This window comes from Sinocyclocheilus grahami, unplaced genomic scaffold, assembly GCF_001515645.1.
Source record: "Sinocyclocheilus grahami isolate Dianchi unplaced genomic scaffold, SAMN03320097.WGS_v1.1 scaffold1973.1, whole genome shotgun sequence".
In the NCBI taxonomy this organism is placed as follows: Eukaryota; Metazoa; Chordata; class Actinopteri; order Cypriniformes; family Cyprinidae; genus Sinocyclocheilus; species Sinocyclocheilus grahami.
Window position 1 is genome coordinate 12921 of NW_015507152.1, and position 69063 is coordinate 81983.

General features: G+C 40.9%; 1 protein-coding gene and 2 pseudogenes across 1 annotated transcript; all 3 read left to right on the forward strand.

The window, feature by feature from the left end:
* The first annotated feature begins 6060 nt into the window (after positions 1-6060).
* Positions 6061-9424, forward strand: LOC107573542 (tripartite motif-containing protein 16-like; annotated as a pseudogene).
* A 22753-nt stretch (positions 9425-32177) lies between these two features.
* LOC107573545 (tripartite motif-containing protein 16-like) lies at positions 32178-43248 on the forward strand (annotated as a pseudogene).
* A 17374-nt stretch (positions 43249-60622) lies between these two features.
* Positions 60623-66111, forward strand: LOC107573543 (tripartite motif-containing protein 16-like protein). Its single transcript, XM_016259982.1, has 6 exons — positions 60623-60663; positions 60729-60783; positions 64862-65009; positions 65148-65195; positions 65947-66033; positions 66098-66111. The coding sequence occupies exons 1-6, from the start codon at positions 60623-60625 to the stop codon at positions 66109-66111; spliced, it is 393 nt and encodes a 130-aa protein (XP_016115468.1).
* Positions 66112-69063: the final 2952 nt, after the last annotated feature.

A 69063-nucleotide genomic window follows, 5' to 3' on the forward strand; every position in this document is an offset into this window, starting at 1 on the left:
AATTTGAGGCTACAGCACAGCAGCTCTTCTTGGTTTTCTCTGATGCACTAACTCTGCAGCAGCACTTCTTCTTCGTCGTCTCGTCTCATGCACTCACTCAACCAAGCGTTCTAACCACGACCTCGCCCCTCCCCACCCCCAACCATTCGAATTTCTGTAGGCGGGAATTATTTGTAATGATATTCCAATGAGCCGCTTTGTGATATCACAAAGCCCGGAAAACAAACCCTGTAGTCCAAACGAGCCGTTCATTGTAGTTCTTGAAAAGGGATTTATAAAAAACTAAATATCTCCCTTTGGAGTGGACTTTGAGATTTGTAACTTTCTAGATCTTTTTAATGCCCAAACATACACACTACACACTGACTAAAATTAAAAAAGTGAAAAAGCATAATAGGACCCCTTTAATGCAAGAACGGAAGAGAGGGACGGGGTGAGGAGCAGCTCATTATCATTTGACATGCACTGAAACGGGTCGCTGTGAACATAACGGTTTTTGACATGGTAAAAAAGGTGTTGTTTTACAGTACCAATGAGAAATTTTAACCAAAGTATGTTATAGACTTTTCATGAAGACCCTAAAGAATCATACCAACTGGTGGAAAATGGCCATCCGATGTCCTTTTTAATGCCTACACCAGTTCTGTTCTGCAACAGGTGTGTTGACAAGGTAACCACCCATAAAACAATCACAACATACCCCAATCAGAAACCCTGGATGAACAAGGAAGTCCGACTTCTGCTGAAAGCACACACTGTAAAAAGTGAACCTGTGCAGTTGTTGCTTTAAGGAGTTATTTCTATCTGATACTACATATAATTCTAGTTTTGTTGTTGTAACCTAGTTCACTCAAGATTATGTAACATAAAACAAGAGGATGTTACTTCAACGTAAATCCATTACTTTAACCCAACATACAACTTCCAATAAAGCTCAGAACAAACACATTCAAAACGAACTTTCAGCTGCAACAAATATGCTTTAGAAACACACAGTTACAGTAACCAGAAAAAAACTATAGCTAAAAAGTCAAGGATCAAGACTGCAACTAAAGCACCTATCCCCACAATGGTGACTCAATAAAACATCAACATCTAAACCTCTGTTAATGCTTAAGACGTTTTGTATGAAAGAAATGAAGTCAGACTGGTTTGTAATAAGTGAAGATGCTGAGATCTAGAGAGATTTGTTAGTGTATAAAGTTCTGTTGGGATTTAAAGGGTTTCTGTTGTCTGAGTTTCGTGGGTCACCATTGTGCTGAAGAGTAGAGTGTGTGCTTCAGTCCAGGAGAAGCCCAAGAAACATTGATGTCATGCTGCATGTTGCTTTATTTATAGGCAGTAGCTGTGCTGTTGCTTATGCAATGATAGTTACATTAGCTCAAGCATGTGTGCAACTGCAAGAGATTTATATTTTACAGAGAATGTTTCACAATGGTAATTCAGGAATGTTATTTTCATTAACAGTAAATGTTTAGCACTCTGTGCTGCCATGCATTTCACCGTTTTTTTTTTTCAGTTTTTTTTTTCAGTGTGGAAAATGACTTTCATCATTTAAAATAAAAAAGATTATATCAAACTTTAGTAATTTTACCTAACTGGAGGAATCAGGTTACATCTGCTAACACTTATGCTTCAGTAAAACTTGTTTTTTCAAGTTGGTTGAATTAAGTTATAATCAGTAATCTTAAATAATTTATTTCATTTCAACAAAACCAGTTATTGTAGATGTTACCGGATTAAGTACCTTTTCTACGTTGAACTGACTAAACAGTTTTTTTCAGTGTAGTAGGCTGCATTCAGATCTGACAACCGGAAAGCCTACAGTTTATCCAGGGTCAGTCTGAAGAAGGGAATTAAAGCAGCTAAACGCAATTACAATGTTTATTGAAGACTAATTTAAAAACATGTTACTGGATTAAGTACCTTTTCTACGTTGAACTGACTAAACAGTTTTTTTCAGTGTAGTAGGGTGCATTCAGATCTGACAAACGGAAAGCCTACAGTTTATCCAGGGTCAGTCTGAAGAAGGGAATTAAAGCAGCTAAACGCAATTACAATGTTTATTGAAGACTAATTTAAAAACAATGACCCCAGATGTACTGTATATGGCAAGGCACCGATGCCTTACAGACTGTAAACCAGTAAACAACCCCCCCCACCCCAAATGAACTAAACCACTTTTACACTCACTTTGATCATGGAAACACGGAAGCACCCAACAAATCTGAGCCCTTACTCGACGACCTGCCACTCACTTTTTCAACCAGTGAGGTGTGCTCCACTCTGAGCAGGGTGAATGCACGTAAAGATGGCATCCCTGGTTGAGTACTCAGGGCCTCCGCAGAACAGTTGGCTAATGTCTTCACCCACATTTTCAACCTCTCCTTGGCCCAGCCTGTTGTCCCTACCAGCTTCAAAACAGCCACCATTGCACCAGTACCAAAACATACTGCTGCAACAGCCTTCAACGACTTCTGCCCTATTGCTTTCACTCCCATCATCACAAAGTGTTTTGAGTGGCTGGTCCTTATCAACCTGAAAACATGCTTGCCCCCAACACTGGACCCATATCAGTTTGCCTATAAACCCAAAAGGTCAACTGAAGATGGCATTGCCTCAGCTTTTCACTCCGCACTGACTCACTTAGATAAAAGGACACATATGTCAGGATGCTATTTGATTATTTCAGTTCTGCCTTCAATACTGTTATGCCTTCCAAACTGATTTCCATGCTCACTGATCTTGGCATCAGCCCCTCCCTCTGCAACTGGACCTTGTACTTTCTCACTAACAGATCACAGTCTGTTAGGCTTAACAGTTACAACTTCTCCTCCCTCATTTTGAACACTGGTGTTCCACAGGGATGTGTGCTAAGCCCAGTACTTTACTCCCTCTTCACCCATGATGGCATACCTGTACATGGCTCTAACTCCATAATCAAGTTTGCAGACGACACCATGGTGGTAGGCCTGATCAGTGGCAATGATGAAACGGCCTAGAGGGATGAGGTTCAGCACCTGGCAGTGTGGAGTGCCAACATTAATCTGCCACTCAACACCCAGAAGACCAAAGAACTGATTATGGACCACCGGCAGTCTAGGATAGGTCACACACACTCCCATCTACATTGATGGAGCCAAAGTGGAACCTGTGACTAGCTTCAGGTTCCTTGGTGTCAATATCTATGAGGATATATCCTGGACCCTCAACACCTCCACTCTCATCAAAAAGGCACAACAGCACCTTTATTTCCTTAGCACACTAAGGAAAGCTCACCTGTCCCCCACATGCTGTTGAACTTTTAGTGCTGCACTATTGAGAGCATCCTAACAAACTGCATCACAGTGTGGTATGGCAGCTGCACTGTGTCAGAACAGAAAGCCCTCCAGCAGGTGGTGAAAGCGGCTCAATACATCACTGGTGTTCCGCTACCCTCCATCAAAGACATTCACCACAAACGCTGCCTAAAGAGAATAAGCATTATCAAAGACTCCTCTCACCCCAGCCACAGACTCTATATTCCTCTCCCATCTGGGAGATGTTATAGTACACTATAGTATAGTCTTCACTGTCACACCAGCAGACTGAGGAACAGTTTCTTTCCCTCAGTTGTTAGCCTGCTGAACTCTAAACTCAGGCACTGAACACTACATCCCACTCTGACCGCAGACACTAATGTGTACTTAAAAAAACCTGATCTACTGCACATCTACAACTACTTGCATTTCTACCTGATAATGCTATTTGCATTGTATACTGTTGTGTTTCAGGTAGCAATACAAAGCCAGGCCACAGCAGTTGAACGTGTCACATAACTAATTTAATAACAGTTCTTAACACACATATGTCTCGTGCTCATCACTCTACTATATAATCGCAACCTTAAAGCCATGTTGGCCAATCAGAAGCCTGAAAAAGTTTCCAGTAGGCGGCTCCAACGTCACAAGCCAAAAACTCCGGTTTTGCTGTCTACACGATAACACTGCAACCGGAGTTTTTTTTAATTCTTCACCATGGCAGGAGTTTTCAAAAATGTTCGGTTTCAGTGACTTGGTGCTACATTTGCGTGTGGAGACTCTATATTCCTCTCCCATCTGGGAGATGTTATAGTACACTATAGTATAGTCTTCACTGTCACACCAGCAGACTGAGGAACAGTTTCTTTCCCTCAGTTGTTAGCCTGCTGAACTCTAAACTCAGGCACTGAACACTACATCCCACTCTGACCGCAGACACTAATGTGTACTTAAAAAAACCTGATCTACTGCACATCTACAACTACTTGCATTTCTACCTGATAATGCTATTTGCATTGTATACTGTTGTGTTTCAGGTAGCAATACAAAGCCAGGCCACAGCAGTTGAACGTGTCACATAACTAATTTAATAACAGTTCTTAACACACATATGTCTCGTGCTCATCACTCTACTATATAATCGCAACCTTAAAGCCATGTTGGCCAATCAGAAGCCTGAAAAAGTTTCCAGTAGGCGGCTCCAACGTCACAAGCCAAAAACTCCGGTTTTGCTGTCTACACGATAACACTGCAACCGGAGTTTTTTTTAATTCTTCACCATGGCAGGAGTTTTCAAAAATGTTCGGTTTCAGTGACTTGGTGCTACATTTGCGTGTGGACAAACGGCCAAACCGCATAGAAAAACTGTGGTTTTAAAAAATAACCGTGTTTGTGTGGACAATTAGGTGCAGAGAGACTGAGCAAGGGATGATCCATATTTCATTAAGGAGGAGGGGTTGAAGTATATATTAAAGGGGTCATATGATGCGATTTCAAGTTTTCCTTTCTCTTTGGAGTGTTACAAGCTGATTGTGCATAGATAAGATCCTGAAGTTGCAAAGACTAAACTCTCAAAACCAAAGAGATATTCTTTATCAAATTTAAGACTCTGCCACGCCCCCCTAAAACAGCTCGTTCTAACACGCCCCCACATATCTACCTCACTATGTGGAAATATTTGCATAATGCCGCCCAAATGTGCATGCAAAGAAAGAAGGCGTGGTTTCAGTAACCACAGTTAGTGTTGAAGCAGCTTGTCAGGGAGACGCTGTGTGTTTCTAGGCGAAAGCAAAAGCACTTTATTTGGCCTTCCGAAAGTAGATGCATTTAGGAATCTTTAAGATTACTTACAACAGAACAGCAATGCATTTTATGGACGACCGAGCTCGCGATTATGGTAAGGGCAGTTACGTTTCCGACGAGTGCTTGCAGTGTTCGGCCAATCACAATGCACTGGGCCAGCTGGCCAATCAGATTTGAATCTAGAAGTGTTTGAGAGAGGCGGGGCATAGAAGACCTACAATAATATACAGTATTTGAAAAATAATGTGTTTTTTGAACATTAAAGCATGTCAACATATTCTGTTACACCAAATACACAAAATAATTATCTTTAAAAAAAGCATAATTTGACCCCTTTAAATGTATGCAGTGTGGAAATTTTGTTTTACAACATTTAATCTTGGTGCTTATTAAACATTAAAATTGCACTACGGCTCTATGCTGCTTGTGTTTTAGAAGAATGTTTTATGTTCTTATGTGTTGCCAAATTGGTACACCCCTCTCTTGGATAAATGGTATATTCCCCGGGTGTTGCACTCCTCAGTCTACGGGAAGCATTCTGAAGAGAGATTGTAAAACAAGAACAGAGATAATTATTGTAACACTGTCCCATTTTACTGTTCCAGTAAACACCCAGGAAAAGGCATTACCGGTTTTTGTCCTTGTTTAGGGGCCCATCCTGTACAGTGTCCTGTGTTTCATCGTTGAGTCTCAGAGGCAGTGCACATAATAATTAATATATTTGTAAAAAGTTAAATAAATAAAGCTATTTTTAGAGACTTTCAGAAAATTCAAAATATCCAAATTGTATCAATGGAAATAAAATCGGATATATTTTATGGGGATTGATTGAAGAATTCATAGAAAAACTAATTTAGACTCCAGTCTTTACTGTTCCAGATTAGTTATCTAAAATGTAAATGGTCTCAACAAAACAGCACATATTGTCAAACGGATGTGTCTCTGTGTGCCTGCATAGATGTGCATACTTGGGACCATCCTGCCAAGTGTGGGGTGTCTGTGGGAATACAGGAACAGCAATTCTGCTCATAGTTTTCAGTACTGCAGTACAATATGGTAAACAGTTGCAGTATCACTTCATTTTTTTTGTTACCCTATTTTATGTCAGCTTTGGATTCTTACTAATTCTAAGTTTAAGTTTGAGACCTAGTGAACTTTAGCATATGAGTTTATAGATTAACAGACACACCTGTATGGCACACTTTTCACAAACCAGGAAACCAGGAAACTCATAAAACCTGAAACTCACTGAGGGAACCAAGAACTTTAGCTGTTGTATGTGTCTCTTAAGGTGGCCGAGAAGTGCAAAGCAAATCACAATTCTGAAAACAAAATAACAAATTACAAATGCAAATGCAAGTCTAAAAAACAAAATAACAATTCAGAAAGCACCACAACAATTCAGAAAACATTATAACAAGTCAGAAAAAGTGGTGGAGAAACTGAAGAAGACCAAACTAAAAGCTGCTGTTCCTGCTGGATCTGGAGACGTGGAGTGTGACATCTGTACTGGAAGAAAACACAAAGCTGTCAAGTCCTGTCTGGTGTGTCTGGAGTCTTACTGTCAAACTCACTTTGAGTGTCATGAGGAGTTTCGTTCAGGAAAGCGACACAAAGTGACTAATGCCACTGGACGACTGCAGCAGATGATCTGCCATCAACATGATAAGCTTCTGGAGGTTTTCTGTCATACTGACCAGCAATACATTTGCATGTTGTGTGCAATGGATGAACATAAAAGCCATACGACTGTATCAACTGCAGCAGAGAGGTCAAGAGAAAGAGGTATGAACTGAAATTACACAAGTGTTCCTCCTTGGCATTATATAACCACATCACAATGTGAATGGATCATTTCAGCTCCACACACATTGGTAATTGCAACATTGTGTCTCTGTGCATTTGAATATAAGTTGATCTTTGCTCAACTTTGTCATATCACAAATGGTCATTGTTTCTTGTGTATCTTAAATCTATATGCAATCGAAATTCACATGGATCTCAGAACTTGCTTATGATAAATTATATTATTTTATATAACATTTATCATGTTTGCTGTTATCTGTTTGTCCTACAGAGGCTTTTAAAGGAGACACTGAGAAAACGCCAGCAGAGACAGAAAGATCTTGAGCAACTGAGAGAGGCTGTGGAGTCTCATAAGGTGAGTTTGGAGAAGAAGAGAAGTTTGAGACTCAGTTGGACTCTCCTCTTTCAGTCCCACTGAAGCCGCTGTGAGGAAGCAGTAAGAGCTGATTGTGATGTGTGTCTAACAGCGCTCTGCACAGACAGCAGTGGAGGACAGTGAGAGGATCTTTACTGAGCTCATCCGCTCCATTGAGAGAAGCCGCTCTGAGGTGACACAGCGGATCAGAGATCAGGAAAAGACTGCAGTGAGTCGAGCTGAAGGACAAATGGAGCGACTGGAGCAGGAGATTGAAGATCTGAAGAAGAGAAACTCTGAGCTGGAGCAGCTTTCACACACAGACGATCACATACATTTCCTGCAGGTAGCCCAACTGTAGTGCAGGTTATTGGGGACAGTGTGAGATAATGAGGTCTTTGAGTCATTTGTATTGTCTTTCTGCAGAGTCTTCAGTCTCTCTCAGCTCCTCCTGAATCTACAGAAAACATCTCTGTCAGTGTCCTCTTTTCTTTGGATGATGTGAGAGAATCTGTCTGTCAGCTGAGACAGAAACTGCAGGATTTCTACACAGAGGAGATGAAAAAGATATTGGGTAAAAATTAATCTGCTCTCTGAAAACAGTCTTTAGGTATAGTCTTTTAGGTTTACCTCTGTTTTACTTTATGTCTGTTGATTCCCACAGTCACTCGCATTGACATTGGTTCTAGGACCTGTGAGGACTTCCTACAATGTAAGTCACTAATAAAACAAACACAATTACAAAACGTTTACTTTCTAATTTCTAATTCTTAATTATTTTGTGAAAAATATCAGACTCACCAATGAGTAAACCAAATTATACCAAACAATATACTTAAAAATATATGTTAAACAAATTCTTACAATATTTTCAATCTCATATCTAAACCAGAAGTAATGACTATTTAATAGATCAAATACACTGAATATAAACAAGGAAGTGTTAAGCTACAATCAATGTCTAACAAAACAATTAAAAACCATTATACAGTATCATCAGATTCCCATCATCTCACTCTGGATTCAAACACTGCACATAAACTCCTCCGTCTGTCTGGGAAGAAGAGAGTGGTGACTTACACTGACACACCCCAGCTGTAACCTGATCATCCAGACAGATTTGATATATGTTTTCAGGTTCTTTGTAGAGAAAATGTGTGTGGATTCTGTTACTGGGAGCTTGAGTGGAGTGGGAATGTTGGTGTGGGTATATCAGTGTCATATAAGACCATCAGCAGGAAGGGATCTGGTAAGGAGTGTGTGTTTGGATGTAATGATCAGTCCTGGAGTTTGTTCTGCTCTCTCTCTAGTTTCTCATTCTGGCACAACAACAGACAGACTAAACTCCCTGTTCCCTCCAGCTGCAGGAGAATAGGAGTGTATGTGGATCACAGTGCAGGAACTCTGTGCTTCTACAGCGTCTCTGACACAATGAACCTCATCCACACAGTCCAGACCACATTCACTCAGCCGCTCTATCCTGGGTTTGTGGTTGGTTATAAATCATCAATGAAACTGTGTGATTTTCAACTGATATTCCTTCCTCATTCTAAACAATTAGTATACTGGACACACTGGGTTTTTACTGGACATATTTGTGTAATATAATATTTTTGTGTCTTACTGTTCTCTATTTCTGTTTTATCACGTGATAGAAAGTCTAAGGCCTTCTCAAGCTGTACAGCTGACCCATCTAATCTGCTGCCTATTATGCATCAAACTAAAATGTCTGTAAAGGCACAAAGTAGCGCCATCAAGTTAGCATTTTTAAACATTCGCTCACTAAAAAATAAATCATTTCTGATCAATGACTTAATAACCACAAACAACCTGGATTTTATGTTTCTAAATGAAACATGGCTAGAAGACAGCTGCAGTGCAACGGTCCTCAATGAAACAGCCCCTCCTAACTTTACTTTCATGAGTGTTTGCAGGACTGTTAGGAGAGGTGGAGGTGTAGCTGCTCTATTTAAAGATGTCTATCAATGCAAGCAAGTGTCATTTGGTCAGTACTTGTCTTTTGAATATCTAGGGATTGTGTTGAAAGGTGCTCCACGCATTCTGTTTATCATTATTTATAGGCCTCCAAAATACTCTCCAGCCTTTGTTGAAGAGTTCACAGAACTGTTATGTTCTGTTAAATGATTTCCTCAGAGTTTGACTGTTTTTCTATTGCAGGGGATTTTAATATTCACATGGGTAATGCAGAAATCAAAACTACAAAATAAATTATAACTGTTTTAAACACTTTTGAACTGATTTAGCATGTGCATGAACCCACACACAATCGTGGACATACTCTAGATTTAATCATCAGTAGAGGTCTAAACATTTCATCCATTGTTATTAAGGACGTAGCACTATCTGATCACTTCTGTATTTTCTTTGATATATTGATCTCTGCTACCACTGAATCTAGATCTGTCTCTGTCAGAAAGAGATGCATTAACGGTAAAAACACTAGTTTGCTATTTATGGAGGCTATATCTTTAACACCAAACATTTCTGCAGACTCTGTTGATCTTCTCCTTGATTCCTTTAACTCAAAAGTTAGGAATGTTATTAATTATATTGCTCCTTTAAAAGTCAGTAAGAAGACTGGCAGACAAAAAGCACCTTGGAGAAAATCAACAGCAGTTCAGAGTATGAAAAGACAATGCAGAAAATCTGAGCAGATATGGTGGAAGACGAAACTTTAAATTCACTATAGCATCTATAAAGACAGCCTTCATGCTTTCAATGTGAAACTAGCCACAGCTAGACAGACCTTCTTCTCAAACCTTATAAGCAGTAACTTAAACAACACTCACTCTCTTTTTGCTACTGTTGAGAGACTGACAAACCCCCCAAGTCAGATTCCCAGTGAAATGCTCTCTGACAGCAATTGAGAAGATCACTAATATCAGGAAGGCGATTAGCACATCCTCAAGTTTTGCAGAGGTCAGACAGATTTGACCGCAATTTCAAAAAGAAGTTACTATGTCTGTTTTTTAAGCAATTGACAGCAAAATGTTGGAAGAAATAGTACAGCACATTAAATCATAAGGTGATTCAACCTGCTATCGTGACACACTTCCCACATCTTTTTTCAAAAGCGTGCTTAACTGTTTATAAGCAGATCTCAGAAGTGGTGAACGCTTCACTTCTTTCTGGGACTTTTCCAAAATTCCTGAAAAATGCAGTTGTTAAGCCCCTTCTGAAAAAGAGCAATCTTGAGAAACACCATATTGAGCAACTATAGACCAATATCAAATCTTCCTTTTATAGGCAAGATTATTGAAAAGGTAGTTTTTAATCAGCTGAACAACTACTTAAACTCAAATGGATACCTCGACAATTTTCAATCTGGTTTCCGACCACATCACAGCACAGAGACAGCACTCGTTAAGATAATAAATGATATTCACTTTAATTCTGATTCTGGCAAAATATCAGTGCTGATACTACTAGATCTTAGTGCTGCGTTTGACACTGTCGATCATAACATGCTTCTAGAGAGACTGGAAAACTGGGTCGGGCTTTCTGGGATGTTACTCAAATGGTTCAAGTCATACTTATAAGGGGGTGGTTATTATGTGAGTATAGGAGAACATAAGTCTAAGTGGACGTCCATGACATGCGGAGTCCCACAAGGCTCAGTTCTTGCACCGCTCTTGTTTAGCCTGTATATGCTCCCACTGAGTCAAATAATGAGAAAGAACCAAATGGCCTATCACAGCTATACTGATGATAACCAGATTTACCTAGCCTTATCACCAAATGACTACAGCCCCATTGACTCCCTCTGCCAATGCATTGATGAAATTAACAGTTGGATGTGCCACAACTTTCTTCAGTTAAACAAGGAGAAAACTGAAGTCATTGCATTTGGAAACAAAGATGAAGTTCTCAAGGTGAATGCATACCTTGACTCTAGGGGTCTAACAACTAAAAATAAAGTCAGGAATCTTGGTGTGATTCTGGAGACAGACCTTAGTTTCAGTAGTCATGTCAAAGCAGTAACTAAATCAGCATACTATCATCTCAAAAACATTGCAAGAATTAGATGTTTTGTTTCCAGTCAAGACTCGGAGAAACTTGTTCATGCCTTTATCACCAGCAGGGTGGACTATTGTAATGGTCTCCTCACCGGCCTTCCCAAGAAGACTGTTAGACAGCTGCAGCTCATACAGAACGCTGCTGCCAGAATTCTGAGAAGAACCAGAAAATCTGAACATATCACACCAGTCCTCAGGTACTTACACTGGCTTCCAGTTATATTTAGGATTGATTTTAAAGTACTTTTACTCGTTTATAAATCACTCAATGGCCTAGGACCTAAATACATAGCAGATATGCTCACTGAATATAAACCAAACAGACCACTCAGATCATTAGGATCGAGTCAGATAGAAATGCCAAGGGTTCACGAAACAAGGGGAATGTGCTTTTAGTTATTATGCCACCCGCAGTTGGAATCAGCTTCCAGAAGAGATCAGATGTGCTAAAACATTAGCCACATTTAAATCTAGACTCAAAACTCATCTGTTTAGCTGTGCATTTATTGATTGAGCACCTCCGAAATGATTGCACTGTATTTTATATATAATAATTTCCTATTTTTAACTGTTTTAAATTCATTTTAAATATTTTTTTTTTTACATTTTAAAAGTTTATAAATTCCTTGTTTTATTGTTGTGATTATTTTTTATGATTATTTTACTTCCTTTTATGTAAAGCACTTTGAATTACCATTGTGTATGAAATGTGCTATATAAATAAACTTGCCTTGCCTTGCCTTACTGTTATAAAATTTGAGAAAATAACTTACTGTATATTATTTTTAATGTAACAATTTTGAGTCAGAATTAGATTTCCAGTATTCTGACATATGCAGATGACAGTGTACATATTACACACCTTGCATGTTAGCATGATTTCAACAGAACTGACAATAACTATGTGGAATTTGCTCAGAGAAATAATTAAATAAATAAATACATGTTTTACTTTAGTATTACTCAATACTTGCTCATTTATCAGTCAGGATTATGTATGCCGTTCAAGCAAGGTCTTTCCACATCCATTGCCTTTCTGATTAGTTACTTTTTAAACCTTTTCCAATAAACATGGTTTGTTTCCTATCTTTTACTACAGTTTTAACTGTAGTGTAATGGTGGAATAAGAATAAATGTGGAAATTACATACAAAAACAACAGTGACAGGTGTGAGTCTGAGTTGACATTTAAACTGAACATCAGTATTTGTGACTGTGAGAACTACATTTAAACAGTTTTGATGTGATCTAATTTGTTTTATGTTGGCTATTAAACATTCTTTTGTCTGTTAATGAGGAATTTGTGGACATAAATTATATTTCTGTCAGGACTACTATCATCAAAATGATTGACACTTAGAATACAATTTGGATTAGCAGTATGGTTCTGTTCTGGGCAAAAACTCCCTGCCCATCCATGCAGCCTGTCATGAATGAGCAGAGAGAGCAGCAATAAGCCCCCTTAGGGTAAAACAAACAACACAAAGCAGATATCATTCATGTTATTAATTATATTTAAGTGGAACAACAATTTTCAAGACAAAAGGAGTCTGATTCAATGAGGAATATCAGCAAGCCAAGTGAATTTTCTGACTTTGGCGAAAGGAGTTGTGGATGGAAGTAATTTGCTCCTGAGCAAGCAAACAAGCTGTTGAATAATACTGGATAGACGTTATATAGGAATGCTGTGATAGGCGTTGTATTTCTATATGTAGATATGGATCAACTGAGAGTCAGTTGATGCAAGCTTGACTCACATGACCTGCCATAACTAATGCTATATGCTTGATTTGTGTGAGGAGAAATATTATTTTTATTTTGTGAAAAGTTGAAGTAAAACTCTTGGGGTAAGTTGCTGCTTCAGAATTTGGGTGAAAGGTGTAATTTTGCTGGCAGAGAAGGCAGGCAGAGATGTGAATCTCAGTACAGGAATTTAATAGATAAAACAGCAAACAAGGAACAGGAGCATTACACCAAACATTTGACCAAGCACAAGAGAAACACAAGGGCTTTACACAGGAGAAAAAAGGGACTAATATATAACCATTGCAACATATATAACCATAACCCCCACCCACACACACTTAGGGAGTGGATTCCAGACTCTCTAAATCAACAAGTCCAAAAAAAACATAAAATCTATAAAAGTCAAGGAGAGTGGTGGAACAAGGAGAGGGATGGTGGGCCAGGCCCATGGAGTGGAAGAGGGGCTGGAGACTGTGGTGGAGCAGCAGACCAGAGTGGGGTAGGGTGGCGATGGAGACCAGGGCGGAGCCAGTGGATCATTCAGCCACGGTGGAGCTGGAGACTAGGGCGGAGCCAGTTTATCATGCAGCCAGGGTGGAGCTGGAGACCAGGGCGGAGCCGGCAGATTAGGCTGCCAAGGTGGAGCCAGCAGAGCAGGAAGCCTAATCAAACACACCTGAACCAGCTAATCTAAGTCTTACTAGGTATACTTGAAACTAGGGATGTGCTGAGCCTATCTCAAGAATCGGGATCGGGGCCGATCAAGCATTTTTTTTAACTGATCGGTATCGGCTCTCCTAAGCCCGATCCTTATTTTATTTCAGCTGTCATACTCATTCATTTATCGTTTACTTTTATCTGCCATCAGACTATCTGAGACTTTGTTGTAATAACGCGTTGTGGATTGCGCCTTGCTTCAGATTTGACTGACAGACTGGCTTTCTGACAGTGCAAACCTCAGGCTTTCTAACCATACCTCCACTTTTTTTACCTTTATGTTGCAATTATTCTGCTTATTGTATATATATATATAAATAATATAAGTGTACATCAGTAGTCCCATATTCTACCAATGGCTTTGTAAAGTATGAGCAGGTACATACTGTAACGGGGTGAAGAATCACACAACAAGAAATCTCAATCAATACCCCGGAGGGTGGATTTATTGGGGTGAGGGGTGCTCGTGAGAAAGGTCCAGGTAGGTGCTCCGGTGCCATGAGTGCTCTCTTCCGTCTTCCCAGTGCAGAGGGTCCGGGCAGTGCTCCTGTGGGGCTGGTCAGTCACACGCGGCTTTCTGTGGGAAAAATGAGAGGGCGAGTTAGTGCTCAGTCTCATGGAGGAATCTCCCAGATGGCAGGGCTTGCATGGCTTATGTAGTTGCCGCCTGATGAGGTTCAGCTGTGACCGATCAGCCTGTGATGATGATGGCCAGGTGCTCCTCGCTTGTTTCCAGGGCGACACTGATGAAGCTTCTGGACGCTCGTCACAATACATAGAGTGTATTAAGTGTATCTTAAATATATACACACACATAGACACACACAAACACATACATACGTATATTACTTTTACTCTTTGCACAACTCTTTATACATTGGACTAATTTTAATAAGTTTAACATACTTCAATTGTGCACCAAAAACAATATATTATATTGTCTAATATTGTGAATATACAAGTATTGGATTGGGACTCGGTATCGGTAGATACTCACTATTCAATGACTCGGATCGGATCGGGGGCACAAAAAAACCTGATCGGGACATCCCTACTTGAAACTACCAGGAAAGTGTGCTGAGACAATTTGGATCTAAACTCTGCAGGAAACTGGCCCTCCAGGACCAAGTTAGGTGACCCCTGCTGTAACAGGACAGGCAGAGAGTTCAGGGATGACCTCCATGGTCGAGTCAGGACAAGCTGAGGGTTCAGAGACAGTTTCCTTGGCCATAACAGGACAGACGAAGAACTCAGACACGGCCTCCTTGGTCGTGACAGGGCAATAAGAAAGTTCAGAGATGGCCTCTGTGGCCATAACAAGAAAGATGAAAGGTTCAGAGGTGGCATCCTCAGGAGATTCTGTAGCGGTCACCATACAGACTTTATTAAAGAATGTGCTGATTTTATATCTGAGTTAGTGTTGGCTGCAGATAAAGTTTTAATTGTTGGTGATTTTAATATCCATGTGGATAATGAAAAAGATGCATTGGGATCAGCATTCATAGACATTCTGAACTCTATTGGGGTTAGACAACATGTGTCAGGACCTACTCATTGTTGAAATCATACTGTAGATTTAATACTGTCACATAGAATTTATGTTAATGGTGTTGAAATGCTGCAGCAAAGCAATGATATCTCAGATCATTATCTAGTATTGTGCAAACTCCATATAGCTAAAACTGTAAATTCTTCTTCTTGTTACAAGTATGGTAACCATCACTTCTACCACAAAAGACTGCTTTGTAAGTAATCTTCCTGATCTATCTAAATTCCTCAGCATATCCAATTGCTCAGAACTACTTGATGATGTAACAGAAACTATGGACTCTCTCTTTTCTAGCATTTTAGATACAGTTGCTCCTTTACGCTTAAGGAAGATTAAGAAAAACAGTTTGCCACCGTGGTATAATGAGCACACTTGCACCCTAAAGAGAGCAGCACGGAAAATGGAGCGCAGCTGGAGGAAAACAAAACTAGAGGTATTTCGTATTGCTTGGCGGGAAAGTAACCTATCCTTCAGAAAAACTTTAAAAACTGCTAGATCTGATTACTTTTCGTCTCTTTTAGAAGAAAATAAACATAACCCCAAGTATTTATTCAATACAGTGACTAAATTAACGAAAAATAAAGCATCAACAAGTATTGACATTTCCCAACAGCACAGCAATGACTTTATGAACTACTTTACTTCCAAGATCAATACTATTAGAGATACAATTGTAACCATGCAGCCGTCAGCTACAGTATCACATCAGATAGTGCGCTATAGATCCCCTGAGGAACAATTCCAATCATTCTTTACTATAGGAGAGGAAGAATTGTATAAACTTGTTAAATCATCTAAACCAACAACATGTATTTTAGACCATATTCCATCTAAGCTCCTAAAAGAGGTGATTCCAGAAGTCTGTAGCAAATCAGCTCAAAAGGGAAATGTATATAAATAATTACAGTTAATTATGATTAATTACAATTATTTATATCAGCTGTCAGTAGTAACTATAGCAGAACTAAATTGCCATCAACCAATCTGTTCGTCCAGCGAACATTCAGTGTAAGTTCATATAAACTCTAGGAAAGGATATTTCCGCAGCCACAGAAAATACTTTCATACAGTATTAATGCATTAGAGCATGTAGTAAGGATCAAAATCGAAAAGGGACATTCATTTGCAGGGCAGAATCAGAAACTCATGTAATTTGTGCACAAGAGTTGTATTAACTAAACACTAACACAAACTAGTCTAACAAACAAACAATCACTCATACATGGGAAAGGGCAAATGAGGCTTGATGGATGAAGCCATCAGGAAAAACCAGAGAATGAATCTATGAAAAGAGTCACTTAACCACCTGAGTGAAAACATCAGTGCCATTTTAGAACGGGGTCTACAGCTTATACTAAACCTCTGTTTCGTTTAGTTAAATGTACAATACTTGCATTGCCTTGGCCTGGAACAAGCGTACGGATGCAGTCTCGGATAAAAGTCTTGATGGTTTAGAGGTTCGGTGGTGTAGGAGTCGCGATCACCTTCTTCCGGGTTTGAAGTGTGATGAACTCCAAAGATGTTCTGACTCGATGGTGATTGGGAGTTTCTTCCCAGTGGAAAGTGAAAAAGAGCTAAGAGAGACATCAGCTGAGATTTTAGGATATTTGGTGAATGTAAAGTCAAGGCCTAAGCCTGGCAGGAACTTAGGGGTTGCAGAAGCATTCTAGCTCACATCCTCATCATCTCAGAGTCTAACAGAACTGCAGACTGACCGAGGCGGGTCACTGATGTGAGAGCTTTATCTCCTATTGAGATCACACCTCCGGGGAGTCAAAGAGCCAATGGTGACTTGCACTTTCGGAGGGAAAGTTTACGACTCTTTGTCTCTGAACATGGTAATTTGCATATGTAATTCGACTGGGTGTTGATGCAAAAACTACTATAGATTCTTAGAACACTAATATGTTGCCTATGTACCAACATATAATATACACTCTCGTTTAGATCATCAGGAGACAAATTCATAGATACTAAACACGGTATTGGTAAGATTACATGAACGAGTCGTTCTATCATAAGCATGCATAAAACAATATACAATACAAAAGACCATATACAAGAAGATAGTAATCATACACAATGACCTGGAGATATGCATGATAGGAAGGTCATATAAAAATCTGTCTATAAATTAATGGAAGAAGTCATTTCCTATAGCAGTATGTGTCTGTTTTAGAGATAATTGAGTAGGGGGGAAGGTCTGGCTGAGGTGTCGTGGTTGCCAGACATCCTGGTACCAAGTATGTATATTGGGTGAGGGGTCTGTGATTGTTTGTTAATTTAATATATAATTGATTTGGTCAATCTAATGAACAAATGTGTGTCTGATTGGTCCAAATGCTACAAGTCATAGATCCTCTTCTGACTATTATTAATTTGTCATTGTCATTAGGATATGTCCCCAAAACCTTCAAATTGGCTGTTATTAAGCCTCTCATTAAAAAAAACACAACTTGACCCCAAATAACTAGTTAATTACAGACCAATCTCGAATCTCCATTTTCTGTCAAATATACTAGAAAAGGTAGAATCCTCACAATTATATTCCTTCTTAGAGAAAAATGGTATCTGTGAGGAGTCAGGATTTAGACCGTATCATAGTACTGAGACTGCTCTCATTAGAGTTACAAATGACCTGCTCTTATCATCTGATCGTGGTTGTAGCTCTCTATTAGTGCTACTGGATCTTAGCTCTGTGTTCGACACTATCGACCACAACATTCTTTTGACTAGACTAGAAAACTTTGTTGGCATTAGTGGAAGTGCATTAGCATGGTTCAAATCATACCTTTCTGACTGCCATCAATTCGTAGCAATGAATGAAGAGGTATCATATCGATCACAAGTGCAGTATGGAGTACCTCAAGGGTCAGTACTAGGGCCGTAACTTTTCATGCTTTACATGTTACCCTTGGGAGATATCATCAGGAAACATGGTGTTAGCTTTCACTGTTATGCTGACTCAGCTCTATATTTCTTCGTGGCCCGGCAAAACATACCAATTTTAAAAACTAACGGAATGCATAGTCGATATAAAAAACTGGATGACGAATAATTTCTTACTGCTAAATTCTGAGGAAAAAAAACAGAGGTGTTAATTATCTGACCTAAAATCTCTGCATGTAATGACCTAGAACACTGTCTAACACTTGATGGCTGCTCTTTCAATTCTTCGTCAACAGTTAGGACCCTAGGTGTGCTATTTGATAGCAATCTTTCCTTTGAAAGCCACGTTTCTAGCATTTGTAAAACTGCATTTTTCCATCTCAAAAATATATCTAAATTACAACCTATGCTCTCAATGTCAAATGCAGAAACGTTAATTCATGCGTTCATGACCTCAAGGTTAGGAGTACCTCAAGGGTCAGTACTAGGGCCGTAACTTTTCATGCTTTACATGTTACCCTTGGGAGATATCATCAGGAAACATGGTGTTAGCTTTCACTGTTATGCTGACTCAGCTCTATATTTCTTCGTGGCCCGGCAAAACATACCAATTTTAAAAACTAACGGAATGCATAGTCGATATAAAAAACTGGATGACGAATAATTTCTTACTGCTAAATTCTGAGGAAAAAAAACAGAGGTGTTAATTATCTGACCTAAAATCTCTGCATGTAATGACCTAGAACACTGTCTAACACTTGATGGCTGCTCTTTCAATTCTTCGTCAACAGTTAGGACCCTAGGTGTGCTATTTGATAGCAATCTTTCCCTTGAAAGCCACATTTCTTGCATTTGTAAAACTGCATTTTTCCATCTCAAAAATATATCTAAATTACAACCTATGCTCTCAATGTCAAATGCAGAAACGTTAATTCATGCGTTCATGACCTCAAGGTTAGATTATTGTAATGCTTTATTGGGTGGTTGTTCGGCACGCTTAATAAACAAACTCCAGCTGGTACAAAATGCATCAGCTAGAGTTCTTACTAGAACCAGGAAGAATGCCGATATTAGTCCGGTTCTGTCAACTGCACTGGTTCCCTATTAAACATCGTATAGATTTTAAAATCTTGCTAATTACTTATAAAGCCCTGAATGGTTTAGCACCTCAGTATTTGAGCGAGCTCTTATTGCATTATAGTCATCCACGTCCGCTGTGTTCTCAAAACCTGTTTCCTATTTAGCGCCAAAACTCTGGAATAATCTACCGAACATTGTTCGGGAGGCAGACACACTCTGTCAGTTTAAATCTAGATTAAAGACCCATCTCTTTAACCTGGCTTACACATAACACACTAACACATTTCTAATATTCAAATCCATTAAAGGATTAGGCTGTATTAATTAGGTCAGCCGGAATCGGGAACACTTCCCATAACACCCAATGTACTTGTTACATCAATAGAAGAATGGCATCTACGCTAATATTAGTCTGTTTCTTTTTTATTCTGAGGTCACCGTAGCCACCAGATCCAGTCTGTATCCAGATCAGATGGTCACTGCAGTCACCCGGATCCAGTACATATCCAGTCCAGATGGTGGATCAGGACCTAGAGATGACCTCGACAGCCCTGAATGTCAGAGGAGACCAGAACAACTAGATGATGGTTTCGCCCCCTTCTTCCCGTGACTACGAACTGTGTTACATTGGTGCCGAATCCCGGGAGGAAGGAGGGACGCAATCCCCCTCACTGCTGAGGGGGATCGCGGTGCTGAGGAGATCGGGCAGCAGAAACAATCCCCCATTGTTGGGGAGGAGCAGGGAATGGGGGACTGGCTGCCGAGGAGACCAGAACAACTAGATGATGGTTTCGCCCCCTTCTTCCCGTGACTACGAACTGTGTTACATTGGTGCCGAAACCCGGGAGGAAGGAGGGACGCGATCCCCCTCACTGCTGAGGGGGATCGCGGTGCTGAGGAGATCGGGCAGCAGAAACAATCCACCATTGTTGGGGAGGAGCAGGGAATGGGGGACTCGCTGCCGGCTGCCCTCAACAGGAGGAGCCATCGCCATCCGCCTTAAGGTGGAGGAGCAGTGGGCAGTCCACCAAAGATGTCCAGTACCATCGCATGGCACCGTGAGTGAGAGCTTCTCAGCAGGTTGAGGACCAAGCGGCAGTGTGTCCAGGAACCGGACAGATAGTTTTTTTTCCCTCTCTCCCCTCTCTCGTATCTGTCTCTCCTCATCCTTCCGTCTCCTTTTCTCTCGCTTTGTCTGTCTGTCCTTACCCCCGGGTACGCCACAGCCGCCGTGATCGGCTCCCCCGGAGCGGGGAGGGAGGAGTAGAGCGCAGTCTCGTGGGTACCCCCTGGCCTGAAGGGGCGATGGGGTATGTGACAAGAGGGGGCGGGGCCGAGAGCCATGGGAACAGAGCGAGACCGGTGGAGTAAATGCTAATGCGCGACACCTGCACCACTCACCGGTTTCGAGTCCCATGGAGGAGCTCCGGAAGGATAAAAGGAGGAGCTATGACAGTGAAAGACGAGAGAGGACCAGGCCTGTATTTTATTTTGTGTTTTGTGTGTGTCAGTCGTCCGCGAGGGGATGCCGCTTTACTTTCATTTTGTGTTTGTTTATTTTATTAAAGTCTTTAAATGTTTGCCGGTTCCCGCCTCCTTCTTCCCGAACTACGAACTGTGTTACAAAACATAATTGTGAGAAATGTGACAAAAATGGTTTATAAGTTACAAATGTGTGTTCTAAAATTTATAGAGTTGATTAAATGGAGTTTCATATACTTTCCTGTATCTAAAAAATTGCAGATGGCATCCCGAAGAGCTAATAAGTTCAAATGTGTACATCAAATCGATTGTAACAGTTCATTAAGTCATGTTTACATTATGTGAGTATATAAAATGCATATATAAGATGATTATTGTTCTAAAGTTTACTGTTATGAGTTCTCTGAAATGTTTTTTGAATTGGAAAAAAATTGGAAATTGGAAAAAAATTTATAAAATGTGTTGCAATGCTTTTAATGTTTATCAGAAAATACAGAGACTCTGATGGTGAAGCAGCAGCTCCATGTCCTGTGTTTTATTAACAATTCACATCTCCCCTCATCAGGTGGTGAGGGCGCTAAATTTTGGAGGCACCGCTGGGATGAAATGCAGTGAAGGTCAGCGTCCACAGATGATGGTCTACCTCCAGTGTCATTCATTTTAACTTGTGGCTCACGGGAACAGCAGAGTGGAAACGTCCAGCGTCCACGTTGAGTCTGGAGGAAAATCACGCACTATCTGAGGTTTATTGTTGATACCTGGAGCATTGTCATCTTTCAGATCAGCTAAGTCTGCTCTTCTACATCACACTGCACACACCCAAAGCCCAAGTTAACCATGGATCAGTTAGAGGACTTAAAATTGGAAGTGATAGGAGCGTTGTATTCTTTGTCAAAGCAAAAGCTAAAAAAAAGCATGACTAAAAAGCATAATTTGATAGTGTGCTGAGTATTTAAACCGGGTTGTTGGACACATGCCAACTGGTGTTTTGACCAATTAGACACTGTCTTAGCTCGTGGAATTGCTATATTTCTCCTCCCAATTCATAAATCAACATGTCATCTCATCAGTCACATGGTCCGAATTTTCTCGCTCTTGCATAGTATACTTTTGGACATGATTTCTATAACAAGAATATGATACATTTGACAAAGAATTGATTGGAAGAAACGTTTCAAGCAAGAAGATTCAAACACACACATACTAAACATGAATATGAACCATTAAGCTATTCAATAGTTATTAAAAAGACATACACATTAAGTGATTAGAACATGATAGTCAAATGTGTGGGTTACATACATGATATGGAGTTAAGCAATGGACTGATATTCGTTTATAAGTCTTTTTGAGTTCATTTTGGTGCATCTACATCTGTAAAAGACTGTTTCTGTGCCATTCTGTGAACATAAGGACATGTTCTGTGAAGACCAGAGGTTAAAAGGTCTCATTAGGAGTCTCAGTCTGGTCTTTGTCTTCTAGGTGGGGGAAACCACCCAACGCAGTTTCTACTAATGATTTTCCTCATGTGATGGTCATGACTTGCTGTGTCTTTGACCATTAATTTTGGTTACTTGCCCCAAATTTGACAATCTCCTTTGAATTGTCAATAAGTGTTCTTTTGTTTTAATGCTGTGAGCTGCTCAAAGCTGCTAGTTGGTGGACTTGCTTCAGACTCGTGGTGCCAGGGTATCATGGACAGAATTATAACTGCCTCCTCTTTGTGGAATTCGGCCCTTTGGGTTGTTCAACACCAATCTGATCGAATCTTAAATTGTCTGTGTAACGAGGTTCGTAGTAAGGAAGGAAGAAGTCAGAATCAGTGTGACTGAGGCTCGTGGCCATTTATTATGGTTCCCTTAGGAACAGCAAAAACAGGCAGGCGCTCAGGCGCTTCAAAATAAACAAAACTTATATAGCACTTCTGCGGTTCTCTAGACACAGGCCACAGTCTTTCCCCCACGAGTCCTCAGTCTGTCTCGTCTCTCTCTCTCTCTCTGTTTCCCCAGAGGTCTTTTACGGTCTCTCCAGGCCAATCACTGCAACGAAAAGCAGGTGAATGTCATTTTGCACTTGATCTACTTACTCACCACTCGTCTCCGAACGCTCTCTCCCGCTGCAGACTCCGCTAAACCACGCCCCCTCGTCACATACCCCCACCGCCCGACTCAGCCCCCCCCCATTCTTGGAGAGGAAGTCAGCCACCGCCATCTGCACCCCCGGCCTGTGGATCACCTTGAACTTAAATGGCTGGAGAGCCAGATACCAACGAGTGATCCGCACATTGGTATCCTTCATGCGGTGGAGCCACTGCAGGGGCGCGTGGTCTGAACAGAGAGTGAACTCCCGCCCCAGGAGATAATAACGGAGGGTGAGAACCACCCATCGGATCGCCAGGCACTCCTTTTCAATGGTGCTGTACATCGTCTCTCTCTTAGAGAGCTTACGACTGATGTACAGCACCGGCAGTTCCTCACCCTCTATCTCCTGGGCCAGGACTGCTTCAAGCCCCCTGTCCGATGCGTCTGTCTGCAGCAAGAACGGGAGAGAAAAATCAGGAGAGTGCAAAAGCGGTCTGCCACACAAAGCAGCCTTTACCTGGGTGAAAGCCTGCTGACACAGCTCCGTCCACTGAACTGGGTCTGGGGCTTCCCTTTTAGTAAGGTCAGTCAGCGGGCTGGTGAGGTCCGAATAATTAGGTACAAACCTTCTATAATATCCCGCCAGCCCCAGGAACTGCCTCACCTCCTTTTTGGTCTTGGGTCTCGGGCAGGTCGCAACCGCTGCAGTCTTACTAATTTGGGGACGCACCTGCCCATGGCCCAAGTGGAAGCCCAGATGCCGAACCTCCACACGCCCAACAGCACACTTCTTCGGGTTGGCCGTCAGTCTGGCCCCTCTCAGCGCTCTCAGTACGGCCTGCACATGCTCCATATGCCGCTGCCAGTCGTTACTATAAATAATAACATCATCTAGATAAGCAGCAGCATATGTCGCATGCGGCCGAAGAATCTTATCCATGAGGAGCTGAAATGTGGCAGACGCTCCGAACAACCCGAACGGAAGCGTAATGAATTGGTGCATTCCGAACAGCGTGGTGAAGGCTGTTTTTTCTTTGGATAGAGGTGATAAGGGGATCTGCCAATATCCTTTAGTTAAATCCAGTGTCGAATAATAATGAGCTGCACCCAGCCGATCAAGCAGTTCGTCAACCCGCGGCATTGGATATGCGTCGAATTTCGACACAGCATTCACCTTGCGATAATCCACACAGAATCGTACCGAGCCGTCTGTTTTTGGTACTAAAACTATCGGACTCGCCCAATCGCTATGGGATTCCTCTATTACTCCCATCTCTAGCATCGCTTCTAATTCCGCCAGAACCACCTATTTTTGTGCTCAGGTAAACGATAGGGCCGGCTGCGAACCACCACACCCGGCTCGGTTTCTATGTGGTGCTGTACGAGGTCTGTTCGACCAGGTAGGGGCGAGAACACATCTGCAAACGCTGCCTGTAGCTTGGCTACATTTGAGGGCGAGAGGTGATCTCCCCCAGGGGCCAGAGCTAGAGATTGCAGTTTAGTATTTACCTCTGACCCAAGATCCTCCTCCCCACTCACTGCCGTCGCTAGCATCACTGACTCCGCTTCACTCCATTTTTTTAGGAGGTTGAGGTGATAAATCTGATGTGCCCCGCTCCTATCTGTACGAATGACCTCATAATTAAGATCCCCAATTTGCCATGGGACCTCAAAGGGTCCTTGCCACTTGGCGAGTAATTTAGAGCTAGATGTAGGAAGCAATATAAACACATTTTCTCCCAGTGCAAATTTAAGCAGCCTGAACCCCCTGTTGTACAGCCGACTCTGCCTGTCCTGGGCCTGTAACAAATTCTCCATCGACAGCCGCCCCAAGGTGTGGAGTTTTGTTCTCAGGTCCATCACGTATTGAATATCATTTCGGCTTTCTGAAGGCCCGTCCTCCCAAGTTTCTCTCAGGACGTCCAGCACCCCGCGGGGCTGACGCCCATAGAGAAGCTCAAAGGCGGAAAACCCCGTGGAGGCTTGGGGGACCTCCCACATAGCGAACAAGAGGGTTTCCAGCCACCTGTCCCAATTTTTGCCGTCTTCGTGAACGAACTTCCGAATCATGATTTTTAACGTGCGATTAAACCATTCCACCAGACCGTCTGTTTGTGGGTGGTAGACGCTGGTGCGAATCGACTTAATGCCCAATAATCTGTACAGTTCGCGTAACGTACGTGACATGAACGGCGTGCCTTGATCAGTGAGAATCTCTTTCGGGATTCCCACTCGGGAGATTAACCGAAACAGAGCATCCGCCACATTTTTCGCCGAAATGTTGCGAAGCGCGACTGCTTCAGGGTATCGTGTTGCATAATCCACTAGGACTAATGCAAAGCGATGCCCGCATGCCGATCGTTCTAATGGCCCGATGAGGTCCATACCAATTATTTCGAAGGGGGCCTGCATTAGAGGAAGAGGGCGCAAAGGCGCTTTTGGGGAGGCCGGTGGATTTATCAGCTGACATTCACGACAAGCTGCGCACCACCTGCGCACATTCTCGTGAATGCCCGGCCAAAAGAATCGGGCCACGAGACGATTTAGTGTCGCTGCCTCTCCTAAATGTCTCGCCATTGGATTACGATGAGCCGCCTGGAAAAGCATTTCCTGACGGCTTTTAGGTACTAACAATTGGGTTGTATCCTGCTTTGTCTGAGTGGCTTGGGTCACTCGCTACAACCGCTCTGTAACAAACGTTTGTAGATCGGGAAGAAGGAGGCGGAACCGGCGAACACTTAAACAAACTTTAATAATAAAATAAACACAAAATAGCGCGACAGCCCCTCGCGGACGACTGCCGCGCACAAACGAAACCAAAACACAAAATAAAATCCAGGCCTGGTCCTCTCTCGTCTTTCCCTGTCGTCACTCCTCCTTTGTATCCTTCCGGAGCTCCTCCGTGAGACTCGAGACCGGTGAGTGGCGCAGGTGTCGCGCATTCGCAATTACTCCACCGGCCTCGCTCCGTTCCCACGGCTCTCGGCCCCGCCCCTCTCGTCACACGCTCCTTTAAAAAAGCAAAATAGGGAATACGAGAGCGGACGGTCGGGATGGAGAGGCTGACCGTCGATGGTATGAACCTGTTCAAATCCCCGTTTTAGGGACTCATCCTGGGACTGTTCCAGGGGTAAATCATCACGTTCAGAGAGGATTAGCCTCTCATTCGCGCTTCGTTCCCCTGGCTCAGTATCCCGCAGTCCCGGTTCAGCTTCTCCCATGTGCGTGTCCGCTCCGTTCTCCAGCTTTCTCTCTCCACAAGATACATCCGCACACAAACAACCCAGTAATTGAGTAAATGCTGGCCAATTCGTCCCCAAAATTAGCAGATGCCGGAGTTGCGGATTAATTGCGACCTCCACACTATGTTTTTGACCACAAAATTGAATCAGCACAGACATTAGAAGATATTTCACCACATCACCGTGCACACACCGAACCGGAACCATGCGGCTTCTATCCAATGCCTCGAGCTGAATCAGGCTTTGATGAATCGAGTTTAGGTTACAACCTGAATCCACCAAAGCGAGATAGGTACCCCCCTTAATACTCACAGGTATTTGGTACAGGCCAGCTTGATCGGGGGCAGCCTGTGGGTCATCCGGGACCCGGATCAGTGCCCCGACTTCCATCACCAGGCACCGGTCAATGAAATGTCCACCCCTTCCCCGGGGAGGGACTCGAGGAGTGATTCCCGGACGGGACCTAGGAAAGGGAACAGGACGAGGGGAAGAAGAAACATTAGGAGAAGAGAGAGAGAGAGAGAGAGACAGCTGGCAAGGATTCGCCGACCCCTGGGCATGCCACCATCTGGTCTTCCGACAACTGGATGGCCAGGTCCAGTGGCGCCGGGCAGTGGCACTGGATCAACTCAGCCGTCTTCTTCGGGAGACGGCCGATAAACTGCTGTTGAGCCAACACGAAGGGCCGGCCACTTTCACCCAGATCCAGTGACCGAAACCCCTGGCGATATTGTTCTGGGCTCCGGCCGACCCGCTGCAGGATAGCTCGCTTCAGATCGGTGAAGACCAGGAGGTTTTGAATGGGCAGTTGTTGGGCCGCCACCTGCACCTCCCCTGAAAGCAGTGGTATAAGACGCACTGGCCAGTGTTCTTGTGGCCACCCACATGCCTCGGACGATTTCTCGAAGAGATCGAGGAAAGCCTCTGGATTGTCCTGTGGTCACAGGCAGGCCAGGAGCAGATGAGAGGGGCCGACGGTGGTCCTCGATGACGGCCCTCCTGCCCGACCCTCCTGGTCCATCCAGCTCCGGAACAGCTCCCGGTTCTCCTGTTGCACCTGCATCAGAGCGCAGAAACGACGTTCCTGGTCGTCCCGCATTTCCAGCAACGCCTGATGCTGCTCTTGGTGGAGGCCGGCGAGCGATTGGATCACTTCCGCTTGGCGGAACTTGGCGGTGACTGCATGATTCTTCCTTCCCGGGTTTCGGCACCAGTGTAACGAGGTTCGTAGTAAGGAAGGAAGAAGTCAGAGTCAGCGTGACTGAGGCTTGTGGCAATTTATCATGGTTCCCTTAGGAACAGCAAAAACAGGCAGGCGCTCAGGCGCTTCAAAATAAACAAAACTTATACAGCACTTCTGCGGTTCTCTAGACACAGGCCACAGTCTTTCCCACACGAGTCCTCAGTCTGTCTCGTCTCTCTCTCTCTGTTTCCCCTGAGGCCTTTTACGGTCTCTCCAGGCCAATCACTGCAACGAGAAGCAGGTGAATGTCATTTTGCACTTGACCTACTTACTCACCGCTCGTCTCCGACCGCTCTCTCCTGCTGCAGACTCCGCTAAACCACGCCCCCCTCACCACAGTCTGAATCGGTCTGATACCCTACATCGGCACCAAAGGAAGAAAGGGTGCCTGATGTGAATTCTACCTGGCCTGAGGGATTGGAGTTCTGTGAAACCCTTGTGAAGTTGCGACGGCAGAACTCACCACATGTCATTGTCACTGTTCAAAACCCTACCAATCATGACATAATGTTGAATGGCAAGACGGTTATTGGCACAGTGCATACAGGCTGTATACCCAGCCGCTGCTCTTGAAACACCCTGCTCTGAGACAGTAAGCATAAATCAAGTCATAAATGAAAGTATCGGTAATCCTGATTCAACATGGGACCCACCATTAGACTTAAGCCATCTCAGTGAGTCGAGAATACAAATTGTACAGCAGATGTTGAGAGAGGAAGCAGCTTCTTTTTCAAGATCTGATGACGACATTGGCTTTATAGAAGGATTGCTGTTGACCATCTCACTGAAAGACACTACCCCATCACCCGTAATTACCAGTCAGTACCTCGCCCCCTGTACAAAGAGATTAAAGACTACCTACACAATCTCATTGCCCAGGGATGGGTTCAGAAGTCAAACTCACCGTATTCCTCACCTGTAGTTTGTGTCCGAAAAAAGGATGGTAGTTTACGGTTGTGTATCGACTACCAGGAATTGAATCGGAAGACAAACCCTGACCGACAGCCCATTCCATGCATTCAAGACATCATGGACAGTCTTGGAGGAAACACCTGGTTCTCATTACTCGACCAAGGGAAAGCATATCACCAGGGTTTCATGGCCAAAGAGAGTAGACCCATGACAGCTTTCGTGACACCATGGGGGCTCTATGAGTGGATTCGTATTCCTTTTGGTCTAATTAATGCTCCCACAGCTTTCCAACGATGCATGGAAGAGTGCTTGGAAGATATCAGAGACAACTGCTGTGTCCCCTACCTTGATGACACGCTAGTGTTCAGTAAATCCTTCGAAGACCATGTCAATGATGTGCAAAAGGTCCTACAGCATCTGAGGCGATATGGAATTAAACTCAAGCCTAGCAAATGTGAGGTGTTTAAACGGGAAGTATGTTACTTGGGAAGGATTGTGTCCGCGGAGGGCAGTAAAATGGATCCTGCGGACACGGCAGCCATAAGAGCCCTGAAAGAGAAAAGACCCAGCACTGTGGGACAGTTGAGAACCGTACTTGGACTGTTAAGTTATTACTGGCAGTATATTAAAGACTTCTCCAAGATTGCTGGGGCTCTCTATGACTTGCTGAAAGGAGCAGCTGAGACTAAGGAAGAGGGACAGACTGGAGCTGTACGTAAGTGTATGGAGAGCAAAAAAAGAAGAGTACCTTCTCAGAAGCCCACTCTTTGGTTGGAACATCATCAGCAGAGGTTGGAGAAATTAATAGACTGCTTGGCGAAACCTCCAATCCTGGGATTTCCTGATTTTTCAAAGCCGTTCATACTCCACACGGATGCTTCAAACCTGGGACTTGGTGCTGTTCTGTACCAAAGGCAAGAAGGGAAACTTAGAGTCATTGCATATGGATCTCGCACACTGACAGCAGCTGAACTAAACTACCACCTTCATTCTGGGAAATTGGAGTTTCTAGCTTTGAAGTGGTCGGTCACAGAGAAGTTTTGTGATTACCTGTATTATGCACCCACCTTCACCGTATAAAGCGTCAAGAATCCGCTAACCTACGTACTGACCAGTGCCAAACTCAACACGACTGGATGCAGATGGGTTGCAGAGCTCGTGGACTTCCACTTAATGATTAAATACCGCCCTGGAAAAGACAACATTGATGCGGACAGTTTATCCCGTATGCCATTGGACATTGAAACAATGATGGAGCAGTGTACAGAGGAACTCATGTCTGATTGTGTTCAGGCAACCGTTTAGGCCATAGACGTGCAAGATCTGACCATGTCATGGACAGCCATGACCTCACTTCATAACCCGACAGAGTGTGCAGAGTCATGTGAGACCTATTCTACTGATGAGATACAACAAGCACAGAGAGATGATGCCCACATTGGACCAGTAGTACAGTGTAAATTGGCAGTTGAAAAACCCTCCAGACACCTACTAAAGACCTTAAGTACACAGAGTAAAAGCTTGCTACGCCACTGGGACAAGCTTTCTTTAGTTGAGGACGGAATCCTTCGCAGAAAGGGCTGTCACCCGAACTCAGCTTGTGCTGCTGGAAAGATACAAGCAACGTGTCTTGCAGGAGTTACATAGTAAAATGGGGCATCAAGGAGTGGAAAGGACCGTGTCCTTAATTGGAGACAGGTTCTTCTTGCCAAAAATGCAGGGTGAAATTGAATATTTTGTGACCAAGTGTTGTAACCGTTTGAAACAGAAGAAGCCAAGTAAAGAAATTAGAGCACCACTCATGAATATTGTTACCACCCACACATTTGAACTTGTTTCCATTGACTTTTTGCACCTCGACAAGTACAAAAGAGGGTACGAATATATCTTGGTGTGAGTTTATCACTTCATGAGGTTTGCACAAGCTTACTCCACCACATCGAAATCTGCCAAAACCATTGCTGAACGAATCTTCAATGACTATGCACTGAAATTTGGATTTCCCAAAATGAATCATCATGACCAGGGAGCCGAATTTGAAAATCAGTTGCTTTCTCAGTTAAAAAAGAATTGTGGAATTGCAGGATCGTGAACAACAGCATACCACCCACAAGGAAATGGCCAGGTGGAATGTTTCAATCGGACTTTGCTCCAGATATTAAAGACCTTGACAGAAACACAGAAGTCCAATTGGAAGGAATCGTTGAACAAACTTACCTTCACCTACAACAGCACACGATGTGAGGGTAACTGGATTTTCGCCATTCTATCTTCTGTTTGGCCGTTCACCAAGACAACCTGTAGACCTGCTTTTCGGATTGGCACCAGAGGGAGGGACTGAGGACCACAAGGAATATGTAAAGAGATGGAGTCAAGGAATGCGGGAAGCATATGAGATTGCCAAAGAAAACAGCAAAAAGGTGGCAGAGAGAAACAAAAGGAACTACGAAGGAAGAGTAAGGAGCTCGGTGTTGCACCCAGGAGATCGTGTTCTGGTTAGAAACCTTACAACTAGAGGAGGCACAGGGAAGCTGCAGAATCATTGGGAGGATGCAATACACATTGTTGTTCGCCGAGTGGGAGAAGAAGGTCCTGTCTATGAAGTGAAACCGGAATGAGGAAAAGGAAGGTCAAGGGTTCTACAACGGAACCTCTTGTTACCGTGCGAATACCTTCCACTGGAATTGGAGCTCCAACCACAGCCAAGAGCAAAGAGGAAAACATGGGAACCAACCTCCATTGAAAGGCATGATCCTAGCTCAGAGGAAGAAGATGAAGAATGTGGCTACTATTACTTACCTGTGGTCCAGCATCAACAACCTGAGGGAGGAAACAATGAATTAGCAAATGAAAACCTACCTGTAGTCCAGCATCAGCAACCTGTGGGAGGAAACAGTGAATTAGAAGATGCAAACGTACCTGCCGTTCAGCATCAGCAACCTGTGGATAGAAATAAAGAACTAGAGGAAACAAACTTACCACTTGTCCAGCCCAGCAAACTTAAGAAGGAAAGAAATGAGAGAGAAGGTGTGAGGGTGGAGGAACAACCTGCAGCTGATGCTGTAAGCAGATGGACATGTAGCCCCGAGTGAAGTTAATTATGAAGGAGAACAGGGGTGCAGAGGGCCTAGGAGAGAGAGGAGACCACCAAAGACATTTACCTATGATTACCTTGGTACTCCGGCATGCTATGGGGTAGAGCATTTAAACCCAGGAACGTTTCAGCACATTCAATATGTGATGCAGAACTTGAACAGATGGGCTCCCCCAGTACCACTGTATCAGCCAGTATACGTATACACATACAAATACTTATATGCATACTGAAGAGAATGAATTAAAAGGTGAAAAGGAAGTGCATATAAAGAAGACAAGAGACTATGCACTCCCAAAACAGACCTTTATTGATGAACTGTAGATACAGTAACACACAATACATACACAACTTAGAACATATGGATAACACAACAACAACTGGAAAAAAAGTAGGGTGTAATGTCGGAACAACATTTATTTTCGAAGGGACATGACAAACATGACAGAACCAGGTGATAGGATCCTGACAGAAGTAAAATGTCTCAAACTGATTGACATGCCATGACAACTATTCTGCAGTGCTGTGGAATACAGAAATAGCAATTCCTGCTCATAGTTTTTAGTACTGCAGTACAATATGGTAAATAAGTGCAGCACTTTTAATTTTTTGTTGCTGATGCTGCTGTTGTTGTTACCCTAGTTTATGTCAGCTTTGTATTCTTATTAATTCTAAGTTTAAGTTTGAAACATACCTGGTGAACTTTAGTATATGAGTTTATAGATTAACAGACAGACCTGTATCACAAGCTTTTCTTAAACATAAAACCAGAAAACTCTGTTGAGAAAACACAGAACTTAGGCTGTTGTATGTGTTTCTGTATTGGTGTGAACATGCAGTGAAATGGCTGAAACCAGTATTTCAGAGGAGCAGTTCATCTGCCCACTGTGTTTGGATCTACTAAATGATCCAGTGACCATTCCCTGTGGACACAGTTACTGTATGAGCTGCATTACAGACTGCTGGGATCAAGAGGATCAGAAGAGAGTCTACAGCTGCCCTCAGTGCAGACAGACTTTCAGACAAACAGACAAACACCATGCTGGCTGAAGTGGTGGAGAAACTGAAGAAGACCAATCTAAAAGCTGCTGTTCCTGCGCAGGACCTGGAGACGTGGAGTGTGACATCTGTACTGGAAGAAAACACAAAGCCGTCAAGTCCTGTCTGGTGTGTCTGGAGTCTTACTGTCAAACTCACTTTGAGCGTCATGAGGAGTTTCACTCAGGAAAGAGACACAAAGTGACTGATGCCACTGGACGACTGCAGCAGATGATCTGCCATCAACATGATAAGCTTCTGGAGGTTTTCTGTCATATTGACCAGCTGTACATTTGCATGTTGTGTGCAAAGGATGAACTTAAAAACCATGCAACTATCAACTGAAGCAGAGAGGACAGAGAAAGAGGTATGAATTGAAATTACACACAAAATTAATGCTGACATTTGAAGTGTTCCTCCTCACTGGCATACAACTTTATCACAAGCTGAATGGGTCATTTCAGCTCCCCTCCCACTGGTAATTGCCACATTGTATCTCTGTATTTGAAAATAATTTGACCTTTGCTCACAGTTTTGTGTGTATCTTAAATCTATATGTAATATGAATTCACATGAATCTCAAAACGTTTTGTAAAATTCTTTAAAAAGGGAATTTAAAATGAATTCTGTAATATGTACAGTGGTGTGAAAAAGTGTTGGCCCCCTTCCAGTTTTTTTTAATTTTTTGCATATCTGTCACATCTTTGGATAGACAGCGAATCGATTCGATTCATGATTCATAGGATTTCGATTCGATTTAAGAACGATTTTTGCAAATTCAATTAGATTCGATTAACAATTTGATTCTGCATTCTTTAAAGGGGTCATATGATGTTGCTAAAAAGAACATTACTTTGTGTATTTGGTGTAATGAAATGTGTTTAAGCTTCAAAAACCATATTTACCATATTACCCTTACCATATTGTGATGCATATTGTGATGCACGACGAGACAAAAACATTAAAACCCATTATAAACGAGGCATTTGTTGCATCCAGTGGGGACATAATTACGGATTATAATGACTTATAATGTATTTTTAGACATTGCATTGCATCGCGCCGTGTAAACATAAAACTATGTCTGCATTTGTGATAGGAGAAATGACAAACTACAAATGCTACACTGCTCAAAACTTGCGTTGGAATCATCAGTGGCAAATTCTTTAAATATAAAAACGTTCTTACAGTCTGTGAGTCAGAACAGCCGGCATTGTAGTCTACTCTACCAAGATCAGGAAACAGTCCTACATAAAATGTGCTGCACACATCTGAATATTTGGGTTGAACTGTTCTGGAAAAGTGTTGTAAATACAACTTAACCACTGATTTCTAGTCGTGTCCTCTTTTTCCAAACAAAGTAGTTTCGCTTTCACAACGAAACACAGCGTCACACACGGCTGGCTTGAGTGAGCGGAGGACGGCTTGAGTGAGCGGCGGCGGCGGGTGGGCTTGCGGCAACCACATGTGGCAACCCCGGGGTGGACTCCGCTTCGTCCATGGTGAAAGCCGATCCGGTGATCCACAGCGTGAAGTTGATGTATTTCCTCAGCGACCAGCATGGATCAGCTTTAGGCATAACGAAGCGGATATTGTCCTCTTTTGGCAGGCCAAACAAAGTAGTTTCGCTTTCACAATGAAACACACAGCGCCTTCACGACATGGCGGCGGCGGCAACAACAATACTACAGTGAGAATAAAAGTTACGCCTTCTTTCTTTGCATGAACATTTGGGCGGCGTTATGCAAATCTTCCCACATCGTGACGTAGACATGTGGGGGCATGTTAGAACAAGCCGTTTTAGGAGGGTGTGGCTGACTCTTAACTTTTATAAAGAATATCTCTTTGGATTTGAGACTTTAGTCTTTGCAACTTTACAGATCTTCTTTATGCACTGTAGCCTCTGGACCAATCAAATACATATTTTGTTAGCTATATTTAACAAATACTCTGTAACACCACTCAGTTAACAAGCCATGTGAGGACCTATGGACCTTTCCCCCGAAATGCGTAACACCCTAGGATGTCTGCAACGACACCAGGCCCCCCCTGGTCCCCATGGCAACTAATGCTGATATCACTGGTTTTATGACCCACAGGAATGTGAGTAGGGAAAATCACTACCTTTTTATAGGAAGAGACACAATGCACAGTAGAAATTGACTTTTCTCTAATTAATCCATACGCTGCTCCTACACAAATCACAAACTACCGCCACCTGTGCGGGATGACTGGCGCACCTGGAGCTCGTTCCCACAGGCCTTAAAGCCAAGAGACAAGGCGCACACGGGGAAAGGTGGAAGAGGAGCTCCAGGCGGAAACTAATGTCTGTTTTGTTTCTTCTCCTCCTGTGCAGAGACCAACGACCTTCTGGACGAGTGACCAGCAGCCCTGCACGAGCACCGAGTGACCCACCCCCCGAGCACCGTGTGATCCTGTGCACAGACACTTCACCTGCTCACGTATAGCACCACTTGTGAATAAAGCACCCTCCTGGGGTACTTTTTGCCAGTTCTGTGTCTGTGGTCTGATTCACCCCGCGACACCCTTTAAGTGCATTCACAGGATTATTTAAAGGCTTCTATTTGCTAGCAATGCATGCTACTTTCATGCATCTGATTATCAGATAAACCTCGCGCTCTTACTTCAAGGTTGTTGTAAATGCTGTGGTAATTTTAACAGTTTCCTTCGTACATTCGGTTCAACAACATTGTTAAAACACATTTATCATTCAATGCAGGGCTGGACTGGGGTTAAAATTCGGCCCTGGACAAATCCAGCCCATCTGGTCCACGAGTTCCCCCATGAATGTTTTGCTGGGTTATAGGGCCGTTAATTAACAGTAAATAACAATAGATATTACTGAATTCACAGCAAATGCAACAAACTTAATGCATTTTTGTCATATAGAAATGCACTTGACAGTAAAGCATTGATTTTGAGCTACATGTAGAATGCAGGAAATTTATTGCTAATAAATCCTGACATCATTTCCTCACCCTCATGTCATTCCAAACCTGTATGACTTGGTTTCTTCTGTAGAACACAAAAGATATTTTGTAGAACGTTACCAAACCATTTTGGTTACCCTTGATTTCTACTGTATGGACACATATTTCTTGAATTTCTGAAATTATCTTCTTTTATGTTCCACAGAAGAAAGAAATTCATACAGGTTTGTTGAGTAAATGACCATTTTCATTTTTGGGTGAACTATCCCTTTCCAATTTACCCCGTCATATGTAGTTTACATTGTCATGGCTGTTTTCAGCCAGTATCACTACAGAACCTTTAATGTTCTCATATCACACGACTGTATAACACAACTGACCTATCGGTAAGCCCCGCCCCCTTAGTTACTGTTGCTCCCTCGGAGTTGCTCACTGTCTCACAATGACAGCTGTCAGTGTGAAAACCTTGTCCCACAATGTTTTTGCACAATTTTGGACACAGAAGGGCCACTATTCAAGTGGGAATTAAATATTCCATGGAGGGATATATAAAAGATTTTAAAATAAATATGGTGGTTAACTCGAAGCGAGGGCAATTCAATTAGTTTAATTTGAAGGACGGATTATTGAATTTAAAATTTGAAGGGGGCCAAGGGGGAGGGGGGCCATCCCGATCTCTTTCTGGGGGGGGCTATACAATTAGAAATTAAATTTAAATGCATATTCAGCAGTAAAATCAACTAATATTACCAACACCAACATCTATAAAAGTTTAACATTAGTGCTGTCTGTCAGTCGTAAAAAAAACAAAACATTAATTAATCGCACATTTTTCTGTAATTAATCGTGATTAATTGCATATTAATATATTGTCATTTAACTAGTTTAATATGGAGAGGCACTGAAATGTACTTACACTGTACATGATGTGAGAACAGTTTGCTATTTAGGTTTGTAATAGCAGGGACTCACTAACTTTAATGTTAGCTGGTTTTAGCCAGAGATAACGTCGTACCTTGCTGAAACGCAAGATGACATAAACGTTCTGCTTCAGCAGATGAAAATAGTAAATTAATGAGAGTATGACAACCAGAAAATTGACGTTGTTGTCTTCATTGGGATTGGGGTTGAATGCTTAGGGACGATTTGCTCTGTTTTGTTTGGGTTTAGGAAATGTAATAAAATAAATTATATTGCCCATCCTCTCACGAGACCTGGAATCAGTGTTACAAGTACCACAGGCACATATTTTTTTCCATTTTCGTAGCCTAAACACCATCAAACCGATGAAAGCTTCGGATCAATGTTTCTCTATGGCGCTGAAACCTATAGATGTCTGAGTTCCTCTCCCCGTGCAACTGATACTCGACTGCCATTGGCTTATCTGTGTTCGAGGGGAGGGGCTTACTGATAGGTCAATTCTGTGTGACATCTGAATGGATCAAGCGTCTTGCACTGTTTATCACTATATTGTGGCGGAAGCGCAGCGCACGTTCATCGTGACTGATTCCACCAAGCCCGGCTCCAGAATCAAATCACTGAGGGTGCTTCTTAAATTAGTGAGGGTGCTGTAACTATATATATATATACTGAGTCGGGCCGAGTACCTAAACAAACTTTTAGCCAATCAGCAATAAGGGGCATGTCTACTCATGATGGGGAGGAGAGAGCGATCAGTGCACAGGACGGACATCAGCCGAGCCGAGCGACGACAGAAAGATAGAGATGGCGGATAAAAAACAAAAGAGGAAAATGTCTGCGGAACAAAAGAAGGCTTGCGATAAGGCAAGAAGTAGGACCCGTGTAAATATCGGATCAGCTTTCCAGAGCTGGAGAGAACTCAAGGAGCGGGAAGGCCTGCCAAGGTTGCTTTGTTTCTTCTCAATAGGTGAGTAACATTGGTTTTGCTTTGTTTCACAGAACTAATATATGCACGTTAAAACTCAGTACTTCCAAAACACATTAAACCTGCATTACCATAGTAACACACATTGTTTTCACTTATTGATGACATCATACCTTCGGCCGGCTGGCACAGCAGATTCCGTCATAATCATTGCCTGGGTTGCATATGTATGTGTGGGGCGGAGCTATCAAAATAGGGGCGAGACCCTTTTGGGGTAGCGGCATGTTTGTTTTGGTGATTTGAAATATCAACATTGGCTACCAGAAATCACTTACCCCAGTTTTAAGAAATCAACAGATATGTCCGTGATTGGCTACATTGTTCAACGCTGCAAAAACACATTGACATAGAAATCGATCTTCAGAGCGCAAACCATAACGCACTGGATAGTTTGCCAAGTATAAAAAAAATGCCATTAATACAGCTTTAACTGAGGATGCTTTTGATTTCGTTTGAGGGTGCTCTAGCACCCCGTAGAACCGGGCCTAGATCCCCCTCTGCTTTTGCGCGTGGCTGGCAGATGCATCGCGTAGTGCCGCTTCACACTTTTGGAGTAGGCTATTTGTTTTTTGCAGTTCGCTGTAATTTAAAAACAGTGCCTAATGTGGGTCGATCGGCCGAATGGGAATGTCCCGGTACTCCCGATGGCCAATACATCCCTGAGTTTGCAAAACAAAGAAAAGAGTAGATGAAATATATCAGAGTGATGAAACAGAGAGAATAAAGACACTCCCAAGAGTGTTCTTGGGAGTTGTAAAGTCAGAGAACTCGACTGATGTCTGGCAAAAGCCCATTGCAGTGAACGGTGAACAAATTATTTTCAAGCTAATCACTGGAGCTGCGGTTACAGCCATACTTGTACTCAAAGAGGAGCCATGGTGTTCTCAGCCAGCCTACGAAAAAGCTGTGTGGCCCTAGCAACACGCCAATACAGCTGAGAGGGCAGTTCGAAGCATCACTTCATCATCAGGGAAAAATAATAAAACACCCAGTGTTCATGATACCAAGACTCGTGACCCCTCTCCTTGGACTACCTGCCATAAAAGAGATACAATTTCTGCACACAGTGAATATAATTCAGACATCAGAACCAAATTGCAAAGACCTTTTTCAGAAAAGTCTTCACAGGTCTTGGAATACTAGAAGGAGCTTACAAAATCACCTGAAAGGGTCAACCACTGCATTTGCTCTGTCTGTCCCCCGTGGAGTGCCCTTGCCCATGATGAACATAGTCATATAGGAGCTAAAAAGAATGGAAAACCTGGGAGTCGAAGTGACAGAGTGGTGCTCAGGTATGGTTATAGTACCAAAACCAAATGGCAAGATCCGAATCTGTGATGATTTAACACATCTGAATAACAATATCTGCAGAGAGAGACACATTCTTCCAGCAGTGGATAAAACACTGGCTAATCTGTCAGGTGCAACAGTTTTCTCTAAGCTGGATGCTACTGCTGGATTCTGGCAGATTCCCTTGCATAAAGATCCGGTCCCGCTCACTACCTTCATTATGCCTTATGGAAGATACTGTTTTCACCGCCTTCCATTTGGCATTTCATCAGCAGCAAAACTTTCACAGCTTTCAGAAGTGCTAAACACAAATGCTCGAGGGCCTGGAAGGTACTCTGTGCCACGCAGATGACATCCTGATGTTTGTCACTACACGAAAAGAACAAGATGCAAGACTTTTCAAAGTACTTAACTGCCTAGAACAGAAAGGTTTGACACTGAATGAGAAATGTCAGTTTGCAGTGCCTCAAGTTCTTAGGACATATCGTCAGTGCAGAGGGCATATGAGCTGATCCAGAAAAAATTAAAGCTATAAAAGAAATGCCAGAGCCTAAAAATACTGCTGATGTCAAGAGATTCCTCTGCATGGTGAATTACATTGGAAAATGTTCACCCAACATCGCAGAGCTGACTGGACCGATCAGAGACCTGCTTAAAGCTGAAAACTTGAGAAATTGAAAAGAAGGCGCTAGCAATCATTTGGGCCCGTGAAAGATTCCAAACCTACCTTCTTGGACTAGATTTTGTGGTCAAGACTCATCACAAGCCACTAGTTAGTCTGCTAGGCTCAAGACTGCTGGATGATGTGCCTCCATGCATACTGAGATTTCGTCCGTGACTTCTACCGTTCTCCTATAAAATCATACATGTCGCTGGAAAAAAATTTGATCACATCAAACACACTCTCTAGAGCTCCACTCAAAGAGCACCTGTCTGAAGCAGACCTAAAAAGAGAGGAAGAGGTAAAATTGATCATGCCATTCAACAATTGCCAGCAGTGTCTATCAAGCTTGCTCAAATAAAGAGGGCTCAGGAAGAGGATGAAATGTGTAGACAGGTAAATTCTCTTGTGCGCACAGCGTGGGAATGAAAAAAGAGTATTCGCCACACTTAGCATCGTTTTGGCAACACATGACCTGCTCATCGCAGAGGGCTTGCTGATGAAAGGAAAGAGACTTGTGATAGCTGGCAGTATACAAGAAGAAGTCCTAGAGAAGATACATCAGGGGCATCAAGGAATCACTAAATGCTTGGCAAGAGCACACGTGTCAGTATGGTGGCCTGGTATAACAAAGCAAATCAAAGACAAAGTGAGTCAATGTGAAACTTATGTCAAAAACAGCTACAGTCACCCAGAGCCCTGCTGACTACTGCTTTACCCTCCTGACCATGACAGAGAGTGCAGCAGATCTTTTCCACTGTGCTGCTGACTGCTACTCACGCTACATAGAAGTTACTTCTCTCACTTCAACAGCAACAACTCCTGTGATAGAGAAACTTAAAGCGATGTTTGCTCGTCATGGAGTCCCAGAGGTTTTAGTTACGGACAATGGGCCGTCTCCTGCCCGTTCCTTACTAATATCACTACAGTCAGAGTTTCCTGTTAGTTAATAGTGTGTTACTCATTTGTTCCGGTGTAGTTATTCATTAACGATGGAACAGTGTTCTAAACTGTGCATTAGAGCATGAGCTGAACTTTACTCGCTTTTGTCACATCGCTCAAGATTTCTACTATAACTGTATGTGCAACAGAGTTATTGTTTTTGCTGCAAATTGCACTCAGTTTGAATGTCCATTTCTTCACATTAATTATTGATTGCAGAATAATGATGACAGTAATTACTTATGCCCTGTGCATGTCTAAGGACTTCATGTCTAACCTAAATTTAATATAACCTAATAATGATCTCAAAATTCTCCGGAGAAATGCTGTTAAAGATATTTTTGTGATAGCGTTATGTAATTTGTCTCAGGTTTGCTGTTTTTAATTTCTCCTGCAGAAACACTTGAAGGAGACACAGAGCGAACTCCAGCAGAGAATCCAGCAGAGACAGAAAGATCTTGAGCAGCTGAGAGAGGCTGTGGAGTCTCATAAGGTGAGTTTGGAGAAGAAGAGAAGTTTGAGACTCAGTTTGACTCTCCTCTTTCAGTCCCACTGAAGCCGCTGTGAGGAAGCAGTAAGAGCTGATTGTGATGTGTGTCTAACAGCGCTCTGCACAGACAGCAGTGGAGGACAGTGAGAGGATCTTTACTGAGCTCATCCGCTCCATTGAGAGAAGCCGCTCTGAGGTGACACAGCGGATCAGAGATCAGGAAAAGACTGCAGTGAGTCGAGCTGAAGGACAAATGGAGCGACTGGAGCAGGAGATTGAAGATCTGAAGAAGAGAAACTCTGAGCTGGAGCAGCTTTCACACACAGACGATAACATACATTTCCTGCAGGTAACAGAGATCTAATAAAACCCACAGTGGACTTTAACAAGATCTGCTGTTAAAGGTATTTATTGAGTCTCTAATTATCATTGATTATTTGAGCCACACAATTTGATTGAGAGACAATAAGCAGTGATTCTACTGACAGAAATGTTGTCTGTTGTGGTCTTTACCGTAAAAAAAAAAAAAACTGGTTTCACTCAGGACTGCAGTAATGAGCTGACAATGAAATATGCTAATAATAGAGACTATTATCCATTATAATATTTTTTTTTTTTGCCAAATTATTAATCATTAATATCATGGTCTTAATTATGTTTAAATGTCTCCTCTTTAATGACACATCATGACAGAGTAAATATGTATTTTATAATATTTTATTTATTTTGTTTTAAATGGGTAGCTAAACATGTTTCATTAGTGAACAATTACTTGATAATCACCAGTTTTATTTATTATTATTATTATTTTATTGTTTGCTTGAACTTCAAAAGAGAATATGGAAACTATTATTAAATATGTGTGTATATGTATGTAGTATACAGTATCTTAAGTTCTTATTTATGATTTGTTTCTGGTTTATTATTTGTGTTTCTGCAGAGTCTTCAGTCTCTCTCAGCTCCTCCTGAAGCTACAGAAAACATCTCTGTCAGTGTCCTCTTTTCTTTTGCTGCTGTGAGAGAATCTGTCGGTCAGCTGAGACACAAACTGGAGGATTTCTGCAAAGAGGAGATGAAAAAGATATCTGGTAAAATATTAGAGATTCATCTGCTCTCTGTAATGAGACAAACATAATCTAATATCATAAAGAAAATGTTAGAAATGTCTAAGGAATAGATACAGGTATAATTTTCTCTCTGAGTGTTTATATCTGATATTTTCACAGACACTCTCAGTAACATTGTTCCCAGGACCAGAGAGGACTTCCTACAATGTAAGCCACTAACAAACACAATGACACACACTAAGATACTTTATCTAGCATTTGTATTTGTGTTTATGTAAAAGAAAAAAGAACGCATAACCAAACAGAATAAATCCATTTTTGATAAAAGCACTTTTTTTTCAATCTGGGCAGAGCTTTTACAGTTCAGCTACACAAAAAGATAAAAAGGGATTTGGCTTAAATTTTAAAGAAAGTTGGGATAAACATGAAAGTAAGCTGAGAGAAGGACAATCTGGACATGAAACACTCCAGATGCAAACTTTCAATGTGAGAATAACAGTTTTTGAAGTGAATTCATGAACATCATGCCACAACTCTGATAGATCGAAACAATCTTTAAAAATACATACATAAGGATAGATAAGAGATAAATAAGATAGACAGCTTAAATAAATAAGATAAAGCTTAACTTTTACAACTCCTGATTAGTGTTTTTTTCATCAGATTCCCATCAGTTCACTCTGGATCCAAACACTGCACATAAACGTCTCCGTCTGTCTGAAGGGAACAGAGCGGTGACTTACACTGACACACTCCAGCCGTATCCTGATCATCCAGACAGATTTGATAGTTATCGTCAGGTGTTGTGTAGAGAGAGTGTGAGTGGACGCTGTTACTGGGAGCTTGAGTGGAGTGGGAGTAATGTGGATATATCAGTGTCATATAAGAGCATCAGCAGGAAGAGATCTGTTTATGAGTGTGTGTTTGGATGTAATGATCAGTCCTGGAGTTTGTTCTGCTCTCCCTCTAGTTTCTCATTCTGGCACAATAACAAACAGACTGAACTCCCTGTTTCCTCCAGCTGCAGGAGAATAGGAGTGTATGTGGATCACAGTGCAGGAACTCTGTGCTTCTACAGCGTCTCTGACACAATGAACCTCATCCACACAGTCCAGACCACATTCACTCAGCCGCTCTGTCCTGGGTTTTATGTTTGGGGTCATCAATCATCAGCAAAGCTATTATAACTATCTAGATTATAGAGAGATCTACACATTGTACTTTTATATGGCAACTCTGGGATGCATGATACATCTGAATATTTATATTTCATGTGTATTCATTCACCACGCACTTTTATCCAAAGTGGCTCACAAAAGAGAAACAGTGAAATGCTGTAGGTCTTTTATTTTCTAATCTTTAAAAGGGTCATGACATGAGAAATCAAATTTTCTTGATCTTTTGGCATATAAGGGGTCTTTGTACCATTTATTTTCTAATCTTTAACCTCCTGGGGTCGAGGGTGGCGCCGGCGGCACCACTTGCAGATTTGAATGATGACAGCAAAATAACTAAAATGCTCCTTCATATATGATCGTACTTATAAGAGTAATACAGCATTTAAATCTGTAAAGGGTCTACTTTTACTTGTGTACACTCACAATATCAACAAAACATTGTGAAAATAAAGAAAATAAACGTGCTTTTAGCCGTCTCATTCTCCGCATATCAGTTTGAAACGCGTCAGTAAAATGAACGGAAACGCAGCGAATATTTGACACACACACATGAGAGACATATCTATAGAAAGCTTAACATGTCTACTTTTAAACGAAGTAAGTCATGACGAAAACAAATATTATGTGACAAAGTAATCAGTATGAAACCAACGCGATGTCAAGTCTTTGCATCGTCTTCGTTATCGCTAATGTGATCGCACTTTTGATATTACAATCGTCCACATCACAGCAAACACAGCAGCGAGACGTTTCCTCAAGTTCATCTCGGCTACTTCGCTTCTGGAAGAAGACGCCCTGAGAGAAATACGCTTTGGATTTTCATCAGAAGAGGATATAGTAAGTCTTTTTTTATTTGCCTACTTGCATTAGTTGCTATTGTGTTACTGTGACATAACTTGTACAAATTTTACTAGTTACTTTTTCCAAACCATGATTCCTGACTAAATGTACAATCAAGTGAAACATTATGAAGATTATAAGACAGAAAGAGGCGCTGAGAGGAATAAGCTTTGGGTTTTCCTCAGAAGGACGCGCCGGTGTTAGAGATTTTCGGTTTCAGTGGGCGGAGCATACATGAATATCCCGGACATGCGCGTGGAACCACTTGAACTGAGAATTTAAGTTCACACCCCTTGTATCTCGGCAGGTTTAATGAAATATAGACCATTTCAAAGACGTAAACAATAACAAAGGAGTTGGAACGCTACTGCGCATGTCTGGTCCTGAAGCATTTCCGGTAGCGCCATTTTTAAATCTCAGATCTATCAAAACAATCATGTACTTTTTAAGTCTAGCGAAAACGCAACAGTAGCGATATTACATTGTTTTTTTTAAATAAACGGTTATTGGAATTACCCTTTAAATATGACTGAGGCGCAAACTTACAAAGAAATGTAAATGCAGTCTTCGTGAAGAGAAGACTACTTTTACATTTCTTTGTAAGTTTGCGCCTCAGTCAAGTTTGCGCCGCGGTTCTTCCGGACGGCTCTGATTGATGCTGCGTGCGTGTGCACGAGAGATGGCGGTAAATGCATATCTAGATGCAATGAACTCCTTAACGATCATTTGATCGTACAATGGATGACATCAGTCTTATGTTTGGTTAAACTGAAGCAAGACAAACAGTCACTTGCGTACTTATCATGGTTTGTCACCAAGATGTCCGGGGAGGTTATTGTTAATAAAGAATAACAATTTAGTCCCTCTGTAATTCTCTTTGCCACCTTGAAGAATTCTCAGTTACTTTAAAGTGTAGATAGACGGCCGGGAAGTAAGAAAACACACAGTCAAATGTATCCTCAATACTTCAATTTATTCATAGAAATACAGATATTATATAGGCATATGTCGAGGGGAGTTTCATCCTCTTAACCAATGAGGATATGAATAACATACACGTAGGATCTTTGGCCAAGAACATGTGTTTATATAAAATGGCCACATGTACAGAAAAACATGGACATATTAGGAATAGACTTTTGCGAAGAATGCTGAACTGTCTTCAGAGTTTCATCACGAACTCCTTTACCCTTGTAGTCCAAACATTCATGTCCTTATTGGGGACAGAAAAACAAGAGAAGCTAATGTATACATTTAAGCATGCATACTTCGCATATAAGTAAGACATATTTAAACATAATATCAAGAGAGAGAGATGGATACCGAAGGAGGAATTCAGAGAGAATGCGTTGTATATATAAGAATGAGAGAGGGAGAAAAAGGAGGGGTAAGACATGTCTGGACTCAACAGAAAGACAGAGAGTGTTTTCTAACAGTTATTAATGGACATATCACTTGCATTGCTGGGTCATGTATATCTACACAAATATTCATTTTCATATTTATCTGTACAGCGCTTTTCACATTACATATCGTTTCACTGCAGCTTTACAGAACATGCATGTATATTACAACGCTAAATGAATGCTAGGATACTAATCAATACATGCCATTATTACTGATTTCATTCGTTTTAAAATGTGTGCTTAGTTTGGACAAGTGTGTTGCTGTGGAACAGTGCGAGAAAGCATTTGAATGCTCTGAGCCATCATGTGGTCACAAATAAACAAGCTGAATGCAATTCAATGCTGGCTACCGTGTTTTGCATAAACCTGTATTAATTTTTTTTTTAAAGATAAAAGTATAGCCTACATGCAGATTAATAAACGCACACACACACAGTATATATATGTGGGTATGTATGTTTTTTTAATGCACATTTACTGTAAACGCTCATACACATACAGAAGTACTGGTCAAAAGTGTGGGCACTATTACTATTTTTAATGTTTTTGAAAGAATTCTCCTATGCTCATCAAGCCTGCATTTAATTGATCAAAAATACAGACAAAAACAGTAATATTTAGAAATTTGATTACAATTTAAAATAATGGTTTCCTATTTTAACCCATTTAATCCCACTGGTCACAATAGTGATCGTAAAAAAATGTTTTCATTTATAAAGCTCTAACAAAACTTACTGATTGATGTTTTAGTGCACTTCCTGCAAATATGGAAAAAATAAATGGTGTCAATTAAATATGTGCGGTGTCACATGGTTAGTGCAAATTGTCACATGACCAGAGCAGTTTATTTCTTGTTTGCACCTTGAGAAGATGATGGCTGCATCAAAGCTGCTAAATGAAGGGCTAGTAAAGTATGTTAACATAAAGATATGACAAATACTTTTGGTACACATTATCTTTAGGGTGTCTAGTATTAATATATGAATTCACATATATTCAGTTTTGTTGAGTGTGGTCATAGAATGAGTAAACCAGTTAACCGTTTCACTCTTCAACATTCAAGTTTACAGTAAACATTTCTATAACGTGTTACTCACTGCATTTATCTGCTGACAAGATAGCTAGACAACTAATGTGAACTCATATTTAATTATAGCTCACATAACGCTTGGCAATAAAAGCTTGGCCTTTTCCACTAAACAAGAACCAAACCGCTAACTTGGGCGCATATGTAAACAATGACCACAGCACCATTTTGCATCATACTTGAAGAGTTAACGTAAATAGATAAAAATGATCAAATGGAAAAAAACACATGTCCTTACCTGAATGGAGCTGTGCTGTAGATCCACGAGCTGCGAGCTGCTATTCTGCTTCTCGCTTTTTAAACAGCAGGATTAAATAAATTATCGCAATCCCACTGTGCATCAAACAGTTTATAATGTTTTTATTAGTCGTCGGCACTGACGGAATGATTGCAGACATTCAGCACACTTAATCTAGTTGTATAAATTACTTTGATTTCAGTTCGTTGTGCTGTAGCTTGCAATGCTTTAAATCTATGTATGTTGTTAGTTGTTATAATTTGAGTACAACAGCTGAAATAAACTTGCATTTGTGGACTAATCGAAATACTTCACTGCATTTTACGGAATGGAATAAGCAATTTCATGTTAAAAAATAATTTGATTAACAAATGTTCATAAGTGTGCTTGTGCTTGTTTTGATATGATATATACAATACTGTTCTAATGATTTGTATTAGTAAGGTTCTTTGTTCATGTTCACCAACTGCATTTAGGCTATCAGATAACAAATATTGAAAAACTTTAATATTGTGAAATTATTTTACAATTTAAAATAAAGTTTTTTTCCATCTATGATGTCAAATCTCAACTTCTCTTTAGTGTCTCATGATCTTTCAGAGATCATTATAATATGCTGATTTGCTGCACAAGAAACATTTCTGATTATTATCACAGTTGAAAATGGTTGTACTGCTTAATGAAATAATATGCTGATTTACTGCACAAGAAACATTTCTGATTATTATGTTGTTCAATTAAATCTCTCTCTCTCTATATATATATATATATATATATATTAGGGTCTGGTACATAAGCTCTTTTAATTCTGTGGTTTTCTTTATTTGCATTTTGTTCTGTTCCCCATGGTGCCATGGTAAATTCTTGGAGTAATCATACTCTTACGCATATTCCTTTCCACCCAATAGGTAAAGGAGGCAATAATTGTTCATTTCCACAAATCCATAAGAAATTTGCTATTATTAATGATTGGTCTTCATATATTTCTATAGAAGGTAGAACAATAGTTTGATTTTCACATTTTTCGGGCTCTATTTTAATTCCCTTGTTTATTCCATGTGCTAACAGATCCGGAGCTCTGGAAGGAATGTCTGATTTCCAAAAGTTTTTCTTGTCTATATACCAAATAACAGCGCATTTCCCTTTGAATTTGCCCAAATCGTGTGTTCCTTTGGTTTATGAAAACACTCATATTCTTGTTTATAATCTATGCTATACCATTCGGGAATCTCTACTTTTCTTTTTTCTATTTTCATATGTTGACTTACATCTGAATACTGACACCAAGATCCCCAGAGTGGTCTAATAAAATAATCTGTAAATTTTGAATTTCCCAGAAATCCTAGACATTCAGCTAAACAATATAGGGTCTTGTAAAATCTGTTAAATGACAAAAATGTCTACCAAATTCAGCACACCTTAGATAATCATGTGGATTTGGTATAGCTATTACTTTGTTTAAAGGAGATTTGGAGCACAGCAAGCAATTTCCTTTTCCTGTTTCTCTAGCAGTAAAGGTTGCCCATCTATACCACTCATTATTTTGTGCTGTTTCCCATAATTCATCATCTAGACTAATTTCTTTAGCATCTTGGGTATCATAGTCAATGTTTCTATGAGTTTTAGGCATATTTCGTTCTGCTGAGTTGGTATTATTATCAGTTTCGTTTAAAAGCTGAAAAGTTAATTGAAGGGAAGTCGGGCTGTTCTCCGTTGGTTGAGCTTGGACTTGCATTATTGGTTGGTATATTTTAAGATGAGAGCTGTGATCTCCGGTGTCAATCTGCAACCATTCATCTGATCAATGAACAGTCCTCTTCTGAGATCTCAACACATCCTCACTGGTTCTTATTGTTGGAGCAAACCTTCCTGGAATTGAGTTGCTGTCCCCTGTGAATGAGACTTAAACTATTTTTGTTAGTGACAACATTCCATCATCTGCTCATTTGGCCCATTGTCCTTCCTGGTGTCACCTGTGGAAAGTGTATGTGGGCTGAATGCTGGCCTGGCCCCTTTCAGGGGGTTTTCATATTTGCATTACCACCAGGGCTTAAATCTTATTTTTTTGTATTATTTGGCTTTTTATTATGATTTGCATTTTTTTATATGAATTTTATTAGTATTATTCACTTTCAACCAATCTACTAAGATGGCGTGACCAATAGTACTGTTTCGTAGTTATATTTTTCTTTAGACACTTTTGTCTATCTTTTTTTCTTTGCCACAGAATAGTTTAGTTGTGTTTCCTCTAAATCATGCTTTTGATGTAACTCTCACTATCCTAAATCCAGCCTTAGTTTCAAACAATTTGTGAGTTGAGCACCCACTTTTTCTATCAATGAAGTTTCTCTTTTTATTTTTTATTCCTTTATTTTTATTTAGATGGCTGGACTGGTAGCTACTGGAATAGCAAACAAAGAATGTTAGTTTAGCAGAGAATGCAAAGATCTAGAGTGATCATTGGGTATCACGCACCTGTGCCCACAAAGGAAGGCATGGAAGTTCTTCTGTTGGACGATCAATCTGTTGAAGTCTTTGACTGTTGCATTTGGTCATCAGCTTGTGATGTCACTCAAAGGCCCTCAAAGGCCAGATGACGTGAAGTGCAATATTGGCTTCGATTTTTCTCTGCCTCTTTTCAATGTGGCTTTTTGTTGATTCTACCACGATTTTATATCTCCGGATGCTTTCTGTGTTTTCAGGAAAAGTCTCAAGTGAAAGTTTCACCTTTTCCTGTATCAAGTCAGTCTTTTTCCTGTAGCGATTTCTCAGAAGTGTCAACTTTCATTGTTGGGGGGGCTGAACGCCAATCAGCCACTCTCTCTCCTTGTCTGTGCTGTGTCTTTGCTTTTTCTCCTCTCGTCTCTTCCATTCCTCAAGACACCGTTCCAGAAACCTTCTGAACACTCAAATAACTTTTATTAATTCTAATTCCAAGTGTATTTGAGCAATCTGCTCTTTATGTTCAACCATGTTTGTCAATGGTGTCTCAATGCTAAAAATCTCTCTGATTGACAACAGCATCTCTTCCATTCTATTTTTAGTAAATTAGTTATTCGTTGCAAGAAAAGAGCAAGCAGCAATACACTACCTATACTTATCTAAGAATGCTACAAATAATTTACTACAAATAAGCAACCTCTACTTCAGTTGAATCAACAAGTCTAATTTATTAAGATAGCTGTTGAATTAAAGTTGATTTTATTTCTGGTCACTCAATCCTGCTTTTAATCAACTCATTGCACATGTTATACTATTCTAAATCTCTACAATGGATTCATTTTCCATATTGTCTCTCAGGGATAATGAGATAAAACTTTTTAGACATCTTCAGATATAAGAAATAATGTTTTAGGCCCCTGCATTCATAGTATTTATTTATATATTAAGTTATATATTAAATGTATTATATATACATATAGATCACTTATACAAGTGCGCACACACAAACCACATATATCTTTCTCTTGTCTCGTTTCCTGGTGTGAAATATCAACACCTGTCAATCTTCTGCTTCAGTCTGCTGACTTTTTTCTCTAAACACAACACAACAATTATTAATTTATTACAGGATTCAGATATAAGAAATAATGTTTTAGGCCCGTGCATTCATAGTATTTATTTATATATTAAGTTATATATTAAATGTATTATATATATATATAGATCACTTATACAAGTGCGCACACACAAACCACATATATCTTTCTCTTGTCTCGTTTCCTGGTGTGAAATATCAACACCTGTCAATCTTCTGCTTCAGTCTGCTGACTTTTTTCTCTAAACACAACACAACAATTATTAATTTATTACAGGATCTGACTACAAACTAAACCACCATCTTTCAGGATTTTTACTAAAAACTAAACCACCTGTAATCGGTACCATAAATTATTTCTGCGCGCCCACTGCAACTATGCAGTAAACAAAGACCATCTGCATGCAACATTTAATGACAGCCTACAGTTAATTCTGGATTCAAACCCCCTTTTTTTTCTTTAGGTTCTTAACTTTTTGGAAGAGCTTTTTAGAGTTTTCTTACCCCAACGGGCAATCTCTGGAGAATAACACATTAATTTTATAAGCAAATAGCTTACCTCGTGGCCACGGTCTGTGCCAATTATCCAGAGAGAGCCCGCTGCATCTTTTCACTCTTTTGCCCTGTGTCCTGTCCCATCTGGGGTGCCAATTATGTTGTAGAATTTTCCTTGTTCAAAATAAATTGCTAAAGAGGTTTTGAAGCCAGTAGACTTTATTGATCAAACAATAAAGCCGAGTTGTGGTTTGCAAAGGTAACTCCCGAATGTCTTTTCTACACAGATATATATATATATATATATATATGCCTGGAGCTGGTTACATAATTCCATATATGTATTGTTGTATTTTAAGATAGGTGTTTCTTACCGTATATAGAATGATCAATAGCTGTCATGTATATTTCTAGGTCCTGAACAGATTCTTTCCATATGTGCAGGGTCTTCAAGTTTTAAATAGTTCACTCAGTTCTTTCACTGCAGCTTTTAACCCACAGTTACTAGACATCGTCTCTTTAAATAATAATTGTAGAATAATGTCGTCTTATCTATAGGCATAATTATATGTATTATATTGAATTAAGATCCCTGAAAATCTTCTACACTCCCTCCTCCTCCTCCTCCTCTTCCTTCACCACGTCCTCTTCCTCTCCCTCCTCCTTCACCACATCCTTGTCCTCTCCCTCCTCCTTCACTACGTCCTCCTCCTCTCCCTCCTCCTTCACCACGTCCTCTTCCGCTCCCTCCTCCTCCTCCTCCTCCTCACCTTCCTCCTCCTCTTCCTCCTCTCCTTCCTCTTCCTCTTCGACCTATTCCTTCATTTCTCTGTGGATCCTTTGTTCCAAAGCTCAGTGAACTGATTTGGGCCCTTTTATCTATTTATTGAAGGATCTGATTGATGTGTGTTCAATTTTGACTCATAGTGTTTCCACCTGGGCTGACTTGAGTGAACAGTATTGAATGCTAGTGCTTTCTAAATGACAACATGGTGTAGGCAATGAGAACTGACAAAACCTGTGAAGGGTTGAACCTTTGAAGGACTTGTTCAGCCTCCTTGGCAGCTTCTTCAAGATCAGCATTGGGAGCTTCGAGTGCAAGTTCCCTGTTAATTCTAGCAGCTTTCTGACAGAATTGGTCAAAATTTGATTCGGAGTTTTAAAAATAGGCCACGGTGAACCACAGAAAGAGAGAGAGCAAAACTATGTGTAAATGAATCGTGGATTACAGTTTGGAAAAATAGAAAAGGAAAGGAAAGGAAGAGCTGAGAGAGAGAGTGAGAAAGAGAGAGAAAGAAAGAGGACTTTTACAAGAGATGGCTTCTTAAAAGAGCTGCTGGATTACAGGTTGTTGTGGAGTATGTGATCTGACGTAACTGCAAGACCGAAAAAAAGATTGAATTACAATCACTTCACAAAAATGTATTCAAGGCGTGACAAGCATTGTGGTTATTGTGCTTTACAAAAAGTATACAGTAAAAACAGTTACTGTGGTAAAAGCATGGTAATTGTTGTTGTTACTGTGCTTTAACTACAAATACCACAGTAAACCTACGGCTACTGAGGTAAATCCATAGTAAGTGTTGTGGTTATGTGCTTTAACTACAAATACTACATTACAAATACAGTCACTGTGGTAAAACCATGGTAAGTGCTGTGTTATACTGTGCTTTTAATACAAAGAGTAGACAGTAAACAGTTACTATGGTAAAATGACAAGTGCTGTGGTTAACATTCGTAAAAAATTCACAGTAAAAATACATTTAAGGTGAAGCATGGTATATGTTGTGGTTACTGCGCATCCCTTACGAAAATTACCCACATGAAAAAATAGTATAGTAATTTATAGTAAATACTGTAGTGTTTTTAAATGACTATAGTAAAGTGTATTATACTATATATATTATAGTATTCACAACACATTGTTAATGAGTGCTACAGCATAGTGTAATATTAACTATAGTGAACTGATAAACTGTAATAAATACTGTAGTGTACTTTAGTTTTTACTACAGTAAACTGTAGTGTATTGTAGTATAATACACCCTATAGTTGTAGAAAACTTCCTCATAACTTCCTCCGTCCTTACAGTATTGGGTAAAGTAAATTGTTTATATGACTATAATTGTTATATTACCACATAGAATTACCACAATTAATTCAAGTACTTTACTATAGCATGGTTCAAAAACATTATTATTTACTATAATTTACTGTAGTATTTTTCCATGTCTAAAAAATTAAACCAAAAAACCATGGTTGCTATAGTTTAACCATGGTACCCACAAATTAACCATGGTTTTGCTACAATAACCATAGTTTAACCATGGTGTTTGTAATAAAACTGTGGTTATACAAATGGCAATCAGTACGCCAAATAAATAAATACAAAATTAATTAATAATAAAAAAAACCTTGGTTACTACACTTTTACTGCAATAAAACCATGGTTACTTTTCGTAAGGGATTGACTACACATGACATGGTCGAGAGACAGTTACTATGGTAAAAAATATGGTAAATGTGTGGACTTTTTACATGATCCCTTTCCCACGACAGGAAAATATCAAATTAATAATTTCATTCATAAATACGTGACGATCGACTATTTTATGAGACGGGTGGAAACCCTACCTGTATGCGTCTTGAAGTCATCTAAATCCATCTTTTAACGCACTATATGGCTTGTCTTTGGTCCGTGTGGAGTTGTTGGCATTGGGGAAATGATCGCCCCAGCTGGTGCTCAAGTGGTAACTCCAGCTTCATACATACGTGTCATTTTCACGTTTAGAGGAGGCGAAACGTGACACTCACACGTGTCATTGAGTGGTCCAACGTGTCTATTACACATTTTGGCGTAATACCGGGTTGGTGTGTGAATTGTTGGCCTATATGTGAATGTGTTTGCATTTGTGTTTATGTAAAAGAAAAAAGAACGCATTACCAAACAGCACCTTTTTCAATCTGGGCAGAGTTTTTACAGTTCAGCGGCACAAAAAGATAAAAAGGGATTTGGCTTAAATTTTAAAGAACGTTGGGATAAACATGAAAGTAAGTTGAGAGAAGGACAATCTGGACATGAAACACTCCAGATGCAAACTTTCAGTGTGAGAATAACAGTTTTTGAAGTGAATTCATGAACGTCACGCCACAACTCTGATAGATCAAAACTTTTTTTTTAAATCTTTAAAAATAAATAAATAAGCAGATAAGATATAAATAAGATAAATAAGATAGACAGCTTACATAAATATGATAGAAGTTTAACTTTTACAACTCCTGATTACAGTGTTTTTTTTCTGTTCATCAGATTCCCATCAGTTCACTCTGGATCCAAACACTGCACATAAACGTCTCCGTCTGTCTGAAGGGAACAGAGCGGTGACTTACACTGACACACCTCAGCCGTATCCTGATCATCCAGACAGATTTGATAGTTATCGTCAGGTGTTGTGTAGAGAGAGTGTGAGTGGACGCTGTTACTGGGAGCTTGAGTGGAGTGGGAGTGATGTGGGTATATCAGTGTCATATAAGAGCATCAGCAGGAAGAGATCTGGTTATGACCGTGTGTTTGGATTTAATGATCAGTCCTGGAGTTTGTTCTGCTCTCCCTCCAATTTCTTATTCTGGCACAATAACAAACAGACTAAACTCCCTGTTTCCTCCAGCTGCAGGAGAATAGGAGTGTATGTGGATCACAGTGCAGGAACTCTGTGCTTCTACAGCGTCTCTGACACAATGAACCTCATCCACACAGTCCAGACCACATTCACTCAGCCGCTCTATCCTGGGTTTAATGTTTGGGGTCATCAATCATCAGCAAAGCTATTATAACTATCTAGATTATAGAGAGATCTACACATTGTACTTTTGTATGGCAACTCTGAGATGCATGATATATCTGAATATTTATATTGTATGTGTATTCATTCACCATGCACTTTTATCCAAAGTGGCTCACAAAAGAGAAATTTTGTAGGTATTTTATTTTCTAATCTATAAAGGGGTCATGACATGAGAAATCAAATTTGCCTTGACCTTTTGGCATATAAGGGATATTTGTACCATTAAAGGGGTCATATGATGCTATTTTAAAGATCATTATTTTGTGTATTTGGTGTAACAGAATATGTCGACATGCTTTAATGTTCCAAAAACACATTATTTTTCAAATACTGTACATTATTGTAGGTCCTCTATGCCCCGCCTCTCTCAAACGCTTCATTTTCTACAAAGTCCCTCCTTCCGACAAGCGCAGTCTGCTCTGATTGGCCAGCTGACCCAGTGCATTGTGATTGGCCGAACACAGCACGCGTTGGAAATGTAACGCCCCTTACCATAATCGCAAGCGTCAGCTTTCAAAGTAAATATCAAGACAGTTAATAATGTCGTTAGTTTTACCATCAGTTCAAGCCCGAAAGGGCAACAGAGTAACGTGACAGACACAGTGATGATGCAGTACACAAGCCGCGGTTAAGACAGCTGACGTACTATGATATCTGACAGACAGTTCACTCTCCTGTGATGTGACCCTGTTCCCCTCACACACACACACACGACACGTTACTCTGCGCAAAACTCCGCATTTGAACAGTCAGTAGCAAATACTTAAACTAATAACAAAACATACGTACAGTCGCTGATTCAGAAGTTTTAGGTAGGTGTGGCTGACTCTTAACTTTTATAAAGGATATCTCTTTGGATTTGAGACTTTAGTCTTTGCAACTTTACAGATCTTCTTTATGCACCAAGAGCTCCAAAGAGAAAGGAAAACTTGAAATCGCATCATATGACCCCTTTAAAACACCCTGCAAGTTTCATAGCTTAAAACCGTGGTTCTCAAACTTGTCCTGGAGTACCCCCAGCCCTGCACATTTTGTATGTCTCCCTCATCTATCCCACCTGATTCAACTCATCAGCTCATTAGTGGAGACTGCAAGACCTGAAGTGGGTGTGTCAGATATAGGGAGACATAGTGAAGAACGTGTCCACAAAAGTATAGGGAGTCCTGGCCCCCTCCAGTGGGGGTAAGTGGGTGTTGGTTGTCAACAGTTCAGAAGACGTAGATAATAACGTATCTTTATCTATCTCGTACCACAGTCGGCGGAAGTGAGAAAAAGGTGTTTATTACATTTGAAATATGGATATTTATCTTACAAAAATGCATGGATTCGCTACAAGGAGGCCTTTATTCACCCCCTGGAGCCATGTGAGGGACGTTTTATTATGGATGCATGCACTTTATTTCATGCCTTCTGAACTGTTGACAAAAAGCGCTCGCTTACCCCCATTGTAAGGCTTGGAGGGGCCAGGACAATTTTTTATATAACTCCGATTGGATTCATCTGAAAGAAGAAGTCACATACACATAGGCTGCCTCGAGGATGAGTAAAACACAGGCTAATTTTATTTATTGGGTGAACTAACCCTTTAAAACGTCCTCCTCATTAAACAAAGCATTTATTTAATCAAGCTCCAAAAACGGCTTGTTTTGGAACCAAGGGGCAAGATGATGTCACCCGGGCATAAAACATTTGCATAAACCCTGCCTCCAGAGCAAAACACTCACATGCGATAGCGAGGGGGTGCTGATACTGTTTCCTGTGCAATGATGTTAGCCAATCATAACAGTGGGTGGTTACTGACAAGCCTTAGTAGTAAGTACCTGACAGCAAACGTCATAATGATTAATGACTTTGACCTTTTGATCTCATAATCATATACGGAATAGGAAGGGGGAAAGAGGGGGGAAATGGCGGGTGTCGGGGCCTGCGCCATTAGCGGAGGCATGCTCACACTTGGGAAGACTCCGGGAGTGGAAGAAAGAGGGGGAAAGAGAGAGGGAATGGCGGGCGTCTGGGAATACGCCATTAGCGGAGGCATGCTCGCGCTAGAGATGGATGGTGGAGCTGCAGGCCATGGGTAGGGAAGGGAGTAAGGAGAGGGGTGAGGCACGGGCTGTGGGTTGGTCTGCGCCACTAGCGGAGGCGTGCTCAAGCTGACGCGGCGGCTTGTGGAGACGAAACCCGGCACTTCGCTGAGATGAGATGCGAGCTGACATTCGGTGGATGGAGGAGGGGGTCTGGGGCTGGCGGCATCCAGGGTTGCCGAAGGCCCAGGCTTGCCGAAGACCTTCTGACGGAGGCCCGTCCTCGAGGGAGTGGTGGTTTGCTCGGGCCATGAGTACGGAACATTGCGGCCCTGGCTCGCTTTATCTGCGGCCTTGGACGGAGGAGTGGAGCTTGAAGCTGAATACTCTTCGTTATTTATACAACATAACGTTAATATTACGACTTATAGGCTATCTGCACAAAATGCCCCGAATGCACGAACGTGTCTGCGCTGAACTCTTGAGTCAACAACGTGCAGAAACACAGCAACTAAACTCAAAAAATTCACAACGTTTTATTATAATAGTGTTCTCATTATAATGTTATGTGTATATCATGTTCTCGCAATGTGGGTTCTAAAGTTACTTTAATAACCTATATGCAGTGTATGACATATACTACAGTGTATGACAGTCCCAGTCATAGTTATTAATATTCAGCATTGTTTGTCCTGCTCGCACTGGGCGCTGAATACTGTAGATAATCACCGTACAATGAAGCGCTTGCAGCGTAACTCAACCAAATGCGTCTACGAGATAAATAATACACGATAGGCCTATATATAAACCGGCTGAAATGTTTTGCAATCACTTGTACCCTACCTGATCGAAAAAAATCCAGTCTTTCACTCTGTCTTTGTCAATTTGAGTCTTGTTAAAGTTTTAAATCCCTGCTGACAAGATGCTCCTCTGTCAGTCACGGATTATGGAAAGTGAAACTTAAATCTATAGGGGTGGTTGGATTTATTCACGCACATTAAAATATTTATTTGAAGCTTCTTTCTTTTCAGATTCTTATTTACAGCATTATCATAATAGGCTGTATATTAACTTATTGGGAGAAAACCAGTAGTTCTATGTGAAATTAGACATTGAGCACCCCCATATAGCCAAAATGGCATGATCATAACACCTCTGCGAATATTTGACTGTGAGATTGGTAGTCGAATCAGGCTCCTCCTATCGAAGCATCGAATCGTCGACTATTTAGGGTCACCCCTAAAATTATCGATACATTTTATCTTGCAGGAGGAATATGAAGACTCCAGCGGAAACGTGGTCAACAAGAAGACTTATGAGGATCTGAAGCGACAGGGGCTTCTGTAGCACAACAAACAAGATCTCTGAACACACAAAACACTCACAGTGTAAATACTGAAGCAGAAATGTGATAGAGTTTAGTCCTCGTCTGTCCCACAGTTTGTGAGAAATTTGATTTGTCTTTTTGAAAATGATCAGTTTGTACATTTGTTTTACTCTTTCATCATGCCCCATTTTTGCATTTGCTGTCAATTTTAGTACATCGTGTGAAAAATGTTTACTTGTGCAGCATGCTGTTTTTAACCAGTCTGGAGACTTTTTAAACCTGCTGTACAATAAAATCAAAGAGTGAGATGGTTTTACTTCAGTAGGCATCTGTCGCTGTACTCAAATATATTCAGACCTGAATATTAATCTGATGAAAAAGTATTCGCTCAGTTATAGTATTGTATAATTTATGTTACTGTCAGTGACAGAAGTTCAGCTTTAGTTTTGTTTTAAAGGGGTCAAGACATGGATTTTCTTTTCAATATGTAACTTGAGGTTTACTTATAATGTTAATAAAGTTTAATAATGTTTTTTTTTACTCTCAAAGCTGTGATTCCCATTCACCTCCATTACAAGACCGACAGACTGCAACGGTTTGAGTTAATCTTAAACCTTAAATCTTCGTTTGTGTTCTACTGAAGAAACAAAGTGACCTACATCCTGGATGCCCTGGGGGTAAGCAGATAAACGTCACATTTTCATTTTTGGGTGAACTATCCCTTTAAGTCTGTTCTGCTCCTATCTGGTACCCCAGCTGATAACTTTTCCAGCCATTCATTCGGAATTGGCGTGGCAACCACAGCGGCCCAAAAAGGCATCTCCCAGCAGCAGATACAAGCACTCGGTCGCTGGATGTCAGAAGCTTTCAAGAGCTACATTCGATCGGACCGCTCCCACATCAAGGAAGCCCACCAAACCCTCATCGGCTAACCCCTTTAACGTCAGTACAGCCCCAGCAGTGCCCGCTCCCAAAGGAGCTTTTTCATATTTCCCCACTGCTGCAGCAGTGCCCTCTCCCGCAGGAGCTTTCCATATTTCCCCACTGCTGCAGCAGTGCCCTCTCCCGCAGGAGCTTTCCATATTTCCCCACTGCTGCAGCAGTGCCCTCTCCCGCAGGAGCTTTCCATATTTCCCCACTGCTGCAGCAGTGCCAGCTCCCGCAGGAGCTTTTCCATATTTCCTCACTGCCGCAGCAGTGCCAGCTCCCACTGACAGTGTGTGCACACATCTATGCGTAGCCATTCATCCACATTTGAACAGAGTGGACAGTGAAATTCTGTAAATACAGAGTGATAAGGAAGGGAAAAAAATCAAACCTGCTTTAAAACCCAGCAACAGAACTGTAGCTGTATAACTTTTACAACAGCAACACTGCTTTAACAAAAAAGCAAAACAGCAAGACTTATTTGACATCAAAGCAAAAAAAAATTAAATGCTCTCTAATCGCTCTCGCTGTTCTTTGATGTCACACACAGAATGGTCACTGCTTCAAGTCCAACACCTATTGTGTTTTATTAGGAGACGCACAACAGTTCCTCTGTGGCTTTGTAGGTAAGATTTTCACGTACACAATTTAGCAAAATCAGACAATATTGTCTCTAATATATAGCACAATACTAACTTCTTATTATTGAATTGTTTTAAATAAATATCACAATTGCAACTGGTCAGTGCTCAAAAAATGCTGGGAAATCACTTCATGTAGCCCCAAGAGTGATTACTGATAAACTGTCTGAAAAAAAGTTGTTTTAGAGAAGAAAGAAATCACCCACTGACTTTCAAAGCTGCTACATAGTAACAACTTTCTACTTCAAGGACCTTGATAGAAATGTAGTGGAGTGAAAAGTACAATATTTGTCTTTCAAATGTAGTGAAGTTAAAGTCATAAGTTCCCAGAAAAAATAATACTCCAGTAAAGTACCAATACTCAAAAAGTGTACTTAATTAAAATATTATGTACTTTTTACAAGTAAATGTACTTAGTTACCGTCTGTCTCTGATTATATGTAAGTGTGAACTCGTGAATATTTGGGTGGAGAGCGGAGCATTTGAATCGTACGTTCACACAGCAGTGCGTATGTTCCGAGAATGCAGTTGTGAGTCTTGCAAATTGACAGGTGTGAGTTCGGTTACAGAATGCGGTTGTCACGCACGTAAATAACCTAACTGTGTCTGAACATAACCGTATTAAGGACTCCAAAATCACTATATAACATCAGTCATGTTTTTGAAACAGTTAGCTTCTGTGGTTTCATGTTGCTTCTTATCACAGTGAGACAGAAAATATTTTTTTATAAACATCTTTACTGTTATACAAGCCATGTCAATTAGCGTTGCATTGCAATTGTGTGTTTATTGTCTTCCAGGTTTCACCAGTCAAATCATCTCTATCTGCATGTTATTCAGCAGTAGTGATATCTGATGCATTTGTCCATATAAGGGATAATAATACTAAAGTACTTTGTAATGCAGTAACTTGTGTAGTTTTTCAGCAAACTACTTTTTTACTCTTACTTGAGTTATATTATGTTTCAGTACTTTTACTTGTACTCAAGTAAATTATTATTTTACTTAAGTACAATTTCTTAGTACTCTTTCCACCACTGAGTGTTACTAATTATATAACATGAGACTTTTCAGCTCTGGTCATGGAGGCCCGCTGTCGCGCAGAGTTTAGCTCCAACCCTAATAGAACTCTCCTGGCTTTGGATGCAGTATTAGTAGTTTTATTTTGTAAAGGTGTTTATCCCACTTTGAGTGCTCACGAACTCTGTTTTTGAATGAGACTGACATCTAGTGGACATTTCAGTATGTGAGTTTACAGACTTACAGACACACCTGTTTTGCACACGTCTCTCAAACACAGAACCAGGAAACTCAGTTAAAAGAAACAAACTGATCTGCTGTTGAGCTGTTGTTACAATGTGTTTGCATGCTGTGTGCAATGGATGAACATAAAAACCATGAGACTGTATCAACTGCAGCAGAAAGAAAAGAGAAAGAGGTATGAACTGAAACGACACATTGATGTATTAATGCTGACACTTCAAGTGTTTCTCTTCACTGCAGTATCACTGAGCTGGAGCAGCTTTCACACACAGACGATCACATACATTTCCTCCAGGTAACAGAGATCTAGAAAAAAAATAGTAGACTTTAATTTCTGCTGTTACAGAAATTGTAGTCTTTAATTAACATTGTTTCAGCCACGTAGTTTGACTGATGATTCTGTTCATGGGAATGTTATCAAGAATTGGTTGTGGTCTTTACCATGAAAACCTGGTTTCAATCAGGCACATTGCAGTAATGAGGTGACCTAATGAAATCTGTGACCCTGGACCACAAAAGCAGTCATAAGTAGCACAGGTATATTTGTAGCAATAGCCAACAATACATTGTATGAGTCAAAATTATAACTTTTTCTTTTATGCCAAAAATCATTAGGATACTAAGTAAAGATCATGTTCCATGAAGATATTTTGTAAATTTCCTACCGTAAATATATAAAAATTTAATTTTTGATTAGTAATATGCATTGCCAAGAACTTAATGTGGACAAATTTAAAGGCGATACTTCTCAATATTTAGATTTTTTTAGATTCCAGATTTTCAAATAGTTGTATCTCGGACAAATATTGTCCTATCCTAACAAACCATACATCAGTGAAATGCTTATTTATTCAGCTTTAATAAAATGTATGAATCTCAAAATGATGACGAACAAAAAAAAAAAATCTAAAAACAAATTTACCTATATGACTTGTTTTGTGGTCCACGGTCACATAATAATAATAATGGTACAGAGTAATCAGAACATGAGACGTGCGGATGCATGTGCAAGACTTTATTACAAAGGTGTGGTCAAAAATGGGCAAGGGTCAGATAAGAACACCGGTACATCACAGGCAAGGCAAAGAGTATTCCTTGGGCAGGAGAGGTTCTTCGATCGGCAAACGTAATCCAGAGGGCAAGGCAAACGGGAAATCCACAAACAGGCGATAGTCCAGTAAAGAAGCAAACAGAGTTCAAACGACAAGGCGAGAGAAATCCAAGGCAGGCAGATAATCAGGCAACACAAAGATACTAAACTAGACTTGAACTAATACAAAACTTGGAAAAGGGCTCTGTAATGTTGCTATCACTAACGTAGCGATATGCGCAAACAATATTAGGCGATGAGAAGGATCTGAGTGGGTGTTATATAGTGTGTGTCATTGGTTGCAGGTGAGAGAGTGTAATCAGTGAAGTGGAGAATGGGAAATGTAGTTCCCAACTGCTTCCAACACAATACAGTCCAGGAGGGTGTGGAGCGGAGGCGGAACAGGGGGAGAGACGAAGGGCCATGTCCACATGGAAGTGGAGAGACCGGGGACTGAGGCAGAGCAGAGCACCAAGGTGTAACAGAAAACCAGGATGGAGCTGGCGAAGCAGGGAGCCAGGGAGGAGCAGAGGACCAGGGCGGAACATAGAGCCAGAGCAAAGCAGGCAGAGCAGGAAACCACCATGGTGGAGCAGACCGGAAAAGGAAAGCTGAAACACAGGAGACCACCAGACCGAGCAGAAGACCACCACGGCGGAGCAGAATGATCAGCAATCCATGGCAGGGACTGGGACCTAAGGAAAACACAGGAGACTGACAGTGCATTCATGGTCTCAAGGACCAAGGCAGGGAACACAAGAAGTTCATCAATAGTCTCCCTGGTGACCACTAAATGGGCAGACAATTCATAAACAGGCTCACTGACTGAGACTGAACAGGCAGACAGTTCACAAACAGGTTCACTGACTGAGACTGGACAGGAAGACAGTTCAGAAACAGGCTCATTGACTGAAACTTGCAAGGCAGACGGTTCAACAGACACATTTGGGGAAACAGAACAAGCAGACAGTTCATGAATGGTCTCTATGGCAGTAACAGGGTTAGCGGGAAAGACATGGAGTGCATTTATATTTTCTGGGCTCATGACTGGACTAATGGGGCAGATAACAGATTCTTTTATTGGAACTGGACAGACAGATGAACCATGAACCATCAGAAAAACTTGATTCAGGGGTTAATCCTGGATAGACTGATAGTTCATGATCAGACTCATTGACAGAAACTGGCAAGACAGAGAGTTCAAAATCAGACTCATTAGCAATATTTTGTCGGACAGACAGTTCACAAAATTCATGATTCAAAACAGAACGAGAGTTCAGAGATGGCCTCATTGGCCGGTTTAGAGCAAGGCAAGAGTTCACAGATGGCCTCCATAGCAGTGACAGGACAGGCAGAGAGTTCACAGACGGCCTCCATAGCATGACAGGACAGGCAGAGAGTTCACAAACGGCCTCCATAGCCACGACAGGACAGTCAGAGAGTTCACAGACGGCCTCCATAGCCATGACAGGACAGACTGAGAGTTCAGAAAGTTCTGCAGCGGAAGCCGCCACCTCTGGAGGTTCTGCAGTGAATGCTGCCACCTCTGGAGGTTCTGCAGCAGACACAGGAGCTTTGATTAACACAGAGAGTTCAGAAATATTGTCCGTGGTCGGAACAAGAGTGACAGGGAACATCAAGGATTCTGGGATGAGTGCCGCTGCTGTCTCGGGAGGAGTAGACTCCGTGACTCTGGACGATCAGCTGTGACGTGACGAGACTCTGGGAGATCAGCTGAAACGTGACGTGACTGGAAGATCAGCTGTGACGTGACGAGACTCTAGACCAGGGTTCCTCAAATCTTGCCCTAGAGGGCCAATGTGCTGCAGAGTTTAGCTCCAACCCTGATCAAACTCGCCTACCTGTGATTTTCTAATGATCCTGAAGACATTGATTAGCATGCCCAGGTGTGTTTGTTTAGGGTTAGAGCTAAACTCTGCAGGAAAGTGGATGATCAGCTGTGACTTAACTTGACTCAGGAAGATCAGGTACGACTTGACATGACTCAGGAAGATCAGCTATGACTTGACTTGCCTCCTGACGATCAGCTGTGACTTGACTTGACTTATGACGATCAGCTGTGACTTGACTTGACTCAGGAAGATCAGCTGTGACATGTTTTGACTCAGGAATGGCAGCTGTGACATAACAGGACGTTGTTGTGGCCGCCATTTTGTGAACAGGCTTCACGGTCACCACCATTTTTTGAGCGTACTCCAGTGTGGCCACCAGTACACGAGTGAGTGCGGTTATGGTACGTTCCTCTGCGACACCCACAGTGAATGCTGAACCAACAGTCCACAAAACAATCCAAAAAACTACTCTTGAGGACCCTCATGAATCACTCTTGATTTTAAAGGCTGTTTAAGGCCATCACAGAAAAAGTCTATTAACATACAGTCCGGTAATTCTGAGCCATTAGCCAGAGCCAAATATTCCACAATGTAACCCTCTAGTGATCATGTGCCCTGCTTGAGAGCTAGTAGCAAAATCGCTGTGTTCATACCTGACCAATGTCCTTCGGTAAATCCTGGATCCTTGTTGGGCCGAGTATTCTGTTACAGAGTAATCAAAACACGAGATGTGCGGATCCATGTGCAAGACTTTATTATAAAGGCATGGTAAAAAAAACGGGCAAGGGTCAGATAACAACACCGGTACATCACAGGTAAGGCAAAGAGCATTCCTAGGGCAGGCGAGGGTCTTCAATCGTCAAACGTAATCCAGAGGGCAAGGCAAATAGGAAATCCACAAACAGGTGATACTCCAGTAAAGAAGCAAACAGAGTCCAAACGACAAGGTGAGAGAAATCCAAGGCAGGCAGATAATCAGGCAACCAGGCAATCAGGCAACACAAAGATACTAAACTAGACTTGAACTAGGAACTAATACAAAACTTGGAAAAGGGCTCTGTGATGTTGCTATCACTAACTTAGCAATAAGCGCAAACAATACTCGGCGATGAGAAGGATCTGAGTGGGTGTTATATAGTGTGTGTCATTGGTTGCAGGTGAGAGAGTGTAATCAGTGAAGTGGAGAATGGGAAATGTAGTCCGTGGTGACGTGTAACAGTCTGTGTAGTGAGAGAGTCAATATAATGGACGAGCGACCTCTGGTGGCAATCGGACGGAAGTCCATGGACCGGATTCGTGACAAATAGAGACTATTATCCATCATAACATGCACAATTTTATTAGCCAAATTATTAATCATTAATATCATGGTCTTCATTTTAGTTTAAAAGTCTCCTCTTCAGTTGGTTTATTAATTGTTATTCCTGCAGAGTCTTCAGTCTCTCTCAGCTCCTCCTGAATCTACAGAAAACATCTCTGTCAGTTTCCTCTTTTCTTTTGATGGTGTGAGAGAATCTGTTGGTCAGCTGAGACACAAACTGGAGGATTTCTGCAAAGAGGAGATGAAAAAGATATCTGGTAAAATATTAGAGATTCATCTGCTCTCTGTAATGAGACAAACATCATGCAATATCATAAAGAAAATGTTAGAAATGTCTAAGGAATAGATACAGGTATTATTTTCTCTCTGAGTGTTTATATCTGATATTCTCACAGACACTCTCAGTAACATTGTTCCTAGGACCAGAGAGGACTTCCTACAATGTAAGCCACTAACAAACACAATGACACACACTTATAGTTCTATTTGACAGAAATGATAGATACATTCATACTGCTGTTTACTTTGATTACAACCTTAGAGAAAAAAAATAGTAATTCAGATTACTTTATTAATAGTATTTAATATTAATTTAATAATTAAAACTAATTTATCAAACCAACATACACACAAGTGATGCCCAATAGTTCATCCATCACCACAGCAGCATTACAACAACCAATCCTGTACATTTCTAAAACTGCAACTTGATATGTTTGTCTGTTCTGTCCAAATATCTACAGCTTTCTGTGCTTGTGTGTGAATTGTAGGCCTACATGTGAATGTATTTGCATTTGTGTTTATGTAAAAGAAAAAAGAAAGCACAACCAAACAGGATGAAGCCATTTTCGATAATAACACTTTTTTCAATCTGGGCAGAGTTTTTACAGTTCAGCTACACAAAAAGATAAAAAGGGATTTGGTTTAATTTTAAAGAAAGTTGGGATAAACATGAAAGTAAGTTGAGAGAAGGACAATCTGGACATGAAACACTCCAGATGCAAACTTTCAGTGTGAGAATAACAGTTTTTGAAGTGAATTCATGAACCTCACGCCACAAGTCTGATAGATCTAAACAATATTTAAAAATACATAAATAAGGAGATAAGATATAAATAAGATAGACAGTTTAAATAAATATGATAGAAGCTTAACTTTTACAACTCCTGATTACAGTGTTTTTCTGTTCATCAGATTCCCATCAGTTCACTCTGGATCCAAACACTGCACATAAACTCCTCCGTCTGTCTGAAGGGAACAGAGCGGTGACTTACACTTCCTGCTCTCCCTCCAATTTCTTATTCTGGCACAATAACAAAAGGTCTAAACTCCCTGTTCCCTCCAGCTGCAGGAGAATAGGAGTGTATGTGGATCACAGTGCAGGAACTCTGTCCTTCTACAGCGTCTCTGACACAATGAACCTCATCCACACAGTCCAGACCACATTCACTCAGCCGCTCTATCCTGGGTTTTGTGTTTGGGGTCATCAATCATCAGCAAAGCTATTATAACTATCTAGATTATAGAGAGATCTACACATTGTACTTTTATATGGCAACTCTGAGATGCATGATACATCTGAATATTTATATTTTATATGTATTAATTCACCATGCACTTTTATCCAAAGTGGCTCACAAAAGAGAAACAGTGAAATGTTGTAGGTATTTTATTTTCTAATCTTTAAAGGGGTCATGACATGAGAAATCAAATTTGCCTTGATCTTTTGGCATATAAGGGATCTCTGTACCATTAAACCCTGCAAGTTCCATAGCTTAAAACGTCCTCCTCATTAAACAAAGCATTTATTTAATCAAGCTCCAAAAACGGCTTGTTTCGGAACCAAGGGGCAAGATGATGTCACCCGGGCACAAAGATTTTGCATAAACCCCACCTCCAGAGCAAAACACTCACATGTGACAGCGAGGGGGCGCTGATACTGTTTACTGTGCTATGATGTTAGCCAATCATAACAGTGGGCAGTTACTGACGAGCCTTAAACGACCCGCCCCTTAAAACAGGTTGCTTTAGACAGAGGGTCAGAATAAGGGTTGAAAACAATAATCACACACGGCGGGCTAGAGTGAGGAATGGCCGGCGGGCTTGAGAACGGCGCGGCCGGTGGATTCGACGAAGGAGCGTCCAGAGGGCTTGCGGCAACCACATGTGACGACCCCGGGCTGGACTCCGCTTCATCCACAGTGAAAGCCGATCCGGCGATCCACAGCGCGAAGTTGATGTATTTCCTCAGCGACCAGCATGGATTAGCTCCAGGCATGACGAAGCGGATATCGTCCTCTTTTGGAAGACCAAACAAAGTAGTTTCACTTTCACAGCGAAACACACAGTGCCTTCACGACATGGCGGCAGCGTCAACAATACTACAGCGAGAATAAAAGTTATGCCTTCTTTCTTTGCATGAACATTTGGGCGGCATTATGCAAATATTTCCGCATCATGACGTAGATATGTGGGGGCGTGTTAGAACGAGGCGTTTTAGGTAGGCGTGGTTAACTCTTAACTTTTATAAAGAATATCTCTTTGGATTTGAGACTTTAGTCTTTGCAACTTTACAGATCTTCTTTATGCACCAAGAGCTTGTAACACTCCAAAGAGAAAGGAAAACTTGAAATCACATCACATGACCCCTTTAAAATAAATGTTTTCTATTTGAATATACTTTGTATTTATTCATGTAAAGCAAAGCTGAATTTTCAGTGTCACATGATCCTTCAAAAATCATTCTAATATCCTAATTTATAATCAATGTTGAAAACAATTGTGCTGCTTAATATTTTTTGGAACCGGTGATATTTTTCAAGATTCTTTGATAAATATAAAGTTAAAAAGAGCAGTGTTTATTCAAAATATAAATTTTGTTTTACAATATACACTATACTATACAACAGTTTCAACACTGATAAATCAGAATATCAGACTGATTTCTGAAGATCACGTGACACTGAAGACAGGAGTAATGATGCTGAAAATTCAGCTTTGCTTCACCAGGAATACATTATATTTTAAAGTATAGGAAAAACTGAAATAGGAAACCAATATTAGAAATTGCAATAGCCTAATAGTTCACAATTACCGTTAAAATTACCGTTTTCAAATAAATACAGCCTTGATTCGCATAAGTGACTCCATTAAAAAGAAAGGTCAATTATTTATTAGGTTTATAGTTAGATGAACCTGAGTCTTAATAATATAGGCCTAACATAATATAATATCAAAATAAACTGAAGCATTTAAACTGAGATTTACAAGTTAAATATTTTAAAAGAAAAAAACGTGAACGTGAATTCTTCTATAGCTATCTAAACATCCCTATAAAGTACAGTTTGCACAATACACCTGTGCAGGGGCGTAGATTACGCGGGGGACGCGGGGGGCGTGTCCCCCCCACTTTTAATATCACATAAATTCGTCCCCCGCACTTTTTCGTGCAAGTGTGTTCGCATAGAGGTTTTCAAGAGCCGGTGTGAATAAATATAGATTTAAATTCAAAGAGACAGGATAGTCTGTGCATGATCTGATGTTTTATTCGGACGTAGAATAAGGCGAGATGAACATCGCGGAGCGCTAAACACTCTGTGCAGTGTATGTTTCATTCATACTCGAAGCTGGAGGGCGCTCTCGCAAGCAGAAAGTCATACGAGGAAATGGACAAAAGCGTCCCGCTATCGCTGTCTGAAAACAGTTGTTTTCACAGAAAAACAGAAACGTTTGGAAACATGAAGACATTAAACATACGATTGTGACAATACACAATATATGGTTTATTTGTGTTTGTCAAGTCATCTCCAGGTAATAAATAAAGTATATGAACAATGCAGTGCTAACTGACATAGCATTTATTACAGTATATAAACTATTCTGCCTTATTATGTGATAAAAACGTGTTTGTAGTTTATAAACAAATCATTATTATTGGTTATTGTCCAGCAGTTATCTGATTTCTAGGCCAATTAAAAGCTAGAAATGAGAGAAAAATTAAAGTTGACTACACACCAGTCAAAAGTTTTTGAACAGTAAGATTGTTCATGTTGCAAGAAGTCTCTTCTGTTCACCAAGCCTGCATTTATTTGATCCAAAATACAGCAAAACGGTAACATTTTGAAATATTTTTACTAGGCTATTTAAAATAACAGTTTTCTATTTGAATATATTTTCAAATCTAATTTATTGTGATTTCAAAGCTAAATGTTTAGCATCATTACTCCAGTCACACGATCCTTCAGAAATCATTCTGATTTGCTGCTCAAAAAGCATTTATTATTATTATGATGTTGAAAACAGCTGAGTAGA

Coding starts and splice junctions, on each gene's coding strand:
- LOC107573543 (XM_016259982.1), top strand. CDS start 60,623: ATGAGACTGTATCAACTGCAGCAGAAAGAAAAGAGAAAGAG. Junction 60,664..60,728: donor CAGAAAGAAAAGAGAAAGAG/GTATGAACTGAA, acceptor TCTTCACTGCAG/TATCACTGAGCTGGAGCAGC. Junction 65,196..65,946: donor CAGAGAGGACTTCCTACAAT/GTAAGCCACTAA, acceptor TCTGTTCATCAG/ATTCCCATCAGTTCACTCTG.